Source organism: Hemiscyllium ocellatum, chromosome 25 (assembly GCF_020745735.1).
Source record: "Hemiscyllium ocellatum isolate sHemOce1 chromosome 25, sHemOce1.pat.X.cur, whole genome shotgun sequence".
NCBI lineage: Eukaryota > Metazoa > Chordata > Chondrichthyes > Orectolobiformes > Hemiscylliidae > Hemiscyllium > Hemiscyllium ocellatum.
The window spans coordinates 11745803-11817891 of NC_083425.1; the positions used below are offsets into that span (position 1 = coordinate 11745803).

The 72089-nt window shown below is 43.0% G+C and overlaps 1 protein-coding gene across 1 annotated transcript; it reads right to left on the reverse strand.

The window, feature by feature from the left end:
* Positions 1 to 15281: 15281 nt before the first annotated feature.
* On the reverse strand, positions 15282 to 53696 carry LOC132827767 (parvalbumin-like EF-hand-containing protein). The gene is made up of 5 exons (XM_060844468.1): positions 53630 to 53696; positions 33710 to 33836; positions 28459 to 28594; positions 23343 to 23458; positions 15282 to 15905 (listed from the first exon to the last, which is right to left on the reverse strand). The coding sequence occupies exons 2-5, from the start codon at positions 33816 to 33818 to the stop codon at positions 15859 to 15861; spliced, it is 408 nt and encodes a 135-aa protein (XP_060700451.1). The 5' UTR covers positions 33819 to 33836; positions 53630 to 53696; the 3' UTR covers positions 15282 to 15858.
* Positions 53697 to 72089: the final 18393 nt, after the last annotated feature.

Genomic DNA, 72089 nt, shown 5'->3' on the forward strand with positions numbered 1-72089 from the left:
CCCTTCCCCTCAGAACCCCTTATGCAGTGAGTGAATTCACACAAGATTCCACTCTGAAGTAGTTAATACAAAAACTCCACTTTGTTCAGTGATTTGTAACTGGGTTTGAAACAGGACAGGAGAAAGTGAGGACTGCAGATGCTGGAGATCAGAGTCGAAAAGTGTGGCGCCAGAAAAGCACCGCAAGTTAGGCAGCATCTGTGGAGCAGGAGAGTCGACGTTTTGGGAATAAGCCCTTCAATAGGAATCATGAATTTAAACAATTCCAAATTTTTAATGAAGGCTAATCATCCACACTGGCCTTAAACTTTATTCTATATAGTTGTCCCACAGGGGATATTAGATTAGATTAGATTACTTACAGTGTGGAAACAGGCCCTTCGACCCAACAAGTCCACATCGACCCGCCGAAGTGCAACCCACCCATACCCCTTCACCTAACACTACGGGCAATTTAGTATGGCCAATTCACCTGACCCGCACATCTTTGGACTGTGGGAGGAAACCAGAGCATCCGGAGGAAACTCACGCAGACATGGGGAGAATGTGCAAACTCCACACAGTCAGTCGCCTGAGTCGGGAATGTTCCAAGATCAACTGTGAATGCCTGAAACCACAGATAGGTTTTTAATGATCGGTGCAAACCTATTCTTTTAAATGGGAAATATACCTTCCCGGCAGCGTCCCAGTCCCTGGATCTGGACTGTTCCCTTGTATATGTTTAAGCTGCAGTAAACCAGGGGTAACTGAAACTGCAGGAACCAGACTCTTGGATACGGGGGTCGCCCTGTATTGGTCAACCATGTATATTAAAAGTTTGCATATTCTTTCTGAAGTTTGGAATAAGTTATAAGTTTAACAATCAAAGTCCATTATTTTGCTGTCAGTAAATTTAAATGAGAGCTGAAGAAATTCAGTGCTTTTAACTTATTGTTCTGAGAGAATACTTCAATGTGATTAATTTGTTGACTCAGTCTCCTGATATCATTGTTGTGAGGCACCAGAAAATCCTTTTTATTTAAACAGTTTATTGAGAAAACAGCAAATCTACATCCCTCAAGAGCTCTAGAGAAAGCTGCCCTCCAAATCCCACCGCTAGCTCACCATTGACAGGGGAATTATCAACACTATAACCACACCATCCACCCAGTTCTATCAGTGAGTCCCACAGCCTTAGCAATAACTGAACCCAGCTGCTGAAATTCAGGGGACTGGAACAAAATATTGTTGGCGAACAGTTAGTGATTAAATTGTAACGAACTTGAAACTGTAATGGAACAGAGAGAGCTTTGGCAGGATTAATTTTTCTGCACTGGCAACAGTTCCCCTTTGCAAAATTGACTAAATATGGGTGCAGAGTTCCGATGACTCCGGCTCTATCTTTGGTAAAGTTGCTTGTAAAGCAGTTCAAAATGACATGGTGACGTATGGAGGTTTATTTTAGATGGGCACCAAAACTTCTTCTGATTGAGTTACTTGGCATCATTTAAAATGTCATGTTATGAATGGTACTTCCTCAGTGGGAGTATCAGTAAAGAAAGGTCACATATTTCACCCACCTCCTCTACTCTTGTTCATCATAACCTCCTGCAGCTGTATGCAGCAAGTTCTGGAGTCCATCCAGATTTGGGCTGATTAAATGGCATTTTGCACTTGCAGCATGCACTCCATCTGCCAGACACCTCCAATGAGAGGGAGTCTAACTTTCTCCCCTTGTCATTCAACGGCATTGCCGTCGCTGAATTCCTCCACTCCACCATCAAGTACTGTTGACCAGAAGGTTGACTGGACCAGCTCGATAAATACCGTGGCTACAATTACAGGTCAGAGCCTGCAACTTTGTTAAATCACTTCCTGTCCCCACAAAGCCTACAAGACACAGGTCAGGACGCTGACGGAATACTCTCTAGCTGCCTGGGTGGAGGCAGCTTCAACAACACTCGTGAAGCTGGACACCATCCAGGACAAAGCAGCCCACTTGATGGACACCCCATCTAGCACTTTCAACATTTACCACCGATACACAGCAGCAGTGTGTACCACTTACAAGATGCATTGGAACAACTCACTCATCTTCCTTCAAAAGCCCAAAACCTGTACCATCTAGAAGGACAAAGGCAGCAGCTGTATAAGGAGAGCAACATCTCCAAGCTCCTCCTGCCCTGGCCAGCCACCTAACATCCTGACTTGGAAACAAATTACTATTCCTTCACATCTGCTAGGTCAAAGTCATGCTATAGGTGTCCCTACGCTAGATGCACAGCAGCAGCAACCAAATCAGTGACTTATCCTGACATTCTCAAGTTTAGATCAGAGTGGTGCTGGAAAAGCGCAGCAGGTCAGGCAGCATCCGAGGAGCGGGAAAATTGACGTTTCGGGCAAAAGCCCTTCATCGGATGCTGCCTGACCTGCTGTGCTTTTCCAGCACCACTCTGATCTAAACTCTGGTTTACAGCATCTGCAGTCCTCGCTTTTGCCTAGCTGACATTCTCAAGGACAATTAGGGCTGAGAAGGAATGGCCTAGTGAATAATATCCACATTCTGTGAATAAATTAGCAAATGAGGACAGTAACACTCTGGAATTATGATCACTTTTTAAGTTGGTTAATGTTCACAGTAAAAGGACAATGGTAGAGGTAAATTAAATAGCTGATATATTGCCTGTGCTAGTTATGATTGGCTTTTTTTTAAAAAAAAATTCATCTACAGAATGAGGGCATCACTGGCCTGGCCAACAATACTGCCCATCCCATTTGCCCAGTGGGCAATTAGGCATTAGCCACATGGCTGAGAGTTTGGAGTTACATGTAGGCCAGACCAGGTAAGGATTGTAGCTTCCTTCCCTGAAGAGAACAAGATGGGTTTTACGCTGACAATTGGAACATGGACATCATTAAAAACATAATTCCTGTTTTTGTTAATTGAAATCAAATTCTGCTATCGTGGGATTTGAACCTGGGACATTATCTGGGTCTCTGGACTAACTGTCCTTTAGGCCATTACACACTAACTTTAAAGTCTACGGGGTGGATGCTACGTTTATTTTAACTATGTGCCAGCTGTGTCGAGTGTTTTTGGAAGGATCTTTGCCATGAGATTTCTCACCAGATCTTATTAAAGTTGCCTCATTAACTACTTACCCAACTCCTCTTGTCTGATAGTAGCCCCACTTTACCATGTGCTGTTTCCAGAACAGCTCGCCCCTGAGTAGATGTCCATCGTTAGACTGGCATCCCCTGTAATCAGGTGACATTTAAAAGGATGCTGTGCACCCAGATTGCTGGGAAAGCTTCAGTCTTTTGCACTGACGTGCTGGCTTCTTCCATCATTGAGGAAGGGAGTATTTGTGGAGCCTCCTCCTCCAGTGAATTGTTTAATTGCCCACTACCATTCACAACTGGATAAGGCAGGACTGCAGAGCTTAGATCTGATCTGTTGGTTATGGGATCGCTTAGCTCTGTCTGTCACTTGTTGCAGATAATCCTGATTGATAACTTCACTAGGTTGACATTTCATCTTCAGGTATGCCTGGTGCTGCTCCTGGCAAGCCCTCCTACACTCTCCATTGAACCAGGGTTGATCCCCTGGCTTGATGGTGATTAAGTGGGGGATATGCCTGGCTACAAGGTTGCAGATTGTGCTGGAGTAGAATTCTGCTGCTGTTGATGGCTCACAGTGCCTCAGGGATGCCCAGGCCTGAGTTGGTCGATGCGTTCCAAGTCTGTCCCATTTAGCGCGGTGGTAGTACCGTGCAACATGATGGAGGATATTGTCAGTCTGAAGGCAGGACTTCATCTCCACAAGGACAGTGCAATGGTCACTCTTACCAACACTGTCATGGACAGATGCATCAGCAGCTGGCAGATTGGTAAGGGTGAGGTCAGGTATGTTTTTCCCTCTTGTTGGTTCCCTCTCCACCTGCCGCAGACCCAGTCTAGCAGCTATGTCCTTTAGGACCCCACCAGTTCGATCAGTAATACTGCTGCTGAGCCACTCAGTGGACATTGGGTGGGAGATTTCAGAGTACATTTTATACCCTTGCTATCCTCAGTGTTATTCAATGTGGAGGAATACTGATTCATCAGCCAAGGGAGGACGGTACATGGTAATCGATGGAAGGTTTCCTTGTCCATGTTTAACCTGAATCCATGAGTCTTCGTGTGGTCCAGAGACAATATGGGGCCTCCCAGGACAAATCCTCAAGGATGAAGGTGAAGAGCCAGAGGTAGTGGAACATGTCGGCACAAATGATGTCGGGAAGAAGAGGAGGAACATACTACAGCGGGACTTCGGAGAACTAGGAAGAAGGCTGAAAAGCAGGATGTCCAGAGTGGTTATCTCCAGTTTGCTTCCAGTTTCTTGGGCTGGTGAGGCCAGAAACAGGGAGATAATTGACTTGAACGTGTAGCTGGGAAACTGGTGCAGGAAGTAAGGATTTAAATTCTTGGATCACTGGGGTATGTTTTGTGGAAAGCATAAATTATACAAGAGAGACGGTTTGCACCTTAATAGGTTGGGGACCAGCACTTTGGCAGGCAGGTTTGCCACTGCAACACAGCTACTTGTAAACCAAGTAGTGGGGTGGGGGGGGGGGGGGGGGGGGGAAGGAAGGGGACAAACTGGATGTTTAAGAAGGAAATTGAAGGGAAAGTTGGAACAAGGGAAGTCCAGAAAGACAACTGTATCAATGAAGCAAAAATCTCAAAAAGGGATCATGCCATAAGTTTGAGTGAAATAGGAGTTGATGGGAAGGGTGAGGGCAGTAACAAATTAAAAATACTATACATGAATGCACGAAGCATTAGAAACAAGATGGATGAGCTTGAGGCTCTTTTGGAAAGTGGCAGATACGATATTGTGGGGATAACTGAGACGTGGCTTCAAGTGGACAGGGCCTGGGAAATGAATATTCAAGGCTACACGTGCTATGGTAAGGACAGACTGACGGGCAGAGGGGGTGGGGTGGCCATGTTGATAAGGGATGATATTCAATCCGTTGCATGGGGGGATCCTAGAGTCAGGGGATGTAGAGTCAGTGTGGATAGAGCTGAGAAATTCTAAGGGTAAAAAGACCCTCTTGGGAGTTATCTACAGGCCCCCAAACAGTAGTCTGGATGTCGGATGTAAGTTGAATCAGGAGCTGAAATTGGCCTGTCGCAAAGATGTTACTACAGTTGTTATGGGGGATTTCAACATGCAGGTAGACTGGGAGAATCAGGATGGTATTGGACCTCAAGAAAGAGACTTTGTGGAGTGCCTCCGAGATGGATTCTTAGAACAGCTGGTGCTGAAGCCTACCAGGGAGAAGGCAATTCTGGATCTGGTATTGTGCAATGAACCAGAATTGATCAGGGACCTTGAAGTGAAGGAGCCATTGGGAAGTAGTGACCATAATACAATAAGCTTCAATCTGCAATTTGAGAGGGAGAGGGTACAATCGGAAGTGCCAATATTTCTGTTGAATAAAGGGAACTATGGAGCTATGAGGGAGGAGCTGGCCAAAGTTCAATGGTGCAATACCTTAGCAGGGGTGACAGTGGAGGAACAATGGCAGATATTTCTGTGTATAATGCAGAAGATGCAGGATCAGTTCATTCCAAAAAGGAAGAAAGATCCTAGGAGGAGGCATGGGTGGCCGTGGCTGACAAGAAAGTTAAGAAACATATAAAGTTAAAAGGGAAAAAGTATAACGTAGCAAAGATAAGTGGGAAAACAGAGGACTGGGAAGTTTTTAAAAAACAACAGAGGATTACTAAGAAGGAAATACACAGAGAAAAAATGAGATACGAAGGTAAACTGGCCAACAATATAAAGGAGGATAGTAAAAGCTTTTTTAGGTATGTGAAAGGCAAAAAAATAGTTATGACTAAAATTGGGCCCTTGAAGACAGAAACAGGGGAATATATTATGGAGAACAAAGAAATGGCAGAAGAGTTGAATTGGTACTTCAGATCTGTGTTCACTGGGGAAGACACAAGCAATCTCCCAGAGGTAACAGTGGCTGAAGGACCTGAACTTAAGGGAATTTATATTTGCCAGGAATTGGTGTTGGAGAGATTGTTAGGTCTGAAGGTTGATAAGTCCCTGGGGCCTGATGGTCTACATCCCAGGGTACTGAAGGAGGTGACTTGAGAAATTGTGGATGCATTGGTGATTATTTTCCAGAGTTTGATAGATTCGGGATCAGTTCCTGCGGATTGGAAGATGCCTAATGTTGTACCACTTTTTAAGAAAGGTGAGGGAGAGAGAGCAGGAAATTATAGATCAGTTAGTCTGATCTTAGTGGTGGGAAAGATGCTGGAGTCTATTATAAAGGTAGAAATTACTACACATCAGGATAGTAGTAACAGGATAGGTTAAAGTCAGCAAGGATTTATGAAGGGGAAATCATGCTAGACTAATCTTCTGGAATTTTTTGAGAATGTAACTCTAAAGATGGACGAGGGAGATCCAGTGGATGTCGTGTACCTGGACTTTCAGAAAGCTTTTGATAAAGTCCCACACAGGAGGTTAGTGAGCAAAATTAGGGCGCATGGTATTGGGGGCAAAGTACTAACTTGGATTGAAAGTTGGTTGGCTGACAGGAAACAAAGAGTAGTGATAAACGGCTCCATTTTGGAATGGCAGGCAGTGACCAGTGGGGTACCGCAGGGATCCGTGCTGGGACCGCAGCTTTTTACAATATATGTTAATGATATAGAAGATGGTATCAGCAATAACATTAGCAAAGTTGCTGATGACACTAAGCTAGGTGGCAGGGTGAAATGTGATGGGGATGTTGGGAGATCACAGGGTGACCTGGACAGGTTACGTGAGTGGTCAGATGCATGGCAGGATGCAGTTTAATGTGGATAAATGTATAGTTATCCACTTTGGTGGCAAGAACAGGAAGGCAGATTACTACCTAAATGGAATCAATTTAGGTAAAGGGGCAGTACAGAGAGGTGTTCTTGTACACCGGTCAATGAAGGTAAGCATGCAGGTACAGCAGGTAGTGAAGAAGGCTAATAGTATGCTGGCCTTCATAACAAGAGGGATTGAGTATAGAAGCAAAGAGGTTCTTCTGCAGCTTTGCAGGGCCCTGGTGAGACAACACCTGGGTGTGTGCAGGTCTGGTCTCCAAATTTGAGGAAAGACATTCTGGCTATTGAGGGAGTGCAGTGTCGGTTCATGAGGTCAATTCCTGGAATGGCGGGACTACCTTATGCTGAAAGACTGGAGCGACTGGGCTTGTGTACCTTTGTGTTTAGAAGACTGACAGGGGATCTGATTGAGACATATAAGATGAGTAAAGGATTGGACACTCTGGAGGCAGGAAACATGTTTCTGCTGATGGGTGAGTGGCGAACCAGAAGACACAGCTTAAAAATATGGGATAGACCATTTAGGACAGAGATGAGGAGAAACTTCTTCACCCAGAGAGTGGTGGGTGTGTGGAATGCTCTGCCCCAGAGGGCAGTGGAGGCCCAGTCTCTGGATTCATTTAAGAAAGAGTTGGATAGAGCTCTCATGGATAGTGGAATCAAGGGTTATGGAGATAAGGCAGGAACAGGATACTGATTAAGGATGATCAGCCATGATCATATTGAATGGTGGTGCAGGCTCGAAGGGCAGAATGGCCTACTCCTGCACCTATTGTCTATTGTCTATTGTCTATTGACTGTACCCCACTGTTCCACTACCTCTGCTGGCTCTGTCCTGCTGGTGGGACAGGACATATCCAGGGGCGGTGTTTGTGGTGTCTGGGACATAGTCATACTCACGGAATCATACCTTACAGACAATGTCAGGCTGTTGCTTGAGAGACAGCTCTTCCAATATTGGCAGTAGCCCCCAGATATTAGTGAGGAGGACTTCGCAGGGTCTACAGGGCTCTATCTGCCGTCGTCTTTTCTGGTGCCTAGCTCGATGGCTAGTGATTTGTCTTGTTTCATTTCTTTCTTGAAACTTTATTTGTTACATCTTGGAATTGTTTCAACAGAATGGCTTACTCGGGCAACTCAGAGGGCAGTTAAGAACCATCCATATCGCTGTAGGCTGGAGTCACATATAGGCCAGACCAGGGGAGGATGGCAGTGTAGTTGTTGTACAGACGCTGGCGCATGCTGCGAGTGTAGATTGAAGAGTCGGTGTGCTGTTCCTCCAGACCTATGAACATATCGAGCAGTCTATCTGAGCATCTACACTAAAGAGCATACCAACAAGGCCGTACTGATCAGCTTTGGCTCAGGCTGAAGCACCAGTGGGAGAAATGGCTTCAATGCTGTGAGCATGCAGGTAGGTGCTACATGAGCAAAGACTAAGAGAGCAGGCCAGCAACCCTGAGCCACGGCTGGTCCAATATATGAGCTGGGTGTCACTTCCTGCATCTTCTCAAACCTGGTGCAGAAAATGGGAAACTATAGGCCAGTTAGGCTCATGTCTGTTGTCTGGAAGGTGTTTGAATCAAACATTTTAAAGTGATAATTGCTGCACACAGCAGATTGCCGCAGATGGATATTAATTTAGATAAATGTGATGTGCTCCATTTTGGAAATAAATTAAGGGCAAGATGTATACACAACGGTATCTGGGAAATGTGGCTGAACAAAGGCCTTGGAGTGCAAGTTCATAGCTCCTTGAAAGTGGAGTAGCGGGTGGATAGGATAGTGAAGAAGGCGTTTGGTATGCTTGCCTTTATTGATCAGTGCATTGGAAAAAGGCATTGGGAGGTCATGTTGCGGCTCTACAGGACATTGGTAAGGCCACTTTTGTGTACAATTCTGGTCTCCCTCCTATCAGAAGGATGTTGTGAAACTTGAAAGAGTTCAGAAAAGATTTACAAGGATATTGCCAGGGTTGGAGGATTTGAGCTATAGTGAGAGGCTGAATAGACTGGGACTATTCTCACTGCAGCATCAGAGGCTGAGGGGTAACCTTATAGAGGGGCATGGATAGGGTAAATATATAAGATCTTTTCCCCAGGGGTGGGTGTGTCCAAAACTAGAGGGCATAGGTTTAAGATAAGAGGGGAAAGATTTAAAAAGGATCTAAGGGGTAACTTTTTCACGCAGAAGATGGTGCGTTGATGGAATGAGCTGCCAGAGGAAGTGGTGGAGGCTGGTACAATTACAGTATTTAAAAGGCATCTAGATGGGTATATGAATAGGAAGGGTTTAGAAGGAGTATAGGCCAAATGGGACTAGATTTATTTAGGATATCTATTTGGCATGGGCAAGTTGGACCGAAGGGTCTGTTTCCGTGCTGTACATCTCAATGACTCTATGATTCTACATCAATGATTTGGATGAGTGGAGCTGAGAACCAGTGACTGAACTGACCAATGACACCCAGATAGACACCCTGGTATACCAAGCTATGGACTCTTGTGAAGAAGACAGAAGCTGTGGGCAGATGTGGATAAGTTGAGCGAATGGGAAAAATTTTGGCAGATGGAGTGTAATGTGAGAAAATGTGAAGTTATTCACTGTGGCATGAAGAATTAAGCAATATTTGGCTTTTTTTAAAATGGAGAACAACTGTAGAATTCTGAGGTACAGAGGGAGTTCGATGTTCTGTTGCGTCAGTCACAAAACATGAGTATGCGGGTATAGCATGGAAAGAAATTGGATAATGGGATGCTGTTCCTTAAAAACGCAACATTGAATCTAAAAGTAAGGATGTCATACTTCAGTTATGTAGTGCTTTGGAGAGAGCAGATTTCAAATGTTGTGTACAGTTTAGGTCATCTTCTTTAAGGAGAGATGTAAATGTATTGAAGGGGGTTCGGAGGAGGTTACTAGGTTGATACAAACATGAAATAAAAAAATCTGTGTATGCTGGAAATCAGAGACAAAGACAGAAATTGATGGAAAAACTCAACAGGTCTGGTAGCATCTGTGAAGAGAAATCATTTTGGGTCGAGTGACCCCCTTCCTCAAAATACTTTTTTCTAATGTACTCGTTATTTCCCACAATGTTCAGTACCTGGGAATATTTAGCCTGAATTTTTCTTCAACTGTTAGGTCTTGCCTTACAAGTCTTATTGAATTTTTTGAGGAGGTGACCAAGCATGTGGATGAGGGTAGAGCAGTGGATGTAGTGTACGTGGATTTTAGTAAGGCATTTGATAAGGTTCCCCATGGTAGGCTTATGTGGAAAGTCACGAGGCATGGGATAGTGGGAAATTTGGTCAGTTGGATAGAGAACTGGCTAACCGGTCGAGGTCAGAGAGTGGTGGTAGATGATAAATATTCAGCTGGAGCCCAGTTACAAGTGGAGTTCCGCAGGGATCAGTTTTGGGTCCTCTGCTGCTTGTAATTTTTATTAATGACTTGGAAGAGGGAGTTGAAGGGTGGGTCAGTAAATTTGCAGACGATACGAAGATAGGTGGAGTTGTGGATAGTGAGGAGGGCTGTTGTCAGCTGCAAAGGGACTTAGATATGATGCAGAGCTGGGCTGAGAAGTGGCAGATGGAATTCAATTCTGTCAAGTGTGAGATTGTCCATTTTGAAAGGACAAATAAGAATGCGGAATACAGGGTTAACGGTAGGGTTCTTAGTAAGGTGGAGGAGCAGAGGGATCTTGGAGTCTATAGTCATAGCTCTTTGAATGTTGCCACTCAGGTGGATAGAGCTTGTAAGAAGGCCTGTGGTGTATTAGCATTCATTAGCAGATGGATTGAATTCAAGAGTCGTGAGGTGATGTTGCAACTTTACAGGACCTTGGTAAGGCCACATTTGGAGTATTGCATGCAGTTCTGGTCGCCTCACTTTAGGAAAGATGTGGAAGCTTTGGAGAGGGTGCAGAGGAGATTTACCAGGCTGTTGCCTGGAATGGAGAAAAGGTCGTACGAGGATAGGTTGAAAGTTAGGTTAGGTTTTCTCATTGGAACGGCGAAGGATGAGGGGTGACTTGATAGAGGTTTATAAGATGATCAGGGGAATAGATAGAATAGACAGTCAGAGACTTTTTCCCCGGGTACAACAGAGTGTTACAAGGGGACATAAATTTAAGGTGAAGGGTGGAAGGTATAGGGGGGATGTCAGGGGTAGGTTCTTTACCCAGAGTCATGGAGGCATGGAATGCGCTGCCTGTGGGAGTGGCAGAGTCAGAATCATTGGTGACCTTTAAGCGGCAATTGAATAGGTACATGGATAGGTGCTTAAGCTAGGACAAATGTTCGGCACAACATCATGGGCTGAAGGGCCTGTTCTGTGCTGTATTGTTCTATGTTCTATGTTAGGTGTAGTTGACCCACTCTGATTTCTCTCCACAAGGGCTGCCAGACCTGCTGAGCTTTTCCAGCAATTTCTGCTTTTGTCTTTGTTACTAGATTGATACTGGGAATCAGCAAGGTTGTCTGCTGAGGATAGTTTGCTCGGGCTGGGCTGTTCCCTCTGGAAAGAGTGAAGGGGTGACTTGACAGAAGGATAAGATTCTGAACAGTCTTGACAAGGTAGGTATGGAACGAATATTTCCTCCTGTAGGTCAGCCCAGACCTGGGAAACAGAAAGTGCTGGAGAGGTTCAGCAGATCTGTGGAGAGAGAAATAGAGTCAAAGTTTCGGGTCCAGTGACCCTTCATCAGAACTAGGGGACACAGTTTTATAATTAGGGGATCACCTAGACAGAGATGAGGAGACTTATTTTCTCTCAGTGTGATTTTGAAACTCTGCCTCTAAAGACAGGTTCATTGAATATTTTTAAAATAGAAGTCAACAGATTACCACCAGCCTCCAACAACCCTCAATTCCCCAGCTTGATGGGAATGTTGAATTGGACACTCAAAGTGGTCAGTCATGACCTTGTTGAATTGAATTTCTTTTCTTCCCACTCTTTCTCATTTTTCTGGAGCTCTGGAGAGAGAGAGAGGCAGCAGTGGCGATGGCATCACAGGGAGCACGGCAACAGCTCTGGGCCTAGTGGAATGTTGGCTAGAGGCCTGGTACCGGGAAGCAGCTCTGGGCCTGGTGGGGTGTCGGCCGGAGGCCCGGTGCAGGGAATTAGCTCTGGGCCTGGTAATGGGGTCTGGTGCAGGGAAGCAGCTCTGGGCCCAGTGGAACGTTGGCTGGAGACCCGGTGCAGGGAAGTGGCTCTGGGCCTGGTGATGGGGTCTGGTGCAGGGAAGCAGCTCTGGGCCTGGTGGGGTGTCGGCCGGAGGCCCGGTGCAGGGAATTAGTTCTGGGCCTGGTAATGGGGTTTGGTGCAGGGAAGCAGCTCTGGGCCTGGTGATGGGGTCTGGTGCAGGGAAGCAGCTCTGGGTCTGGTGATGGGGTTTGGTGCTGGGAAGCAGCTCTGGGCCTGGTGATGGGGTTTGGTGCAGGGAAGCAGCTCTGGGCCTGGTGATGGGGTTTGGTGCAGGGAAGCAGCTCTGGGCCTGGTGATGGGGTCTGGTGCAGGGAAGCAGCTCTGGGTCTGGTGATGGGGTCTGGTGCAGGGAAGCAGCTCTGGGCCTGGTGATGGGGTTTGGTGCTGGGAAGCAGCTCTGGGCCTGGTGATGGGGTCTGGTGCAGGGAAGCAGCTCTGGGCCTGGTGATGGGGTTTGGTGCAGGGAAGCAGCTCTGGGCCTGGTGATGGGGTCTGGTGCAGGGAAGCAGCTCTGGGTCTGGTGATGGGGTCTGGTGCAGGGAAGCAGCTCTGGGCCTGGTGATGGGGTTTGGTGCTGGGAAGCAGCTCTGGGCCTGGTGATGGGGTCTGGTGCAGGGAAGCAGCTCTGGGCCTGGTGATGGGGTTTGGTGCAGGGAAGCAGCTCTGGGCCTGGTGATGGGGTTTGGTGCAGGGAAGCAGCTCTGGGCCTGGTGATGGGGTTTGGTGCAGGGAAGCAGCTCTGGGCCCAGTGGAACGTTGGCTGGAGACCCGGTGCAGGGAAGTGGCTCTGGGCCTGGAGTTCAGTGTGGTTAGTGTGATGTCGATGTGTCAGCAAGGGAGGGCCCCCCAGTATCTGCGGCTTTGAGAGCAGGAAACCTGAGGTTTCCCGGAGAGCAGACCAGAGCTGAGTCCTTGGAGGGTGTGCAGTTAAGAAGGACTGTTGGAACTCTTGTCTTTATTCCTTTGTTTTAACACTTTATGGACGTTCCTATTATTATGTTAACTTTATTAACTTTATTTCTTTATTTTTCTACTTGTATTAAGAACAACAGTAGTAGTTTAATTTCCTTCTCCGTATTACTACTAGTAAAGAAGTTTTGACCCTCAGTACATTGTACCTAAGGTAGTGCCATGTGTGGTGACTTTGTACAGTTTTCACTGTACTCCTGTACTTGAGTACACGTGACAATAAAACTTCAATTAAATCAATGACAAATAAAATCAATGTTGGAGCAGGCTGAATGGTCTACTTCTGCTTCTATTTCACACATTTATTCCTAACATTTTCTGACATTAGATTAGATTCCCTACAGTGTGGAAACAGGCCCTTCGGCCCAATAAGCCCACGCTGACCCTCTGAAGAGTAATCACCCAGACACATTTCCCTCTAATGCACCTAACACTATGGGCAATTTAGTATGGCCAATTCACCTGACCTACACATCTTTGGACTGTGGGAGGAAACCGGAGCACCCGGAGAAAACCCATGAAGAACTCTATTTATAAATAAAAGAAATTTAAATTCAGAAAGTAAAGCTTCTGGTTACACCTGATGTTCTGTTGCTCATTAGGAAATATAAAAATACTAATTACTGATGCACAAGGCAGAGAAATAGTCAAAAGCCATTGGGAAATATGCACAAAACTTGACGAACTGATCACAAAATCCCACAATTTATATTTACACATATTCATGTGAAAGTTTTGCGAGGTTGAGTGTTGAAATCACGATAGCTTCCATGCTCTTTCCTTCTCCTTCACTGCTGATGGATCCTAGGAGTGCAATAAGGACTCAAAACTAACCCCTCAATTTCCTGGTAACTCCATAAGGAACCCTTCTCCACCATTTTGCAAAATGCCCTATCCCCCCAAAATAATGCAAAATGAATGCATTCCTCCCCCGATAGTAGCCACTCTGAATCAACCCTGTGCTGCAGCACTAAAAATGAAGATCCTTTCCCAACTTCTGCCAAGGCTGAGGAACCAGCAAAGCCCCACAATGCCCTAATACAACTGGACTCTCTTATTTCCTTCTCAGGATTGTACGGTGCAGCTAAATACAAATCAGTATGTTATATACTCACTTGTTGTGGATTTACAGCCGCTCGGGGATAATAATTAAATACGGCAACCATTTAAAAACGCTGCATAAAACAGACTCATTTAAATTTTTGCAGAATAATGGTCAGTGTTGTGGAAGTCTGTTCATTTGGTTGCAGTGGAGGTCAACACAAATCAGTGATTGACGGGCCCAGTAGTTACTAACGGGTGTCTGAGATTACACCATCGAGGCCAGTATTCTATCACCAAGTCCCCCTTTATTTACACACAGAGAGTCTTTGACACTGATCCAGCTCCCTCAGAGTGAGCAGAACCACTGACACTCCTGTTTATAACTGTCAGCCAGGGCTCCCCAATTGGACCAGATTAACAGCCCCAACCAGGGATCTCATATTCTGAGGTCCACTCGGCTGACTTCATCACTGTCCCGATCTGAACACATCAATGGTCATTGGGAATGCAGTCAAGTCCATTACTGACTTTTGACAAACCAGCAAAGTTGAGAAGAAAAAGCTTGCAATTAAATGATGTGTGCACTCCACGTTCGACACAAGTTAAAATTTGCAAAGTAAGTTCACTATTTGGGATTCTTAGCCTAGTGCAGATCAAGAAGGTGATTTCTCTTTAAGGTTAGTGCATACTCAGAATCCCTGTAGTGTGGAAACCGGCCATTTGGCCCACCAACCCTCCTAAAAGCAACCCACTCAGACCCATTCCCCTATCCTATTACTCTACATTTACTGCGGACTAATGCACCTAACCTACACATCCCTGTACACCATTGGTAATTTAGCATCAGCAATTCACCTAACCTGCACATCTTTGGACTGTGGGAGGAAGCTGGAGCATTCAGAAGAAAGCCCACACAGACACGGGGAGAACATGCAAACTCCATGCAGGACAGTCGCCCAAGGGTGAAATCAAACGCAGGTCCCTTGCACTGTGAGGCAGTAGTCCTAACCATTGAGCCACCATGCCACCCCTTGTGGTTGGAAATGCACCCGGGTCAGTGGATTGACAGACAGTATAAGAGCTGTAACTTTGCAGTGGTTCAAATATTTCTTTGGGACAGGAAGCTAACTATGCAAGCTCCCAGAAAATCCCATCTTCAATACAACGTAGTTTTGCATGAATTAGGAGTCTACATGCCATTGATAGCAAACATAACTGTTTTATTAATTCAGGAAATGACATTCTCAAAAATAAATCATTCATACAAGTTGTGGAGGTTGCTGAATGGCTCAGCGCCGTGATTGCAGTGAGAGGAAACAGAGCAGTAGAGAGTCGAGATTTTATTCCCCCATCAGCTCCCATGCAGGTTCACTCAGGAATACACAGGTACACCGTGGTTGTAAACAGCAAAGCGGAAAGCAGCAATAATGACCCAGCTCTTAGACCTTCAACGTTTTCAAAGCACAGTAATTGCACCATCACGTCAACTCCTGCATCTCAATGCCCCCTCACCCCAGAAAAAAACATGCCAAATTTCCCATCTTATTTCAATCTATTAGGCAGAACAGGTTTTGTCCTTTCTGCCCTAAGTTGTATTATATCAGAACTAAAGAATTTCTTTTTCAATGTGTACATTGGTATTTCCTGTAAGGTGAGTCTGGGAGAAAGGGGTTTCAAAGAGTTTGCAGAAGCTCCAAAGATACCCCAGTCAATGCAAAGCTCCGTGCCATGTGCAACTTCACTCTTTAACAATGGACATTTCTCATCTTTACCCTTCTACTTTTTTCTGGGCATCTTTTCTTCCTTAACCATAGCTTCAAATTCTGGAAGAAAGAATAAAACATGAGTGGAAATCTTTTGCTGACTCCATTTAAATTGTATATTCTCATTCACTTTGTAACTGAGCGTTGTTATCATCAGCTGAAAGATTTTTTCTCCCCCTGGAAAACATCTACTTTATTCATAAAATTAGGAAAAGGATCACACATAACAGTTCAAGTTTGGCATGACGCAAAGTGCAATTTTCAGTGCACTATGTGGGCAAGCTGAGGTACCTTACAATTCCAAGTTATATTTACAATTTCCATTTCTTATTAAAACAGTCTCTGCTGTGGACAGCACAGTGAGCTTTATACTGATTCCAGCCCCTCAAGGGGTTGGAATCCATTCTTCACCAACATAAACCTAACATTCCAAAAAGACGCAATAAACAAACGTACCTCTGTTGATTGAATGGTGGAGTGGACTCGATGGGCCGAATGGCCTTACTTCCTCTCCTATGTCTTATGGTCTTATTTCAGACCCGAAGCCATTGCGTTGTGAAAATTATCAGGTGTTTTAAGCTCGATGGATAATATTGAACTAAATGGGTTGTTTGTGTTAAAATATGGATGGAACAAAATTTGGAATGATGGCGCTCACTTTCCAGATGCCACAGGAGTTCTTTGGTGTCTGAAATGGTGTCGATGGAACTCATACACAACGTTACAGCATGTCTCATGTTGTGTGCTGTTTTAGTGAGGGGGAGGGCAGTGAATATTATTGGATGTTTGCAGTACAGGTAGATCACAACTTTAGTGTCTCATGTTGGTTTGACACTTTGGGGACCAAGTCTTAACCTTACACAAATGAACATCCATTCAACCATCGGACAGACCCCACACCAATACTTTCTAAAGGGATCATCAATCATTCATCGGTTAATGACTGGTGGGTTTCTTTTGATGGCTGGTTTGATTCTCTTGGTGTTTGATTTTATCCTATACCACCCTATCACAGATCATCCTTTTTATTGCTGACATTTCAAATATTCTATATCATATAAGGGTAGGAATAGGCCATTTGGTCCCTCAAGCTTGCTCTGTTAATTGATACAGTCAATGTTGACTTCTCTTATTCCTGATGAAGGGCTTATGCTCGAAATGTCGAATTCTCTATTCCTGAGATGCTGCCTGGCCTGCTGTGCTTTGACCAGCAACACATTTGCAGCTGGAGCCTCAACTGTGTCAATGCCCCTTGACTCCTTGTTTGGTTAACCATCACACACTGCCTTTGGGAGACTCAATGACCCACTCTCCACTGCTCTGTGTGGGTTATGTCCATAGAACAATGATCCTCTTATTTTTCCAGTCTCTATCTTAAAATTCCACATCCTCTTGGCTTCCAACCTGCCAAGTTAAGGTCACCTCTCATTCTTTTCAATGCCAAAATATGCTACATCAATCTGTCCCACCTTTCTCATTTATTTTCTTTTTCTTTTCTTCCATTCCCCACTTTCCCCTGTACAGTTTGAAAATTCCAACTGCATTTTTCCCCCATGCTGTTCCACTCTTCTGTCATTCCCAGTCCACCCCAGCTCTAACTGGATTCTTGTGGCCTACTCCTGACACAATGTATTGCTCCTTTAACAGTTGGAGGCCTATCTTTGCTTTCACTGGCCAAGCAGTCACTCATGACACTGGTGCCCCCATCAGGTATCCAACAAATCAACAACTACAATTCATGTTGCAAATGAAAAGGCAGCAAGCAAGCAGCATTGAGATTGGTTTGATGCCTAAAAGCCCAGTTTTGGGAATGATTAGGGAACGATAAAGAAGGCGGGGGAAAATGCAATATTAACAGTCTGCAATAAAGCATTCAAAGGATTTTTTTCTTTGGTTCATGGGATGTGTGCACTGCTGGCTATGCTGAGAGTGTGGTGCTGGACCAGGAGTGGACCATCATGCCTGATGTAGGGCTCTTGCCCAAAATGTTGATGCTCCTCCTCCTCAGTCACTCCCTGACCTGCTGTGCTTTTCCAGCACCACACTCTCAACTCTAAGCTCCAGCATTTGCAGACCTCACTTTCACCCCGCATTTACTGCCTACCTCTGAATACCCAGAAGGCAGTTAAAGCCAACCACAATGCTGTAGGTCTGATGGCATGTGTAGGCCAGACCAGGTAAGGATGGCAGATTTCCTTCCTTGAAGGGCATTAGTGATGTGAACCAAATGGGCTGTTTTTAGAACACCAATGTATGTTGGTTACTTGGTTATCGTTTGAGCTAGATTTTTATTCCAGTTTCTTATTAAATTCAAATTTCACCATCTGCCACAGATGGACATTCAAACCCATGTCCCTCGAGCATTAGGGTGTCACAGTGGCTCAATGGTTAGCACTGCTGCCTCACAGCACTGGGGACCTGGGTTTGCACATTCTCCCTGTGTCTGGGTGAGCTTCCTCCGAATGCTCTGGTTTCCTTCTACAGTCCAGAGATGTGTAGGTTAGCCATACCAAAGTGCCCAGGCTGGAAGTGTTACAGCAGGAGTGGGTCTAGGTGGGAGGATTAGTGTGGACACGATGGGCTGAATGGCCTGCTTCCACGCTGTTGGGATTCTATGGTTATTCTGAGGTTTTCAATTACTAATGCACTGACATTATCACTGTGCCACTGCCTCCCCAGAATCAGGGAACTTATAGGATGGTAGAGAAAGTGATTCCTCTTCCTTACCTGCTGATCTGTTCAGAGAAATTGGGGATAATGAAGCACTGGGTGGCAGTGTGTACAGTGAGACACAGAAAAGCATACTAATAGAGGTAAGTATTTCACTCAATAGGAACTCTGCTTCCTCGTCAGGACCAGGGACAGGCAAGTACTTGGATGGTTTCAGAAATGGGACAAAATGTGTTGTATGTTTTGTGAAATGCTTATTAATAACTGTCTGAAAATGTGTTGCTGGTTAAAGCGCAGCAGGTCAGGCAGCATCCAAGGAACAGGAAATTCGATGTTTTGGGCAAAAGCCCTTCATCAGGAATCTATTAATAACTGTCTTCAAGTAAGAAACATTGCTGTTTTTAGTTTTATGAATCTGGTTGAAAGATAAGGAAAGAATGATCTCAACAGTAGCTAGGCAACTTACACTTAGAAAGTGTCTTTAACAGGGTAAAACATCCCAAATTGTTTCACGGGAACATCATCAGATAAGAATAGACATAAGGAGACATTTGAACAGGTGATATAGTACACAAAGGCAAATAGTGAAACAAAGTGGTATGGTTTAATTGTCATTACAGAGATAAGGCTTCAGCATGACCAAGACTAAGGACTGAATGGGAGGTTTTTTTTTGATTAGATTAGACTTACAGTGTGGAAACAGGCCCTTCGGCCCAACAAGTCCACACCGACCCGCTGAAGCGCAACCCACCCATACCCCTACATATACCCCTTACCTAACACTACGGGCAATTTAGCATGGCCAATTCACCTGACCCGCACATCTTTGGACTGTGGGAGGAAACCGGAGCACCCGGAGGAAACCCACGCAGACACGGCGAGAACGTGCAAACTCCACACAGTCAGTCGCCTGAGTCGGGAATTGAACCCGGGTCTACAGGCGCTGTGAGGCAGCAGTGCTAACCACTGTGCCACCGTGCCGCCCACATATAAAGTTGCCAAAGAGGTTGCAAGCCTGAGGATTGGGAGAATTTTAAAAACCAGCAAATTCGGACCAAGAAATTAATTTAAAAAGAATGAATACAATATGAATATAAACTATTAAGAAACATAAAAATAATGTAAAGGCTCCCATACATAGGTAAAAAGGAAAACATTGGCCAAGGCCTTTATGTGCCCATTACACCTGGATACAGGAGAATTCATAAAAATAGGCAACGGAGAAATGATAGACAAGCTAATGAGCATCTGCTATCACATGAGAGGTCTCCCTAAAATAACTAAGATCCAAGAGTCTAGTGAGAGTGTGGAACTGAAAGAAATGTGTCTGAGTAAAGACAAATCATATGAAAAAATGAATGGAACTATAAATCTTGAAGGGTCACAGTTGAAGGTACAGGGTAGCCATTTTGGATTGAGATAAGGAGAATTGCTTTTCACCCTGAGAGGGGTGAGTCAGTGGAATATTCTGTCACAGAAAGTGGTTGAGACCAAAACATTGAATGTTTTCAAGAAGGAGTTTAATATACATCATAGGGCTAAAGGGGTCAAAAGGTGCAGTGAGGAATGGCGGATGATCATATTGAATGGTTTGAAGGGCAAAATGGTTTACTCCTGCTCCTATTTTGTAGGTTTCTATTATTTTCTTATCTAAAATGATACAAATGCTACAGGAAGGATAGAAAGGGAGGCAAGAGAGGCGGGGGAGTGGTGTCTTTGATAAGGGATAGCATTACAGCTGTGCTGAGGGGGGATATTCCCGGAAATACATCCAGAGAAGTTATTTGGGTGGAACTGAGAGATAAGAAAGGGATGATCACCTTGTTACAATTGTATTATAGACCCCCTAATAGTCAGATGGAAATTGAGAAACAAATTTGTAAGGAAATCTCAGCTACCTGTAAGAATAATAGGATGGTTATGGTAGGGGCTTTTAACTTTCTGAACATAGACTGGGGCTGCCATAGTGTTAAGGGTTCAGATGGAGAGGAATTTGTTAAGTGTGTACAAGAAGATTTTCTGATTCAGTATGTCGATGTATCTACTAGAGAAGGTGCAAAACTTGACCTACTCTTGGGAAATAAGGCAGGGCAGGTGACTGAGGTGTCAGTGGGGCAGCACTTTGGGGCCAGCAATTATAATTCTATTAGACTTAAATAGTGATGGAAAAGGATAGACCAGATCTAAAAGTTGAAGTTCTAAATTGGAGAAAGGCCAATTTTGATGGTATTAAGCAAGAACTTTCAAAAGCTGATTGGGGGCAGATGTTCGCAGGAAAAGGGACGGTTGGAAAATGGGAAGCCTTCAGAAATGAGACAACAAGAATCCAGAGAAAGTATATTCCTGTCAGGGTGAAAGGAAAGGCTGGTAGGTATAGGGAATGCTGGATGACTAAAGAAATTGAGGGTTTGGTTAAGAAAATGAAGGAAGCATATGTAAGGTATAGACAGGATAGACTGAGTGAATCCTTAGAAGAGTATAAAGGCAGTAGGAGTATACTTAAAAGGGAAATCAGGAGGGCAAAAAGGGGACATGAGATAGCTTTGGCAAATAAATTTAAGGAGAATCCAAAGGGTTTTTACAAATACGTTAAGGACAAAAGGGTAGCTAGGGAGAAAATAGAGCCCCTCAAAGATCAGCAAGGCAGCCTTTGAAAAGGCACAGAAAATGGGGGAGATTCTAAACGAGTATTTTGCATCAGTATTTACTGTGGATATAGAAATAGTCCAAAATACAGAGGAGGAAGTGCTGGATGTCTTGGAATGCATAACGGTGGTTAAATCCCCAGGACCTGATCGGCTGTACCCTAGAACTCTGTGGGAAGCTAGAGAAGTGATTGCTGGGCCTCTAGCTGAGATATTTGTATCATCGATAGTCACAGGTGAGGTGCTTGAAGACTGGAAGTTAGCTAATGTGGTGTCACTGTTTAAGAAGGGTGGTAAGGACAAGCCAGCGAACTATAGACCAGTGAGCCTGACGTCAGAGGTGGGCAAGTTGTTAAAGGGAATCCTGAGGGACAGGATGTGCAGGTATTTGGAAACGCAATGGCTGATTAGGGATAGTCAACATGGCTTTGTGTGTGTGAAATCATGTCTCACAAACTTGATTGAGTTTTTTGAAAAAGTAACAAAGAGGATTGATGAGGCCAGAGCAGTAGATGTGATCTATATGGACTTCAGTAAGGTGTTCAATAAGGTTCCCTATGGGAGACTGATTAGCAAGGTTAGATCTCATGGAATACAAGGAGAACTAGCCATTTGGATACAGAACTGGCTCAAAAGGTAGAAGACAGAGGATGGTGGTGGACGGTTGTTTTTCAGACTGGAGGCCTGTGACCAGTGGAGTGCCACAAGGATTGGTGCTGGGTCCTCTACTTTTTGCCATTTACATGAATGATTTGGATGCGAGCATATGAGGTATAGTTAGTTAGATGATACCAAAATTGGAGGTGTAGTGAACAGCGAAGAAGGCTACCTTAGATTACAACAGGATCTTGACCAGATGGGCCAATGGGCTGAGAAGTGGCAGATGGAGTTTAATTCAGATAAATGCAAGGTGCTGCATTTTGGGAAAGCAAATCTTAGCAGGATGTATACACTTAATGGTAAGGTCCTAGGGAGTGTTGCTGAACAAGGAGACCTTGGAGTGCAGGGTCATAGCTCTTTGAAAGTAGAGTCAAAAGTAGATAGGATAATGAAAAAGGCGTTTGGTATGCTTTCGTTTATTGGTCAGAGTATTGAGTACAGGGGTTGGGAGGTCATGTTGTGGCTGTACAGGACATTAGTTAGGTCACTGTTGGAATATTTCGTGTAATTCTGGTCTCCTTCCTATTGGAAAGATGTTGCAAAACCTGAAAGGGTTCAGAAAAGATTTACAAGGATGTTGCCAGGTTTGGAGGATTTGAGCTATAGGGAGAAGCTGAACAGGCTGGGGCTTTTTTCCCTGGAGTGTCGGAGGCTGAGGGGTGACCTTGTTGAGGTTTACAAAATTTTGAGGGGCATGGATAGGGTAAACAGACAAAGACTTTTCCCTGGGGTTGGGGAGTCCAGAACTAGAGGGCATAGGTTTAGGGTGAGAGGGGAAAGATATAAAAGAGACCTATGGGGCAACTTTTTCTCACAGAGGGTGATACGTATATGGAATGAGCTGCCAGAGGAAGTGGTGGAGGCTGGTACAATTGCAACATCTAAGAGGCATTTGGATGGGTATATGAATAGGAAGGGTTTGGAGGGATATGGGCTGGGTGCTGGCAGGTGGGACTAGTTTGGGGTGGGACATCTGGTCAGCATGGATGGGTTGGACCAAAGGGTCTGTTTCCGTGCTGTACATCTCCATGACTCTATGACTCAAAATATTTTTATAATTCAAATGAAATTATTTGAAGAAAAATATAATAAAATGGTATTTTTAACCTTGGTTTATCTTTTAATAGGCTCTAGGATAATTCTTGAGGATTAATATTCCTGACAGTACTGACACCAGCCCTGTAATTCAGGCTGACCTGTTCACCATAGATTCTGAATTTCTCATGGGATTCTTTTAGGTGTCTTCTATGTCACAGATGCTGTGCATCATTCTGAAAGCAATACGTTTACAAACTGGCCATGGTTCTACCAGACCATTGGACCACTTTCTCATCAGAGAGAGATGACAGGTGGTGGCTTAATCTGAGGGTCACCACATCTCAGGCGAGGGGAGAGGTTGAGAAGGAGATGCCCCTCATGGTCACCTCATGGAATTGAACCCATGTTGTTGGAGTCATTCTGCATCACAAGCCAGCCATGCAACCAACCAAGCTACCCGATCTCTTTGAGCTATAAATCATACCTTTGTAGTTAATTCTCCCGTCACCATCTATGTCTGCTGCCTGGAGCATAGCATCAGCGTCTTCATCTGACAGAGGGACAAGAGGAACATTGGTGGGAATTGTCGAGAGGATGTATCTGTAACACAGTGTACGGGGGTGGGGGGGAAGACATTACAAATTCCTCATTAACTTGTTAGGTGGGGGACAGTTAAAAGCATTAAGATTTTCTAAAGCAACCTTTTCACTCAAGGAGCTAATTTTGTTGATTCAATGCATTTGTAGATAAGAGTCCGCCATGATGTTGACCGCTTCTATGATTTCCAGTTTGAAGTTTATTTTTACAGAGAGGACTTAAACTATCATTCATGCTTTAGTGGTGAAGATGAACTTCATGGTATATATACAGCTCTGTTCATACAAGGTGCTTTTTAGCCAATGAAGCACTTTAGAAGTTGTTATAATTTGAGGAAGCATTGCAGCCTTCACAATAAACAATGAAAATAATTAAAACCACTTCTAGTCATTGAATCATAGAGAGGTACAGCAGAAACGGACCCTTCGGTCCATCTCATCCATGCCAACCAGATACTCTACATTAATCAAATCCCATTGGCCAGCACTTGGCCTATATCCCTCCAAATCTTTCCTAATCATATTCCCAACCAATTGCTTTTAAATATTGTACCAGCCTCCACCACCTCATCTGGCAGATCATTCCATACAAGCAATACCCTCTGTGTGAAAAAGTTGTCCCTAAAGTCCCTTTTAAATCTTCCCCCTCTCAAGACCTTGTCTATTTACCCTATCGATACCCCTCATGATTTTATCAAACCCTATAACGTCATCCTCTCAGCCTCTGACACTCCAAGGAAAATAGCCCCAGCCTATTCAGCCTCTTCCTATAGCTCAAACCCTTCAATCCTGGCAATATCTGTGTTTGCCATTGGTTAAGGGACAAAATCCTAACGAGAACTTTAGAAAAATTCCCATTTGTCAGATTGTACCACATGATCTTTTACATTTAAGGGAGATGGAGCCTCAGTTTAACACCTCACCTGTAAGACAGCACCTCCAACAATGTCACTCTCCCTCAGCACTACAATGGACTGTCAACAGCAATGAGCTGTTAGTCAAAAGCACATGTTCATTGAGCAGTTGGTTAGTTTATAACTACTTCATAGGTTTGCATGAAATGTGTTCATCGAGATAAACTATAACTTACGACAATAATTGGCTAAACAAAGCCTGATTTCAGATTGGACCCTGCTTGATTATCCTTAAAGAGGAATTGGTGAGGGAGGATAGCACAGACAGCTGAAGAGTCAGCAAACACACAAACACACCATTCAAATGCGAAACTGCCAGTAGGTATGACCTTAACCACATTGTCAATGATCTGTGATACACTATGCATGAGCATACACAATCAATTGTGTTGAATATGGAATAACACATCTAATGATCACCCATTGCCAAAGTCGGTACCATTGGTGACAGAAAATGCTGGAGAAACTCAGCAGGTCTGCCAATGTCTGTGGAGAGAGAAAGAGAGTTAATGTTTCGAGTCTGGTATGACCCTTCTTCGGAACATTTCTGATGGAATCAGACGTTGCGTTGGTAAGGCCACACTCGGAGTATTGTGTGCAGTTTTGATTTCCTTACTTGAGGAAGGCTGCTATTGCTGCAGAGGGAATGCAGGGAAGGTTTCCTAGCCTGATTCCTGGGATGGCAGGACTGATGGATGAGGAGAGATTGAGTCAGTAACGACTATATTCACTGGAATGAGGAGGCATCTCAACGAAACCTGTAAAATTCGAATAGGACTAGTCGGGGTCAATGCAGGGGTCACAGTTTAAGGATAAGGATACCTTTTAGGGCTGAGATGAAAAGTCTTTCACCAGCCAGTGGGGAGCCTGAGGAATTCACTGCCACAGAAAGTAGTTGAGGCCAGAACATTGTGTTTTCGAGAAGGAGGCAGATATAGCTCTTGTGTCTAAAGGGATCAAGTGATATGGGGGAGGGAGGGTGTGAGCTCGATGATCAGTCATGGTCATATTGAATGTTGAAGCAGGTTCAATGGGTGGAATGGCCTACTCCTGCTGCTATGTTCTATGTTTCCATGGGCTTCAATGTATCTGCCGGACCTACTGAGTCTCTCCACCATTCTCTGCCTTTGTTTCAGATTTCCAGCATTCACAGTATTTTGCTTTGATTTAGTGTAGGTTTACCTGTGTGTTGATAATCATCTATCTCTAAAAGCAAGTGATTCCCATCAGGCAACCATCCCAAAGGCCACACATGCCCATAGCACCAAACATTCCCCCCTCAACATGGAACTGACACCCAAACTAGAGTCATACACACACTGGCAGCACTGTGTGTGTGTGTGTGTGTGTGTGTGTGTGTGTGTGTGTGTGTGTGTGTGTGTGTGTGTGTGTGTGTGTGTGTGTGTGTGTGTATCTGTCTGTCTGCATGTCTGTATGTCCATGCGCATGTGTCTACATCATATGGAGGGCAGAGATTCAAGAGGGCAATGTGTGTGTCTATGTGTGTGCGTGTGAGTGTGTATGTATGTGTGTCTGTGTGTGTCTAAGTGTGTGTGTATCTGAGCATGTGTGTGTGTCTTAGTGTGTGTCTGTGTGTATCTGCGTGTCTGAGCGTGTGTGTATCTGTGTGTCTGAGCGTGTGTCTGTGTGTGTGTGTATCTGAGCGCATGTGTGTGTCTCTGTGTGTGTCTGTGTATCTGAGCATGTGTCTGAGTGTGTGTCTGTGTGTGTCTGAGTGTGTGTGTCTGAGTTTGTGTCTCTGTGTGTATGTGGCTGTGTGTGTCTGAGCGTGTGTGTGTCTGAGTGTGTGTGTGTGTTTGTGTCTGAGTCTGTGTCTGTATGTGTGTGTGTGTGTCTGAGTGTGTGTCTGAGTGTGTGTGTGTGTGTGTGTGTGTGTGTCTGAGCGTGTGTGTGTCTGAGTGTGTGTGTGTTTGTGTCTGAGTCTGTGTCTGTATGTGTGTGTGTGTGTGTGTGTCTGAGTGTGTGCGCGTGTCTGAGTGTGTGTGTGTTTGTGTCTGAGTCTGTGTCTGTATGTGTGTGTGTCTCTGTGTGTGTGTGTGTGTCTCTGAGTGTGTGTGTGTCTGAGTCTGTGTCTGTATGTGTGTGTGTGTGTGTGTGTGTGTGTGTCTGAGCGTGTGTGTCTGAGTGTGTGTGTGTGTGTGTGTTTGTGTCTGAGTCTGTGTCTGTATGTGTGTGTATGTCTGAGTGTGTGTCTGCGATTGTGTGTGTGTGTGTGTGTGTGTGAATGTCTGTGTGTGTGTGTCTACACCACGTGAACAGCAGAGATTCAAGAGGGCAGTTCACCACCACCTTTTCTTAATTTACTTATGGAATGTGGGCATCATTGGCTGGCCAGCATTTATTGCCCGTCCCTAGTTGCCCTTCTCAAGTGCAATGACAGATGGGCAATACTTGCTGGTTTTGACTGTGACCCTCATTTCCTATGAATAAATTAAAGAAAGGAATTAGTTAATTGTTAAAGATAAAGGACGATATTAGGTCTGAAGTCTGCAGGCAGGAGTGACTGTTGGTAAGGGGGTGATTGATTAGGGTAGAGGTTCAGAAAAGAGGGACTTCCTCCTGAATTGAATCAACAATGATTTTCCGCATGGAGGACAGGACAGAGGCAGAATGATATTGATCAGTGAACTGTTTCCACATTCATGGGAAATGATGTGGGCCCAAAGTAGAGGAATTCAACCTTGGGGCTACCATCGAAGATTAAATTGAAATGGCGTGTTGCTGTCTGGAACATGAAACTCACAAATGAAAATCCCAAATTTAAAACTGGAACTTTGTATACAGACTCCTTCTCCAGTAAATCTCACAAGGAGGTGGAGTTGTAATGGGGGTCTTGTTAGCTAACAGTTGTTCTACTTGAAACAGAATTTCTGTTGACTCTAACTTAAATAAAAAGCCAATGTTACACTGCTCCTCCTGCGAGATTAGTTAGTGATGAGATTAAAAATAACACTGAGCCAAACATGCACATAAATTATTTTGGAATTTGCCATAAAGCACAGATGTAAACATGGCAGGTTGGCATTCAGTTGGGAGAACATCACACACAACTGCTGGATGCTCACTGACCTGTGTTCGCTACAGGTCAACCACTTCAATATTCATGAGCAAAATTGAATTTCATCAGCTCCCTATGGAGGCTGCTGACGTTGATTTCAGTGAGATTGGTAAAAGGGATTACCAGCCACCAGCTGTTCGTTGATTCCATCACTTGGTTCTCCAAGTAAAATAACTCTCTCCTCTTCTCACTCTGCAGCTCTGTCTTCACACCACCATCAAAACAACCAGCCATTTTAACCTCATCAATCAAGCCATCATCTATTGTACCGGCTCATCCATCCCAACTCAAAGACTGCACCGTGGCCATTAGCCTCACGTCCCCCAAGTGCTCATACATTGGTGACTACCCATTCCGGCTGCAGTGGTTCACCATGCTGCAGTGATTGGGGTTCTCAGTCCCTCCATAGCTCATTCCCGTTCAACCCTAATGGCCTCCTACAAGCATATGACCTCAAGTACGTCACCCCCCCCCCCACAACCCCACTTCTCTGATGTTGGCATTCCCCGGCTTCGCATGCTAATTGCGCAAACACTCATGGCCTTGCCTTCAGCAGCTCTACTGAAATGTCTCAAATTGCCATCCTGAACCCCTTAACCATTTTCTCTCCCCTTTAAGATGCTTCTTGAAACCTGTCTTAATATCTCCTTACGTGGTTCAGGGTCAAATGCTACTCAATAAGATTCCTGCGACATGCCAAGGGTGCGTTTTTTCCACATTAAAGGTGCTATAAAAATGCAGGTTCTTATTTTGACATGTACAGCTGCTCTATGCATCAGTAACTCTTTCTGGGGAACCAGCCTCTCCCTCCCTCCTAACCCCATCTCCACTTAACAAGTTAGTCTTGACTGTTTTGATCTGGATTTAAAAGCATGTTTTTATCTCTTCTGTCATTCTCTGACCAGTATCCTGAGGCAGCTCTCGGCATTGAAGAAGTGGGTTAGAAATAAAAACCATGGTTGAAAACTGTCAGTTTGCCGTTTTGTTACGTTACAGGTAAGAGAAACTCACTTCATTTCATTCCATTCAATGTAGCCACTTTTGTCCTTATCCAGTGTTTCGAACGCTTTTCGAATTGTTTCATCTAGCTTCCCCGTTGACTTGAAAGTGGCCATATACTCGAAGAATTTGTGGTAATTAAATGGACCTAGTGAGAGGAAGCAGGGACTCAAATGACGAACAAGAATCGAGCATTTTAACATTGGTTGACCTTTGAACTGGTTGAATCAGGTCCTATTGGTCTTGTTGTGATTCTCAAACCAAAGCACCACATCCCCCAGCCCCAGTATCTCCCCCCCCCTCCACCCAACCCTCCACAGAGTTCCTGACTATCCCTCACTCCATTATTTTGGCTTTGTATTCAGCCATCTGTCATTAAGATGAAATTTTTGCCCCATGTGGGGGCGAGGGCAGAGGCAAGTGAGGGTGTAGAGGTAGTTCGTCTTTAGCGTGATGGTTGCATTCTTATGCAACCCGACATTATCAACAAAACAGTGCTTTAGAGACAGCGTTTGAAGGGTTGGCACTGTACTCACGTTATGGCCAACACACAATGTTAAAATTTCACGCTTTGGAAATAGTGTCCCCAGTTTGTCAATTGTGTTACAGCAGATTCGCATAAACAAAACGCACGTTATAGCAGAACGACTTGCACTCTCTCACCAGTATTCCACATGTCAGCGATGTGTCGCCAATTACCAGAGAGTGACTAGATATTCCCGGGTGTCCAGGACTCCAGGCAGGCTTCAGGCCTTCTCGGCCTAGCCGGTCCCAGGTAGGAACTGCCCTGTGTAAGGCTTCCCCCTACGTTATGGTGCATTGACAATGGTGGCCATTCTTTGAATGCGAATACTCCAAAAACACAAAGCTGCTGTCTTAAGATGGGTGTGCCTCACCCCTTACTGTCCCATACCTGCATAATGGCCTTCAATCTCTTCCATACTGAGGGATCGCTTGATAATCCTCCGGCTCTGAGAAACTGTCCTAAATTGGACGGCGAGTGTACAGTCAACCATTAAATTGGCAAATCAGGTGATTGCTCGTGACATGAGGGGCTAGTGGGGGCCTCCCATTTCAACATGATGTTGGGGGTCCCAACAGAAAACAGAAAACCCTGCCCTCAATTATCTAAGAGGGAAGTGATAGCACCACAAAGCCAAAGAGGAGTGGCCCAAACGGGATTCTTCACATCTCAAGAAAAGTCATACTGGACTCAAATCGTTAACCCTGTTTCTCTCTCCGTAGCTCCTGTGGACCTGCTGAGTTTCTCAGTATTTTCTGTGTTTGTTTCAGATTTCCTGCATCTGCAGTGTTTTTATTGTGGGATCCTTCACATGAACATAGAACATAGAACATTACAGCGCAGCACAGGCCCTTCGGCCCGCGATGTTGCGCCGACCTGTGAAACCAATCTGAAGCCCATCTAACCTACACTATTTCAGCATCGTCCATATGAACTCCTTGCATTTGGAATGTGTCAGGAGGTTCAAGGTGTTGGGAAAGTGGGCTTGGCGTACAGAGGTTGGCGTAGAGAGGTTGGCAGACTTCGATGGGTCAGAGGGTCTCTTCTGTGCTCTATGACTCCACGACATGATTGTAGTGGTAGTTTTACTGAAATTGCCTTTGTAAAGAAGATGTGTGAGCCACACATTGTGTCACTTTATTGATATGCTGTGGAGTGAACTTGAGCCGGGAGACAGGATGACAAAAGGAGGAGGTCAAAATGGAGAAAGGTGAAACCAATAGAGAATCTCGTAGTTCTGTTCATTCCTGAGTAAGTAGTAATGGAGTGGAATGGAGACTGATTCCTGGTGAATGGTAGGATTGACTTTTGAGGAGAGGTTGCTTTGACTGGGCCTGTATTCCCTGGAGTTTGAAAGCATGGGAGGGAATCTCGTTGAATCACGTGACATTGGCAAACCCCTGGACAGACTGGATGTAGGGAGTTTGTTTCCCTTGACCTGGGGTCCAGGACAAAGAGTCATAGCCTCAGGACAAAGCTGGGTCACTTCTGACTGAAATGCAGAGAAATATCTTCACCCAGAGGGTGATCATTAGTATGGAATTCACCACTACACAAGGCTGTGAAAGCCAAGTCATTGAATAGATTTAAGACAGAAATAGATAGATAGATTTCCACACACAAACGGCATTGAGGTGTGAGGAGAGAATGGGAATATTGTGTGGATGTTGAGGGACAACCATGATCCAAAGATGGGCAGGTTAGGTGAATTGGCCATGCTAAAGTTGCAGATGGAGTGCTGGAAAAGCACAGTAGGCCAGGCAGCATCCGAGGAGAAGGAGAATCAACATTTCAGGCATCAGTTCTTCATCAAAACGTCGATTCCCCTGCTCCTCAGATGCTGCCTGACCTGCTGCGCTTTTCCAGCACCACTCTCTCGACTCTGATCTCCAGCATCTGCAGTCCTCACTTTCTCCATGCTAAATTGCCCATTGTGTTCAGGGATGTGTAGGCTGGGGTGCATTAGTCAGGGGTAAATGTGGAGTAATAGGGTAGGGGAATGGGTCTGGGTGGGTTACTCTTCAGAGGGTCGGTACAGAGTTGTGGAGCTGAATAGCCTGTTTCTACACTGTAGGGATTCAATGATCATAGTCAATGGTTGATATGCAGATTAGCCTGCTCCTGCTCCTGTTTTCTCTACCCCTGTGTTTTGACAAATAGAAAATAGATTTTACATTTTACAAAAGTAAAAGTAACATTTATTATCTTGACATGGTAGGGATTGTGAGACCTACATTCCTAATTCCATTACATCTAAATGTCTGGTCAAACCTAGGCTTTGTGATGACCCTTTCTTAGAGAGAAGGCTTTGGAAATGTTGGGAAGTGGAAACAGGGACAACAACATCGATTGAAATTGAGAGTTCCTGACAATGGTGTTGCTTTGAGCAAGGGTCTGAAAGGGTTAAATGCTGAGGAGTGCAAAAAGCCCCAACCATAATGATGACGTCACATGGACCTGGATTGGGAACAATGTTGGACCAAGGAGGTGTGAAGATCTAACATTGAGATGTCTCCTGTAGACTTTGTACCAGTATCTATTCAAATTTAACTTGCTATCATGCAATAAACTACATTTAGACTAAGAGAAGAACCTCTTCTTATGAGAATACCAAGCAGCTTTATTCTACCCCAGTCGGTCAAACAGAACCTAGAGATAGAGTCATAGAATCAGTCAGACAGCAATGAAACAGACCCTTCGGCCCAACTCGTCCATGCTGACCGGCTTTCCTCAACTGAACTAGTGCCACTTGCCTGGATTTGGTCAATAAACCTCTAAAACATGCCTATCCTTGCACCTGTCCAAATTTAAACAAAACAGGGAAAAGGATGGTAGCAGTAAATCTGTCAGATGGACCTTACACCATGAGGGGCAGTGGGGAGGAACATCATACAACACTTGGAACTATAGAGCTGAATTGCATACTGATAAATTAACAGATGTTTGTTCTGCTCAGTGTTTATCAGGTGGAAGTGTGTAACGTTATTGGGTCAGGTGGACACAAAAGACAGCACAGAACTGTCCATCAACAGGAACAGCCTATTGTGGGTATGGTGGTAAAGTGTATCAATATCCTTCCTAGTGCTGGAGTACAAAGCAAAACTAGATACTGGCCATATCAGGCCATGCCAGTATGTACTCAGGGGCTTGATCTAAGAGGTACCGGTAGGTTTGAAGGTGCATCTTAAAGGAAAGAAACAGAAGCTGAGAGATTCACGGGAGAGCGTTTGAGAATTTGAGTCAATACAGCTGATGGCACAACTGAAATGCTTCAAGCTGGGGAAATGTGAGAGGCCAGAATTAGAAGGCAGAGCAGAGGAGCCAACAAGATCTTCACTAAGTTTATCCCTCCACTAATCTCAACAAAATGAATTAATTATCATTCTCCCCACAGTTATTTATAAGGGTCTGTAGGGAAATTGGAAATGATTCATTTTCAATACAACAATGATTACATTTCAAAAACAAGTGAAGTGCTTTCAATCTTCCCCAGGATATGAAAAATCCATTTGAAATACAAGCCTCTTTCTTCTTTTTGATATTGTTACATCACACATTTGAAACAAAATAAATTTTAAATTTTTAAATTCTTATCTTAAACTGTCCTTTAGTTAAAAAAAAAGTGAAAATAGCTTCTTCTGCTGTATGTACATTACTGAGTCAGGAGAATGTTTATCAGCCATCTTGACACCATTTCTGAAACTAAATTAAATATAGGGAGACTTCATAATCTATTTAGGGGCCAGCCTCGGAATAGGAAGTTGTGCAGTATAATCCCACTTCAGGTTTTGGGCATGTCATCTATACTGATACCTCAGTGCAGTCTGAACAAGGTGCTGCTTTGTCAGAGGTGCCACATCTAATGTAGACTATCCCAGCACTGTCACATCTCTGTTTATGGGAGCTCACCCTGTACACAGGGGCTGCCATGTTTCCTAAGTTGCAACAGTATTAATGACACTTAAAACAAAACTAAAATACCGCTAATGCTGGAAATCTGAAATAAAGACACAAAGTGCTGGAGAAACCCAGCAGAATCTGTGGAGAAAGAAACAGGGTTAATGCTTCAAGTCCAATGTGAGTCTTCTTCACTTTGGGGTGACCTGAAACTGAGAAATGTGCTATATAAATGCAAATATACACCATTTGTATTGATGCTGCTGTAATCTTTTGCAGTTCCTTCTAGCCCAGTGCTTGACTGACACCTGCTGGCAGCTTCAGGTAAGTGCAGCTGCAGGGTTTCAAACACAGTTTATTTTCAAAGCTAAAGAAGAGTTTTTTTTAAGATTACTTACAGTGTGGAAACAGGCCCTTGGGCCCAACAAGTCCACACTGACCCTCCGAAGAGCAACCCACCCAGACCCACTCCCTATGTTTACTCCTTCACCGAACATTACGGGCAATTTAGCATGACCAATTCACTAACCTGCACATTTTTGTGACTGTGGGAGGAAAGCAGAGCACCCGGAGGAAACCCACGCAGACACGGGGAGAATGTACAAACTCCACACAGTCAGTTGCCTGAGGTGGGAATTGAACCCAAGTCTCTGGCGTTGTGAGGCAGCAGTGCTAACCACCGTACCATTGTGCCGCCCAACTTTCTTCTCTAAAGGTCCAGTTACAAATTTGGATTTTCCATTCACGTCCAGGTGGTGAAGCAGAAACTTGAGCAGTGATTCAATTTGTCGTCATCAGCAAATAACATCTAAGAGCAAGACAGAGTGTGATTGGAGGTCTTACCTCTGAGCCTCAGTTCGCTGGGCATGAGGGAAATATCGTGGTCAGTTAGAGAGGTGCCCATTGCATGAGCAACCTGCTTTACATGCGCATTGAAATTTGAAGAGGCCATCTCCTCCGAATCGAATAGCTGAAGCAGAAGTGAGATAGAATCAGTGAGTAAAACAATGCATAGAATCACAGACAGCTTAAACAGGATTAGATTATTTGGCCCATCCAGCATGCTCCACCATTCAATGTGATCAAACACATCAATACCTTTCGCTTTCCCTTGTTTCTGCCCCTGTTCCCCAAAATGCTGGGAAGCAGAAATTTATCAATCTCTAACTTGAACACACTCGGAGACTGAACGTCCACAGGTCTCTGTGCTAGAGAATTCCTAAGGGTCACAGTCCTCTGTGTAAAATCATTTCCAAGTGATGACCTTCCCCCTGGTTCTGAATTCCTGAAGAACCTCATGACTGAATAACTTCTGGCATGTGATGCCTAACTGGGGGAAAAAAAAATCTGGACCCCAGGGCCAACCAGAATATTTAATTCAATGTGCTCAATTTATCTCAGTTTGATTTGAAATAGCAATAAAAAATTAATGATGGAATCGGATAATAGTTGAATGCCATTGCCTGAAGATAATTATCTACCTGGTTGGCCTGGAATTATGAGTTTTGAAATGAAATTTTTGCAGATTCACATTTAAATAAAAAGGCAATGTTATGTTTCATACCTTACTCAATCGTGCATTCAGTGACTGTATTAAAGAAAACACTGAGTTGCAAATGCATGTAAATTAATTGGAGCTCTGAAACACCCTGCTGGATTCAAATTGCTTGCGTTGCTGACTGTGCCCCAAAACTAAAGCAGATAATGAAGAGGATTCACGCCTGGCTGAGAGACGTTATATAACACGACTGAATGGGATGTGGTGACACAAATTGGGATTTTACGCTCAGATAAGATCCCTAGCTCAGATGTACACTGTTATCCAAAATGTTAACAAGATGTTTACTGAAAAGGTTTGCTATTATTATTCTGCGCGAAACAAACATGCAAGGCTGAATTTCTGAAATCAAGTCCTGCAAAATAACACCGCACGCGGGGCAAGAAGGTGAAAGCTTCGACAGAGCAATGTTGCTTTGAATTTGTTTCTGTGTTGGAGTACTATGAGGTAAATTGATTCATTTTAGCAGACGCCAGACAGAAATACCTGGGTGAAGCGAATGGAAAGCTACTTTGCAAGCTGTGGTTCAGGCAGGGTTGGGGGAGGCTGGCATGGTGCATGAATGTCAGCACGGACCAGATGGGCAGAATGGACTGTTTTCACGCTATACATTCTCAGCATTCCTTCTTGCAACATCATCAAACCATAATTTTTAATATTTGAAGATCCGGTTTCCCCTTAAGAGTTGCTGAAAAAAAAAGTTGGCTCCAACAACCTAATTATATCACAGAGTCATACAGCCACACAGCATGAAAACAAACCCTTCAGTCCAATGACCAGATATCATAGAGTCATAGAGATGTACAGCACGGAAACAGACCCTTTGGTCCAACTCATCCATGCTAACCAGGTATCCCAACTCAATCTAGTCCCACCTGCCAGTACCTGGCCCATATCCCTCCCAACCCTTTCTATTCATATACCCATCCAAATGCCTCTTAAATGTTGCAATTGTACCAGCCTCTACCACATCCTCTAGCAGCTCATTCCATACACGTACCACCCTCTGCGTGAAAAAGTTGCCCCTTAGGCCTAAATTAATCTACTCCCATTTGCCAGCACCCAGCCCATATCCCTCTAAACACTTTCTATTCATATACCCATCCAGATACCTTTTAAATGTAGTAATAGTACCAGCCTCCACCAGTTCCTCTGGCAGTTCATTGCACATACGGATCACGCTCTGCATTAAAAAGTTGCCCCTTATATATCCCTTTTAAGTTTTATCCCTCTCACTTTAAATCTATGCCCTCTAGTTTTGGACTCCCCTATCAGGGAGAACAGACCTTGTCTATTTATCCTATCCATGACCCTCATGATTTTATAAACCTCCATAAGGTCACCCCCCAGCCTCCGACACTCCAGGGTAAACAGTCCCAACATATTCAGTCTCTCCCTATAGCTCAAACCCTCCAACCCTGGCACCATCCTTGTAAATCTTTTCCAAACCCTTCCAAGTTTTACAACATCCTTCCTACAGCAGGGAGTCCAGAATTGAATGTACTATTTCAAAAGTTAATTTTCATTCAGTCATAAAACGTCTAAATTAATAAGTACGTGAGTTGGCAAACCATCGGTTGAAATGTCTACTGACTCAACAGCAGCAATCTTGGGCTTCACAAAGTGCAGTGACCCAGGGGGTGCTACAGCTGTGAAAGGCTCATTGTTCCTGTCAGATAAAGAGGGACAATTCAACCCTGGAGGTGTTCTTCTGGACATCCAGGAATCAGAGAGCCGGGAGAAAACTCATTTCTGAAGTGTCATAGAGCAGTTCGAATGAATGAGCTGAATGGGACGGACAAAAGCAAAAGAAAAAAGATTCTTGGTTTTTAAACCCCTGATTTCCAGTTTGTGCTGTTTGTCGATATGTGGATAATTGTTCTGTTTTTCTTTTTGAAAAGCTGCTTCCCTCCAGTCAAGGAGGAGTTAACGTTTAAGCTTTGAGATCTCGCCCTGTCTAAATGAGGATCTGTGGAGACTCGAGATATTGGGACGACTTTCAATAGACTTAAGAAGACTAGGATATTGAAAATTGTGAATTTTGTGGATGGATTTTGACATTGAATAGGGAAATACTAACTGCTGCTCAATTGAAATTTTATTGTGCGAAGGGAAGTCTAAAAGTCTATAGTTTTGTATTATTTTGTTGTCTAACAGTGAGAATGTCAAAATCTTTTATGAAGGGAAACAGGAAAAGGCTACTTGAAAGCCATTACAATGAACCCCACAAGCAGAGGAAATAAGGTAAATATTAACACCTTTTGATGAGACTTTGATTCCCACTGAAGCATTATCACCTTCTTTAGCCAGAAGTGTCAGCTGAATGATCCATCTTGACCTCCTCCAGCACCCCCCAGCATTACAGACAACAATGTTCAGTCTATTTGATTCAGATGTCAGTGTTCAGTCATGTGATATCAAGATCAGGCTGAAGGCCAGACAGATTCAATAGGGCCTGAACAATTATGCTGAAGACCCATGCTCCAGAACCTTTTGTATCCTTAGTCAAGATGTTCCAGTACTGTTACAACACTGACATCTACTTGGCAATGAGAAAAAATATACACACCAAAAAAAACCCAGGACCAAATCCAGACTGGTCAGTTACTGCCCCATCTGTTGACTCTTGATCATCAACAGAGTGATGGAAGATGTCACCAACAGAGCTATCAAGCAACACTTACTCTCCAATAATCTACTCCCTGATAGGTTCAGTCAGAACTGTTCCACCAGTGACATCATTACAATCTTGGACCAAGCGTGGTCAAAAGAACTGAATTCCAGACTTGAGCTGCCGTGACTACTCTTGACATTGAGGCAGTATTCAACCGATTGAGATGTTAAGCAGCTTTATAAAACTGAAGTCCATGGGGATCATGGGGAAAATCTTCCCCGGGTTGGAGTCATGCAAAAGCAGGTTAGAGGTTGAGAAATCTATGGAAGGTAAACTTCTGACTCCCCAAAGCCTATCCAACATCTGCGAGGCACCAGTCAGGATAGTGATGGGATAATTCCCAATGTGTGCAGCATCAAATACACAGAAGAAAGATTATGCGGCCTGCAGTTCATCATCACATCAAGCAGCTCAAACATTCACTCACTGCATCACTGGGGCACAGCAATAACAGTGTCTACCATCCACAAAATACAGTGGAGCAACTCACCAAAGCTCGTTTGACCTTTCAAATCCGTGACTTTTGCCAACTTGAGGGACTGGTGCAGCAGGCAAGTAAGAACATCAGCAGCTACAAGTTCACCTCCAAAACACACACTGTCCTGACTTGGATCTCTTTACTATCACTGGATAAACAAATGTAGATCTCCCTTCCTAACAGCACTGTGGGTATACCTACATGACATGGGCTACTGCGATTCAAGAAGGGGACTTGCCACCTTTGTGTCAGGGACAATTAGGGATGGACAACCCATTGACCTTGTCAATGATGCTGAACGAATGATTGAATAGAACCAAATGATCTGAGGCAGCGATGGATGTGTCAATACTAAGGGGATGGAAGTAAGGGGGTCTTTGTGAAGGAATGTACAAGAAGCTCAATTCAGAGGCAAATGGGAAGCCAGTTCACCGGAAATGGAGGGCTGGATTTCAGGTGAAGCAACGGAGTTCTAAGTGAGAATTATTTCACAAACTTCCAGAAGTTATTAGCATGGTTTTCAAAGTTAGCCACAGAACTGAATCTCACTGCACATGAGTAGGCTATTTGTCCTTCATTCTTTCTGTTAGCATTTTGATATTAATCAGTTCTGACTCTTTCTCCCGTAAACTCTTCCTTTACAAATGGATTTATAAATATATATTCATTCTCTGTTGAAAATTACAGTTGGATATGCTTCCATCAGTCCTTCAGCTAAGTAAGAACTAAAAGCATCAGCACAAGTCTCTTAGTATTGAAACAGCATACTCAAGTAGGATTTACAAATGCGCTCAACGGACTTAAAAGGGCACATGCCTAACTTTAACAGAATGATGATACAATATGGTTTACACGTTCTGATGGTTTCCTCCACAATAACGTCTGTGGACTTGAATTTGGAGGATGGTGGAGATACATGGATTGGTTTTTGGAAAAGGTGCATTTAAACTTTTTTTCCAATAAGGTCCTTTTTGGAAATTGCATGGTTCTAGATAATTGCTGGACTGGGTCCTTGAATTCATTTGCTGGAAAATGCTGGGCTGTCTTTACCTCTGGGTTTTAGAACTGAACAGTGTTGTTTAGGTTTCGAGATGAGTTCAGATTTGTAGATTGATATGACTCATTGGGGTAATGTGCTGGAAATCAATCCCCGCTATTTCCAGACACTCACTGAAAGATCTTAAGAACTCTGCAAAGTTCTTCCATTTACTTGAGGAAGCACAAGCCAGGTTTCTGTACTCAACACAAGTTACTGTTTCTTGCAAGTGATTAGACTCTAGCTATAGGTAAACAATTATAAACCATCTCTGCATAAGACTACAAGTTTAAATTCTAATCCATTATAAACTCCCCCTAACATGAACACAGGAGACAATCAGACAGATAAATGAGGTTATTGGCTAGACGGGAAAGACAATTCAGATATCGTTGTTCCCAGGTTCTGTTTTTTTTGGATGATCCTTATGTCCGGCTAGCACCTTGATTCAGTCGTCGTTACCCGGATGCTTCCACTGGTTGGGGAGAGGCACAAGGTGACTGGTTCATTTAAATAAGTCTCTGACTTCTCCATTACAAATGCTGGCTGTGTTCGTTGACAGTAAAGGACATGTGCAGTATGCACTGGTGAGAAATTTGCAGATGCGCTGCTAAATGAGCTTTATTGAAAACAGTCCACATGTGGGTCTTTCTCACTGGGCTGGCTGCCCTTATGAAGAGAAAGGGTGCCTTTCCTGATTCCAAGGGTGCTGAGCACTATTCCCTGTGAGTACATACATGCACAGTAATGGACGTGGCCATGACTGGGCAAGAAGTTGTGGAAGGACTGAGTTGGGGGTTGTGGAAGAGATTACACAGGGGGTAAGAGATCGGGCTCAAGAGCCAATGGGTAAGAAATCAGGTGGAGGGGGAAGTGCTCAGACGGGTGGGGAAGAAATCGTCGCTCCCAATCCCCATCCTTTCTCTCTCCCCTCCACCTATTGTACCCACCCCTCCCTGATCTATTCTATCCCCGTCATCGCCCTGGTCAGTTCTCTCTTAGCCTCCGAACTTGGTGTCCATCTGTTCTCTCCCCCGTGTCCCATTCAACCCCACGCCTGTTCTGTGAACATGTGCCGTGCAGACTTTTGTGCATGAGTCAGTGATGTACAGAGGCTGGAACTGTATGCATGCACATTGCCCTAAACTTCCAAATACTTCCAAAAGTTCCAACTTATAGCAACTGTTGTAAAAAGATAAATTTGTTTACTTCAGGTTGTATGGTGAGTTTTGACTGCAGAGAACAGAGAGACTGCTCCCTAGTGAGGGATGAACTAAACGTTTCTTCTTTTCTCGAATCATTTCCCAACTCTGAGCTGTTCAGCTACCCGAGAACCAATTACATAAACGTTGGTCAGCCAAAGGGCTCAGTCATCACTTAAGAACTGAGATTAAGATCAGATTCCCTACAGTATGGAAACAGGCCCTTTGGACCTACATGTCCATACTGACCCTATGAAGAGTAACCCACTCAGACTGATTCCCCTACCCTATATTTACTCCAGACTAATGCACCTAACACTATGGGCAATTTAACATGGCCAATTCACCTAACCTGCACATCTTTGGATTGTGGGAGGAAACTAGAGCACCCGGAGGAAACCCACACAGACACAGGGCGAATGTGCAAACTCCACACAGACAGTTGAACCCAGGTCCCTGACGCTGTGAGGCAGCAGTGCTAACCACTGAGTCATCATGCCACCCACCTGCATCTGTACCTCCCCATCACTCCAAATCATCCTCAATTCAATAGTCAATTGCTGCTTGTTCAGTTTTAAAATTAGAATTATATTCCCTACCATGTGGAAACAGGCCCTTAGACCCAACAAGTCCCCACTGACCCTCCATAGAGTATCCCACCCAGCCCCATTCCCATACATTTACCCCTGACTAATGCACCTTACCTACACATTCCTGAACACTATGGACAATTTACCATAGCCAATTCACCTCACGTGCACATCTTTAGATTGGGGGAAACCAGAGCACCTGGAGGAAACCCACGCAGACACGGGGAGAATGTGCAAATTCCACACAAACAGTCGCCCAAGGCTGGACTCGAAGCCAGGTCCCTGGAGCTGTGAGGCAGCAGAGCTGACCAATGAGCTACGGTGCCACCTCATTATTTACCCAATGCTTAGCTTGGCTGCCCAGTTACGTTTTTCAGGACATACAGCCATTCTTTCAAATCCTTGTTTTAAAATAACACTCTCCTCATTTCAGTCCATAGTGTCAATATTATGAGAATGTTAGAATCCCTACAGTGTGGAAGCAGGCCATTTCATCCCACCGAGTCCACACCAACCCGCCGAAGAGTAATCCACACAGACCCACCCCATCTCTGTAACCTTGCATTTCCCATGGCTAACCCAGCACATCGCTGGACACTGTGGGCAGTTTAGCATGGCCAAACCATCTAATCTGCACATCTTTGGATTGTGGGAGGAAACTGGAGCACCCGGAGGAAACCAAGCAGACACAGGAAAATGTCCAAACTCCACACAGATAGTTGCCTGAGGGTGGAAATGAACCTGGTCCCTGGCATTACAAAGAAGCATAGCTAACCACTGAGCCACTATGCCACCTTTAATTATACCCCTCCAGAGTAAGTGAGACTTGGGTTTCCTTGTTAAGAGGTAGAGACACTACCGCTGTACCACAAGGGCCTCCACAGGAGCTTTCTCAAAGCATAAAAATAAAATTTACAGTCCTTATAAGTCACAAGCTCATTTAAAAAAAAAACGACAGATTCCCGTTTCTGAAAATCTCTGTTGAATTTTACGGAAAAACCTGGTAGTCTCTCAAAGAGTGTCGAGAAGAATCCTTGGTTCTGTTTCCTGAGCAAGCTGTGATTGCAAAGATCCCAGAGACGTCTGCCTGTGTTGGTGACATTTGTCTACACTTGTCGGAACGCCAGTCCAACAACTGCCTGACCATTCCACATCTTTCCCTTTTTACCTCCAGGACCACGATGCAGTTATCAACAACTTTTTTTTCTCAAAGTGCGGAGAAAAATGCATTTTTCCTACTTTGCCAGGCATGGGTGGGTGTGAGGCTGTGAGCGTATGTGTCTGGAATTACTAGGAGGAGTAAAAATGTATCTTTTCATATTACAAACTGTGCGTTAACCAAGGAAAAGCTTTTGTTTAATAACAAATCAACAATTTGTGATTATTAAAAAAAACCCAGTCAATGAATCTTTTTATTTCAAATCTAAGATAGAAACAGAACATGATTGGCCGCAGTGGGAGACTGGTAAAACAAGTACAACTATGATGTCAATAGAGAGAGACAGCGTACTCTTCCTCTCAGTCACAACATTATAAATTACAATACAGCAAGGGTGCATTTATTGATTGTCATGTTTCAAATGCTGATTGAAATTTCATGGTAAATTAAGTGAGCATGTCACATTACTGCCGCATAGTGAGAAGCATATTTTACCAGATAATGCAGAATTTGTTTCTGAATGTGCATATGTAAGTCCATAGAGTCCAGCTGTGCATCACACACTAACTGCTTGCTATTCAGTTTGCAGTTTGTAAGACTGGCTTTCATTTTTCTTCATTCAGTGTGGTTACAAAGCCATACTGATCTCACGTATACCAAGGCTGAGATTTGGAATAGTAGAACGTGAGGACTGCAGATGCTGGAGATCAGAGTAGAGAATGTGGTGCTGGAAAAGCACAGCAGGTCAGGCAGTATCCGAGGAGCAGGAGAATCGACATTTCGGGCATAAGTCCTTCATCAGGACTTCTGATGAAGGGCTTATGCCCGAAACGTCAATTCTCCTGCTCCTCAGATGCTGCCTGACCTGCTGTGCTTTTCCAGCACCACACTCTTGACTGAGATTTGGCATGGATATATATGTGCTTGATTTTCTGCTCCTTCAAAATCTGCCTATTGTCGTTTCGAGTAAGAATATTTTTTAACTTGTATATTTTTCGCAAGTTGCTTCGGGGAAGCTGATAACAGTGGTAATGTCACCAGAGCAGTAATCCCGAGTGGCTAGGCAAAGGCTTTCAGGAGAGGAGTTCAATTCTCACCATGACATTTGGTGGAATTTAAATTAAATGAATAAATCTGGAATTGAAAGCTAGTCTCAATGGTGGTGTTCGTGAAATTAGAATTGATTATTATGTAAACCCATTTAGATCACTAATGTTCTGTAAAGGGAAGAAATCTGCTGTCTTTACCTGGTCTGCCCTACCTGTGACTCCAGACCCACAACAATGTGGTTAAGTGCCCCTTGAAATAGCCAATCAAGGCACTCAGTTCATAGGCAGATAGTGAATAAAGGAAAAGAAAATAAATTATAACTTCTGCACACAGTACATTGCTGAGGAACCTTCCATGTAGGCAACAGATCAGCACAAAAATAATGTTGCTAAGGTTACTCTGTCGATTATTTTTGAAAAATAGAAACAAGAGATATTGACTGAGAATCAGCTAAAAGAAGACTATAAATTATTTGAAATAAAAAAGTGTTCCAAAGGTTTTTACAGTGAAGGATTCCACAGAAACAAATTCAGCATCTGCGGAGAGAGCAATAGAATTAACAGCTTGAGTCCAGTGACCCTGCTTCAGAACTAGAAGTAATTAGGAAAATGTAATATGTAAGCTGATGGCTTTTTGAGAACTGTGTCCAGTTCTGGTCACACTGTTATAGAAAGGATATTATTAAACTGGAGAGAGTTCAGTAAGGATTTACGAGAATGGAAGGTTTGACATAAAAATAGACAAAAGATTAGGACATTTTATCCTGGAGCTTGGAGGTTGAGGGGTGACCTTATAGAGGTTTATAAAATCATGAGGAGCATAGATAAGGTGAATGACAGAGGTCTTTTCCCTGGGGGTGGGGGAGTTCAAAACTAGGGGGCATATTTTTAAGGTGAGAGGAGAAAGTTTTAAAAAGGATATGAGGGGCAATTGTTTTACACAGAGAGTGGTTTGTGTGCAGAGTGAACTGACAGAGAAAGTGGTGGATGTAGGTTTAAGAGACACTTAGGCAAGTACGTTAATAGGAAAGATTGGAAGGATATGGGCCAAGTGCAGACTGGTGGGGCTAGCTTAGTTTGAGAATATGATCGGCTTGGACTGGTTGCACCAAAAGGTCTGTTTTCATGCTGTATGACTGGAGAACTTGGGGTGGGGGAGAGGGGATGAAAGGAGTGGGTGGATAGGTGGAGAGGGAGCCCAGAGAGTGAGAGAAAAGTGTAGGGGGCAGGCAAAAGAATTATTGATAGTAGGCCAGGGAAGAAGAGAAGCTCAGATGGAGGTAATGGAGACTCTGAATTGTTGGCTGTGCTAAAAGCAACCAATTTCATGGCAGGACCTCTGGTGGTGGGGATGGATATTGGACGTGGAAATTGTTGAGCCCTGCAGATTGTGAGAGCCCCAAGTGGAAGATGAGGTGTTGTTCTTCCCGTTTGTGTTGAGCTTTGTTGTAGCAACGCAACAGGCCCAAGACAGAAATGTTGGGCGGGGAACACAATGTTGTGGTTGAAGCAGCAAGTAACCAGATGCTCAGAAAACTCTGTTTCTCTCTCCACAGGTGCTGCCAGACCTACTGAGTTTCTCAAGCGATTTCTGTTTTAGTTTGTTTCAGATCTGCAGTTTTTTGTTTTATTTAGGAATCCCATTGTCTGTCACAGCGACACAAACTGGATAGGTCTCGAAATATGATCAATTTTTAAACTTATTGCTATTTTCTTAATATGCCCAAGACTGTAATTGTCTGGAAATTGATTGTGAGAAAGTGAGGACTGCAGATGCTAGAGATCAGAGTCAAGAGTGTGGTGCTGGAAAAGCGCAGCAGGTCAGGCAGTATCCGAGGAGCAGGAGAATCGATGTTTTGAGCTAAAGCTCTTCATCAGGAAATTGATTGTGGTGATCTACAGTTATTGAATATGCTGATTCAGATTTGCAACCAATAATGGACATTTGGAGTTGCGTTCAGAAAGTAGGGATGGAAATCAGCAACACGGATTCTTCATCCATTCTGTGGTGCCTGACAGACCTTGATTGATGCTGGAGAAGGTTACCAAAGTCTTCAATTTCACTCTGTTAAGACCCACAAGAACATTGGATTCCAAGATGTAACTGTTGATTTAGAACCATTCCCTGCTCCCGTATGAGTGTTGTGTACAGCAGGAACTCACTTTCTCCATGGTAACAATGCAAGTCTTGGAAATCTTATTGTGTTCTCTCATTATCCAGCCCCCACCCTGCCCACGTACCAAATGAGAAGCAACTGCTTCTTTCCAGTCTGTAGCTGATGTTGTCAGTGTTTTGCAACCAGCCACACCTAAGAACAATTGCACAAAGGTAACTGACAAGAAACATATCAGTCAACTTACAATGATCAACCTCCACACATTGTAGATGATCAATTTTTAAAGGAGCCAGTGCTCCTAAAGTGGAGTTTTTAAGATATCAGTACAAGGGCTGTAAGCAGGAGAAAGGTAAAGTGGGAAAAATGATAAAAGTTAGCATGCTCACTCAGATTTCTGAGCAAGCATCTCAGCAAATTCCCCACTGAAGTCAGCAAGGAAGGCTAGAGGGTGCCAAGATTCAATGAACTTTGGGTATAGCGCAATTTTGTTCTGTTCATCTACTAGCGGGAGGTAATTTAACCAGTAATGAGAAACTTAAGTGTGCATTCTGCTACAGATAGTATAAGCATTCAAGATCCAGAAATTCATTTCTTTGCTTATGGCATAATGATCATTAATTTATTGATTAATTAAAACGCACAACCAGAAGTGACTGTTTAGAAATGAGGAGGAAATAACAGCAATGATGCATATTTTTTCCTTCACACAGAGTCGTGATATTTGGAAATGTCTTCCTGCAAAGGCAGAGGAAACAGAGCCTTTGAAATATCTTTAAGGCACAGGTAGATAAATTCTTAGTAAGCAAACTCAAAATTTTTGCCAAAATTTGGAACACTTTTAAAAAATCCATTCACGGGACATAGGTTGTTTCTGGCTGGCCAGCATTTATTACCCATTCCTAATTGCCCCAGAGAGAAGTTAAATGTCAACCACATTGGTGTCGGTCTGGAGTCACATGTAGGCCAGACCAGGTTAAGATGGCAGATTTCCTTCCCTAACGGACATTAGTGAACTAGATGGGTTTTTCCAACAATGGATTCATGATCGTCATTAGAGACTTAATTTCAGACTTTAAAAAAAAATGCAAATTTCACCATATACCATGGTGAACCCAAGTTCCCACATCATTACCTGGGTCTCTGGATTCACAGTGTAGCCATAATACCACTCGGCTGTCTCCTTCCTGCAGATTTCTTAAATTAAGGGATGCTCTCTATATTGAAACAGTTGATGATTATTGTATTATTTAACGACTAAAGTTTAGGGTTAGGGTTAGGGTTTTGCCAATTCTTCCTTTTATTGTATTTTAACTGTGTTGTATGAATAAAGTGTGTTTTGATCAAACCCTTGTATTGACCAATCGGATGACAGCTCGAACTCAGCACTTATTTTTAAATGATATAACAGTTTGGGTCTTAACTTTCTCCTTACAATACTGTGGGGTGGGAGGACAGTCTGGTCTGATCCCTAACTGATGCCAAGGGAGTGTTGAAAGTAAAACACCCAATCTTTTGTAAAGTTAAAACTAGGATAAAGCAAAGTGCTGACAACTAACACACAGACTTTAGATAAAGGTCATAGAGTTATAACGTTGTACAGTGTGGAAACAGACCCTTCAGTCTAACGCGTCCATGCCAACCAGATTTGCTACATTAATTTAGTTCCATTTGCCAGCATTTGGCCCAAGTCCCTCCAAGCCCTTCCTATTTACATACCCCTACAAATGCATCTTAAATGTTGTAATTGTACCAGCCTTCATTACTTCCTCTGACAACTCATTCCATATCCCCATGATTCTCTGTGAAAAAAATGCCCCTTAGATCACTTTTAAATCTTTTCCCTTTCACCTTAAACCTAGGAGTCGCCTATCTGGGGAAAAAGACATTGGTTATTCACCCTACCCATGCCCCTCATGATTTTATAAACTTCCATAAGCTCACCTCTCAGTCCCCGATGCTCCAGGGAAAATAATCCCAGCCTATTCAGCCTCTCCCAAAAGCTCAATCCCTCCACCCCTTCCTTAAAATAAGAATTTTTATCCCAGTTTTTTTTCAGAGACAAAGCGTTTTCCAGCCATTTGTTGTTTAGTTGCTATTTACAGGGTCAGTTGTAAATCGCTGACCATGCTAACCTCTCCTGTCTCCCTCTCGTCCCTGAATCATCATGTTGTTGGTGCAACTCTCAACCCAGCACCTGAGAGGGAGTAAAATCAAGGCTAATACTTCAGTGTGATACTGAGGGAGTGCTGCACTGTTGAAGGTATCATCTTTTAGATATCTTATTAAACTGTAGTGCCATTTGCCTGTAAAAGATCCCCGTCACTATTTTGAAGTAGAGCTAATCTTAGTGTCCTGGCCAATGTGTAACATTGACTGAGATGTAAATAAACAGATTATCACATCAATGTTTGCTATGGGCAAATTGGCCATCAGGTTTCCTACATTTCATAGAATAGAATCACTACAGAGTGGAAACAGGCCATTCAGCCCAACCAACCTTCTGAAGAGTATCCTATTCCCCATTACTTTACATTCCCCTGACTAATGTCCCTAACCTACATGTCCCTGAACACTATGGGCAATTTAGCATAGCCAACTCATCTAACCTGCACATCTTTGGATTGTGGGAGGAAACCCACGCAGACACAAGGAGAAGGTGTAAACTCCACACAGACAGTCACCCAAGGCAGGAACCGAACCTGGGTCCCTGGTGCTATGAGGCAGCAGTGCTAACCACTGAGCCACAGTGCTGCCCTTACATTGACTACACTTCGAATACTTAATCGGATGTAAGGTGCCTTGAGAAGCCGGATGATTGTGAAAAATTCTATTTAAATGAAAATCTTTCTTTTGTGCATTCATACCTTCTGTTAAAAAAATCAAATGGTGATACCAGGATACCTCAGAAGGAGTAATACATCAAATACAATCTGAATGGATTTTAGCAAGGATTCGACAAGGGCTCCCACAGTAAAACCGATCAGAAAAATAGAATGGGTTGCAAGAGAAAGTGGCAATTTAGATCTAAAATAGGCTCGGTGGCAGGAACAACAGGATACTGGTCAAATGGATGTTTTTGTGACTGAAATGACACTTCAGGTGAGGTTCCACAGAGCTCTGTACCAGATTCCTTGGTTGTTGTAGTAAACTGGTCTCCTTCCTATCAGAAAGATGTTGTGAAACATGAAAGGGTTCAGAAACGATTTACAAGGGTGTTGCCAGGGTTGGAGGGTATGAGCTATAGGGAGAGGCTGAATAGGCTGGGGCTGTTTTCCCTGGAGCATCGGGGCTGAGAGGTGACCTTATAGAGGTTTATAAAATCATGAGGGGCATGGATGGGGTAAATAGACAAAGTTTTTTTCCCTGGGGTCGGGGAGTACAGAACTCCAGAATGGGCAGCACAGTGGCACAGTGGTTAGCACTGCTACTTCACAGCGCCAGAGACCCGGGTTCAATTCCCGCCTCAGGCGACTAACTATGTGGAGTTTGCACATTCTCCCTGGGTTTGCTCCAGTTTCCTCCCACAGTCCAAAAATGTGCAGGTTAGTGAATTGGCTATGCTAAATTACCCGTAGTGTTAGGTGTAGGGGAATGGGTCTGGGTGGGTTGCACTTAGGAGGGTTGGTGTAGACTTGTTGGGCCGAAGGGCCTGTTTCCACACTGTAAGTAATCTAAAAAAAAACTGGAGGGCATAGGTTTAAGGTGAGTGGGGAAAGATTTAAAAGAGACCTAAGGGGAACTTTTTCACACAGAGGGTGGTATGTGTGTGGAATGAGCTGCCAGAGGATGTGGTGGAGGCTGGTACAATTGCAATGTTTAAGAGGCATTTGGATGGGTATATGAATAGGGAAGGGTTTGGAGGGATATGGGCCAGGTGCTGGCAGGTGGGACTAGATTGGGTTGGGATATCTGGTCGGCATGGATGGGTTGGATTGAAGGTTCTCTTTCCGTGCTGTATATCTCTATGACTATGACAGGTCAAGGATTTAGCTTGAGCAAGATGTTTACAGATGATATCAAACTTTGGTAAATGTTTGACACTGAGGAAGAAAGCTATTGACTATGTCAGCTGGGCTTAAATGTGACAAATGGAATACAACCCAGAGAAATGTGAGATAATGCAATTTGAGAGGCCAGACAGGCAGGAGAATACAAAATGAAAGAAAAAAAATCTGTACTGGGAAGTGTGGTGGGCAAGGAAAACTTAGAGTGCATGGCTAAAGATCTCTGAAGGTGGCAGGATAACTAGATTCGCTAACTGAGAAAGTGTACAAGGTCCTTTGCTTTAGTCGTCAAAACAGAATATTTGCACAGAGAGGCTGTTCCAGAACTGTTTAAAACACCAAATAGGTTATAGTGAGAATATTATGTAGAGCTTAGGTCACTGTGTTTCAGAACGGATCTGTTTGCATGAGAGGGGATGTTGCCAGACTGGAGGATTTTAGCTACGATGAAAGATTGAATAGGCGGATGTTGTTTGTTTTGGCGCAGAGGAGACTGTGAAGGGATTTAATTGCGGTCTGTGAATTTATAAGGAATTTATGAGGGCCCAAGATAGAGTATTTATTTCTCATCCACTAGAACCCCCATATCCGGGATTTGGTTTCCATGGTTTCAGTTATCTGCGGTTTACTGTGGCTCAGACATATTACATGGAACATTCCAGGAATAATTCCAGAGGATTGCAGGGAGGTGCATTTCTCATTTAAATGACAGGGTTCGCTACTATCCAGTCTTGGAATGTATCACCCGCAGATACGGGAGGGGGACACCTGTAATTGGTGGAATAATTAGAGGGGTGTGAGAAGAAAGTTTTCACCCAGAGATTGGTAAAGGAGTGAATCCATTGCCTGAAGAGATGGTTGGAGCAGAAACGTTGCACTTTAAAAAGTACTTGAATATGCACTTGATGTGCAGTGCATGCACCAATTGCTGGAATAGGAATTGGGTTGGACAGTTTTTCTTTAGGCTGGAACAAACATGACAGACCAAATTGTCAGTGTTAGAAATACAGGTCCCAGTGTCAATGGAGAGCAGATAATACACACTGGGCTCTCTATTTACAAACTGTGTAAACCATTCAGGTGTGTGTAACAGCATTTCCGGACATATATAAAAACCACTAAGTATCAGGGCTCTTGTAGTTGTGGCACAATGGTAATGTCCCTACCTCTGGGCTGGAGGCCTGGGTTCAAGTCCCACCCATTCCAGAGGATAGCAACTCTGAACAAGTTACTGAGGAAAAATACCATTTAATGTGAAAATTGCCAAGGGTGACTTGTTGGTGAGAAACATGGATCAGTTGTGTGTGACAGTAGTTCCAGATAGAAAAGAAGACCCATGTTCTTCACAGTGTCCCACCAATACTCTAGATGCTTTTAAAGACAGGCAGGCACCACAGGAGCTGAAATGTTTAATGTCGTCCCCCCCCTACTCTCCAACTCCATTGTAATTTAATACTTTCTCTCCCTCCCTCTCTCTCCCCCCTTTATCTTTCTCTCTCTCTCCCTCCCTCTCTCTTCCTCTCAATCTCTCCCTCCCTCTCTCTCCCTCTCACTCTCTCCCTCCCTGTCTCTCTCTCTCTCTCTCCCTCTCCGTCCCTCTCTGTCTCTCTCCCCCTTTCCGCTCCTTCTCTGTCACTCCCTCTCTCTTTCCCTCCCCATCCCTCTCTGTCTCTCTTTCCCCCTCCCTCCCCCCGTCCCTCTCCATCTCTCTCTCTCTCTCTCTCCTTCCACTCCTTCTCTGTCACTCCCTCTCTCTCTCCCTCCCCGTCCCTCTCTGTCTCTCTTTCCCCCTCCCTCCCCCTCTGTCCCTCTCCATCTCTTTCTCTCTCCCTTCTGCTCCTTCTCTCTCTCTCCCCCCTCCCTGTGCCTCTCTCCCCCCCTCTCCCTCTCCCTCTCCTCCACCTCTCTCCATCCCTCTCTCTCCCCCCACCCCCTTTCTCTTTTGCACTGCCCCAGACAGGTTTTACATGTAAACAGATCATTGCTTCAGAAATCCGGCTGATTTGGTGGTGGAGATGACAGGAGAAAAGTAAGAAGAGTAATTTGGTGGTAGACAAAAAGGGTTTAGTTTTGTGTAAAAGTGTCCCTAGTGAAAAGAATAAATAAAAAGAAGCAATATGAAGAGCTGTGCTTTGAAGTGTGTTGTGGTGCAGCAGTAGTATACTGCTGAGAGTCAGAAGGGTTGGTCCAACATGTAATTAGATTACTTGCAATTGACTACTTGTAGTAGTATACTTAACTCAGGTCAAGGAGACCCAGGTTCAAATCCCACCTGTCCAGGCATATGTAATGACATCACTGTATATGTTGATTAGAAACAAGAAACAAGAAACAGGAATCTGTGCAGCTGAACTGTGTTTTCTTTGTGCCCTGCTTAATTTAATTCCCCTGTCTTTCACATGGGCCTCTGTATTTACAAACTGTATAAACCGTTCAGGTGTGTAAGAGCACTTCCAGATGTACAGTATATAAAAAAGAACTGTCTTTGGCTAATCTCCCCTATATTTGTTATGGCTGCACTAGTCTTGGTTAGTAATGCTAGATAATTGGTTTTTAATTAGCAACACGAGTGATTTAGCCATGGGAAAAGAAAGCAGTCCAGTCGTGTGTGATAACATCTCTGAATAACGAAACAGGAAAAAAGCAGCCTTTAGAGAGAGAGAGAGATGGGTGCCGTGGTCTATTATTTTCCCCTTTGATTCTATTTCAATTTAATGTCCACCTCTTTCCTTATCTTATCTACCCCTGGTGGCCTGTCGTTGCAAAATGTTAATTGCATGGTTTTCTTTAAGTGTGCTCTTGAGGTGGTGATTTTTTTTCAGTCACAGAATAAGTCACAGGCAGCATTTATTTTCCAGAGGGCAGTTATGAGTCAACTACATTGCTGTGAGTCTGGAGTTACAGGTAGGCCAGACTGGGTAAGGCTGGCAGTTTCCCTCCCTAAGGGGCATTAATGAACCAGTTGGATTTTCCCCGACAATCAACAATGGATTCATGGTCATCGTGAGATTCTTAAATCTCGATATTTATTGAATTCAAATTGCACCATCTTCCACAGCGGCTCCCAGAACATTACCTGGGTCTCTGGATTAACAGTCCAGCGATGATACCACTAAGCCATTACCTTCACTTGTAGTGTCTCCACCTCGGGACCAGGAGACCTGAGTCCAAGTCCCACCTGTTCCAGAGGTGTGGTGTAATGGATCTGAACAGGTGATGTTTTTTAAAGAAAAGCCTTGTTTTCCCCAGCAGCAAGGGGTTTGTTTGGTTTTGGACAGGTAAAGGGTTCCAAAGGGCATGATGGAAACTGGTGTTGGTGCTAAAACATGCTTAAACCCTTCTGACTCTCTTGCTGCGCTGGTCCAACATGTAATTAGATTACTTGCAATGTAGAAACAGGCCCTTCGGCCCAACAAGTCCACACCGACCCTCTGAAGAGCAGCCCACCTAACACAATTGACAATTTAGCATGGCCAGTTCACCTAACCTACACATTTTTGGACTGTGGGAGGAAACTGGAGCAAACCCACGCAGACACAGGGAGACTCCAAACAGACAGTTGCCTGAGGCAGGAATTGAACCTGGGTCTCTGGCACTGTGAGGTAGCAGTGCTAACCATTGTGCCACTGTGCCATCCCTGGCATACCACTTGCATATGGATAACAGTCTGTTGAACACGAATGGCTGTAGATTTCTATGATTCTGACTCAATAGGAACTGGACTTTCTTAAATGCAAAAAATGCCAAGGCACAGGGACAATTTTAATCTGGCTCTGTGGCTATTGCTTGTGATGCTGGGTTTAGGTCTGACCTGCTTTTACAGGAGCCTGCCTTTACCTCCATTGGAGTCAACAAAGTCAAAAACCTGGGTGGTTTCTCAACCAGAGAGGCGAACATGTGAAAGGGGTGAAATCTGAACTCATGCAGAAAGGTATAAAAAGACAGAGGTCTCTAGAATAAAATGATACCACTTGCATATCGCAGCTAGTAGGTTTTGTAACTTAAGCTGCATTAAAGTCACCTATTTTGGGACTGGATTGTCTCCTTGCTATGGAGTGCAGCTGTCGGTGTTTCCTTAAGTTGCACTCCTGGGGCAGCTAGATTTACCAAAATTGAATTGCTGATTCAAAACACATGATGGAGTAGCAAGCAAACAAAATACTTAAACGTTCCCAAAGGAATACCCACTTAAGCATCATGAAGGTATCTGACAATTAAGTTTCTGTTTACGAACATCTCCTGCACTCTATGGTTTTGTGTTACAATATTTTAAAATCAAAAGGAATGAACAGCATTTTAATTGCTTTTATTTATATAATTTATGTAAAAAAAAAGGATTAGCTTCACATTTACTTGGCTCCACAATATCTTCCCCTCATTATTTGAAATCACTTTTGATTGATAGAAACTCATCCAATTTATTCAGTTGCTATCTTAATTGCTGAATTAATTTGATGGGCAGAAAAAATGTACCTTCCATATGAAGTGAACGTATGAGGGGCTAAACTGGATCGCAAAAACATTGATGTAAAGATAATAAGTTCGTAAGCCCTGAAGTTGAACTTATTTTTAGCACTCTGTTTAATACATTTAGCCAAATATTGGTTTTACTTATTTTATGAAATTGTTAGCCCATTTAAGATAACTGGGACATTGACTAGTTCAATTAGTGGAACACAGCAATTTATTCAAATAATCCTCAAAATAGCAGGGAGGGGGAAATTAATTTTATAGATTGGATAACTTTCTTTTTGTAGAGGATGTTAATAATTCAGACAATTTTCTGAATATTCAGTATCTTTAAAATCTTATTGTGAGAATTAGTTTATAAACTAAACTGGATATTCTAGCCTTTCTTCCAGATTGTGCAAATACAAACTTTAACAGTAAACTTACCACTGACAAGGGCTTCTTATTTCTTGTTTCCGCGACTCTCTTCACTACCTAATGGTTTGTCTGTTGTTCTTTGGGTTTATATATCATTTTGACTGGCTATTTAAAGCAAACTGCATGTCAGTCGCCAACTTGTTTTATTCTTCTGAGAATTATCAAGTGTTTCTAATTTGTCAGGTCTGCATTTCATGCACCGCCAGGTTCAAAACATATGAAAGACAACTTTAACATTACATTTATTTTGAACCTCTTTGCACACAAACTTTAATGATGGGGCAAGTGACCATACTGTGTGCTAAAATCTGCCATTTAGGCTGCACTTTTACAGACTATCATCCCAGAGATTATGTGCTGTTTGTGATGCACAGCCCCTCATTGTAAAGTGTACTGATTTAATGACGGGGATCCTAGCTTATCTCCATGATACAGCTCCTCCACGTAATGCCAGGGAACACGACTGGGATCATTACCTTGATCCCAGGATTTAACATCCTTCCAGAAGGTCAAATAGAAGAAAGGGGACTGGAAATTTGTGCCTGCCTGGACTTGTACTACAGCCAGAACAAACCTCTGGTTATGGGAGGTAGTACCTTGGTCAGTTATTTCATTTGCCTTTTGTGGCTTGGCTATCAGACTGAGACTTGCCATCCATGCCAGCCTGTTACATTTCCCACCAACACTCAACTTACACAGTGAATATAGCAACTATTACATACTATCACTGTCACTGAGTGCTCATTTTTTTCAACAAGATACGAGTTCAGAACATTTTTAAAATATTCTTTCATAGAGTCATACAGCATGGAAACAGACACTTTGGGATAATAGTCAGTATGGACTGGTTGGACCAAACTAAACTAGTCCCACCTGCATGTGCTTAGCCCATATCCCTCCAAACATTCCTTATTTGTCTAAGTGTCTTTTAAACATTGTAACTGTATCCACATCCACCACTTCTTCTGGAAGGTCATGGCACACATGAACCTCTCATGTCTTTTTAAAATCTCTCTCCTCTCACCTTGAAAGTACTTGAAGAGCCTAGTTTGATACCCCCCCATCCTAGAGAAAGGATACCTGCCATTCACCTTATCTGGACCTCCCATTACTTTATAAACCTCTATAAGGTCACCTCTCAATGTCCTATGCTCCAGTGAAAAAGGTCTCAGCTTATTCAGCCTCTCCCTATAGCTCAATCCTTGCATTCCTGGCAACATCCTGATCAATCTCTTCTGAACCCTCTCCAACTTGATAATATCCTTCCTATAACAGGGAGACCAGAACTGGACACAGTACTCCAGGAGAGGCCTTTCCAAAATGAGTATGTTGGTAAAGAACCCAAACTCGCAAAGCAGGACAATATCAAGATGGAATAAAGCACCAGCATCATATGCCTTTTGGCTTGGAATCGACACTTATAAATTATTTCTTTGATGGTACCTTGTTCCCATTGTTTAGCCACAAACCAAATCTATTACAAAAAGCCAAAATGTTTTGAATGCAAAGCATGCCCTTCAGCATTTGAAAGAGAAAGGATACAACATTTGATCAGGATTAATTAATCTAAACTTGTTCAGTAGATCTTGAGTTCAGTGTAACTAATATCCAGCGGACCTGCACCTAATCTACACATTCATGAACTATGGTGTAGTAAAACATGCTGTCATGCTTTACAGATTTTAGTGCATTTGAGGCTGACCACATCAGGAGATCTTAAGGCAGGCTTCAGGACAGTTTTGTCCAAGAGATCATGAAGTAACTCCATAGATGCCAGTATCCCATATCCAGGTCACCCTTTATTTGCAAATGGAAAGCCCTCAACGCTGATCCAGCTCCCTCAGAGACAGCTCTCAAAGTGAACAGAATCTCTGGCACTCTTGTTCATACCTGTCAGCCAGGACTCCCTGATTGGACCAGGTTAACAGCCCCAATAAGGAAACTCAATCGATGAGGGCCACCTGGCGGACCTTGTTACAATCACTAGAGATAGGTTTTAGAGGGAGAGAGGGAGAAGGAGCTGGAAATGTTTAAGGAGGAATTTCTGGAGTTTGAGGTGAAGTTGGAGTTGGAGTTGGCAGCAGAAGGGATAACTACCAATTGTTGACCAGTTCAAATTTGAGATGTATAAAGGCTAGAATTATAGGAGCATAATAACCTGGGATGCTATATAAGACTGAAGGACTAAAGAAAGATCAAACATTACGTTTGGTGCCTCTAATTTCTGGTTAATCTCTTTGAGCCACTGATAACTTCATGAACTAATTGTTTTGTGTGGCTGGAGATGAATTTCTAGGAAATGGGACAAAAACAGAATTTACTGGAGAAACTCAGCAGGTCTGGCAGCATCTGTGATGAGAGAAACAGAGTTAATGATTCAAGTCCAGTGGCCCTTTGGATTGTAAAGTTAACTGAACTCAAAATATTGACTCTGTTTTCTCTCCACAGAACGCTGCCAGACCTGCTGAGTTTCTCTAGTCCATGCTATTTTTGTTTCAGATTTCCAGGATTTGCAGTTCTTGTTTTACTCTAGGAAATGGTAGCCTTTTGTGTTTTTGAATACACCTTGCATTATTGTGTTTTGTATTAGTCTTCACTGTTGGGCTGGGAGGTAACCTGACTGAGTGTATTGAATGTCCTTGATAGAATTTGCCTGGTTTTCATCTCTTTCACTTCAATTTCATGCCCAAGAAGCGACGATCAAAATCCACCCAATTTGTATTGGATCTTGCTCAGTAAAGAACTTGGATAAAAATATTCATTGCGTAGACGTTATTTACAGAAATTATCCCTGAATAATGGGGTGAATTAACATTTTTATTATTCATTTATAAAGTATAATATCTTGAGAAATGTTATTATATATTAGACATATTCTATTTATAGCAAGGAAATCACGATTAAAGTAATGATTCCATTGACTGCTGTGCCATCACCAACACATGAATGTGAATTGTTGCTATTCTCGGAATCTCTTGCTGCTTGAAATTTAAGGCTGTGAGTTCTTTCTATTCATTCCAGGACATTGACAAATATTTATTGTCCATTCTTAAATCACTTGAGAAAGAGGTGGTGACTTACTGATACAATGGCTTGCTGGGCAAGGGCAGTTAAGATGAAATCACCTTGGCGTTGGTCTAGAGACACATGTGATGTAGACAATACAGGAATATCAGAACACCTTCCCTACCTGCCATTACTGAAGCAAATAGGCTTTTAGTGACAATCCAGTAGATCACCAATATTGAGATTAACTTTTCAGATTTACTTCATACATTGAATTTGAAATTTGTCACCTGCTGTAGCAGGATTTGAACTCATGCTCCCAAATCATTAGGCCAGGCTTCTGTGTTATGAATCCAGACAATCATATGAATTTGGAACAACAGTAGCCCCTCCAGCCTGCTCCACCATTAAATAACATCATGGTTGATCTGATTTGTTTTATTATTGTCACATGTAGAGAGATACAGTGAAAAGTATTGTTTTCTGTGCTAACCAGATAAATCATACCTTTTGTAAGCATGTCACAGAAATAGAATAGAATGAAGAATATAGAGTTACAGCTGCAGAGAAGGGCAGAACAAAATCACTCTAAATATAAGAATTCTGTGCATAAGTCTGATAACAATGGGGAAGAAGCTATAATTAAATCTGTTGGTATGTGTTTTCAAACTTTTGTATCGTCTGCCCAATGGAAGAGAGCATAACTGGGGTAGGAGGGGTCTTTGATTATGCTGGCTTCGGGAAATGCAAATGGAGTCTATGAAAGGATGGCTGGATTTCAGTGATGGTTTGGGCTGCATTCGTAGCTCTCTGCAATTTCTCGCGATCATGGACAGTGCCGTTGCCACACCAAGCTGTAATGCATCCAGGTAGGATGCTTTCTACAGTACATCTGTAAAAATTAATAAGAGTCATTGTGGACAAGCCAAATTTTCATAGCCTCCTGAGGGAGTAGAGATGTGGGTGTGCTTTCTTGACAGTAGCGTCAGTGTAGATGGACCAGGATAGATCATTGGTGATTTTTTTACTCCAAGGAGCTTGTGGGTTACTCTGCATTACCACCTATGCCACCTCGTTTATCAAGAACCTAGCCATTTCTACCTTTCAAAATATTCAGAAGTCTGCTTCCACTACCTTTTTATGGCAGAGAGTTCTAAAGACTCATGACTGTCTGAGAGAGAAAAAAGTATTCTCCTTAACTTAAATGACTGATTTTATTTTATAAATAGTGACATCTGGTTCTCGGTTCTCCCACAAGAGGAAACATCTTTTCCCTATATGCACTCTGCAAAGACCCCTCAGGATCTTATATGTTTCAATCAAATTATGTTATAGTCTTCAGAACACCAACAGATGTGGCCTGTCCAACCTTCCCTTGTTAGCAACCCATTCATTTCAGGAATCAGTCAAGTAAATCTTCTCTGAACTGCTTCCAATGCACTTACTTAGTTCCTTAAATAAGGAGACCTTTAGGATACACAGTACACCAGATATGATCTTATCATGTTCTACATGACTGAAGAATAACCTCCGTATTTTTGTGCGCAAATCCACTCACAATAAAGGATAACATTATTTTAGCTTTCCTAATTGCTTGCTGTAACTGAGTTTATTCTGGTGATTCATGCAAAAGGATACCCAGATCTCTCTGTACCCCCAAGCTTTGCAATCCCTTACCATTGAGATAATATTACTCTTTCTGAAAAATGTACAGTTTCACATTTTCCTACGTGATACTCCATTTGCCAGATCTTTGCCCACTCACTGCCTATCTATATCTTTTTATAATCTCCTTATGATTGCTTTGCTTCCTATTTTTGAGTCATCAGCAAACTTTGAAACTGCACCTTGGTCTCTTCACGTGTTAGATGCTTGTAATCAACCTGTATTTTGACGTTCCTCTGGAGCAGTTGGGACTTAAACCTGGATCTTCTGGCCAAGCGATAGGGGCACTAGTTTTGTTCCACAAGAACCCAAAGTAACTGATATAAATTGTAAAAAGTTTGAAGCTCCAGTGTGATTCCTGTGGCACACCACTCTTTACAGCTAGTTAACCAGAAAATTACCCATTTATACCTGCTCTCTATTCCTGTTAGTTAGCTGCTGTCACAATTACTACTGCATCTTTTAGAATACATTTATCCCAAAGAAGAAAATTTCTACCCGTGTATCTTCAATGCAAGGATTGCCAACAGATTCCACTGGAAACTTTCCAGTACTGTTCATACTTTCTGACGTCTCAACGACATCTAGTGGCATGAAGGTTACATGCCAGAATAGTGAGAAATTCTCAGGGTATGCTTATACTCTAGGTTCCTTATACACTTAGACAGTGATAATGGAGAGAGAGTGTGGCATGGTGAAGGTGTGACTGACCTGATAATTCCTCATTGTGTTAATCCTCTGAGGACATGGTTTCAAGTCCAACTTTGGCACGGATGGCATTCAAATTCAGTTCATTAACAAATTTGGAATTAAAAACTCATTTCACTAGTGGTTCACCAGTTTACTTTAAGAAACCTGCTATCCTTTAACAATGAGTTTGACTTGTAACTGGCCTCAGAAATTGCCTCGTCGGTGACTCAGCTGTACAAAACGGAAACAAATTAGAATTAGCCTTATTGTCACATGTTCTCACAGGAGTACAGTGAAAAGTTTACAAGTCACCACTGACAGCACCATCTTAGGTACCAAGGTACCTGGATACAGGATCTCAGGTACAAAGCAGAACAATAAAGAAACAAGGTTAAAATGTCAAACATTACAGTCTATCTTACTAAAAGGAGCCATGATGTGGAGGTGCTGGTGTTGGACTAGTGTGGACAAAGTTAAAAATCACACAACACCAAGTTATTAGATTCCCTTCAGCCCAACAAGTCCACACCGACCCTCTGAAGAGTAACCTACCCACTTCCCTACCCTGTATTTACCCCTAACTAATGCACCTAATACTATGGGCAATTTAGCATGACCAATTCACCTAATCTACACATCGTTGAACTGTGGGCAGAAACTAAAGCACCCAGAGGAAACCCATGCAGACACGAGGCAAATGTGCAAACTCCACACAGACAGTTACCCAAGGCAGCAATCGAACCCAGGTCCATGGCACTGTCAGGCAGCAGTGCTAACCACTGAGCCACCCCAAATTGTCTTCCAAATAAACCTGTTGAATTATAACCTGGTGTCGTGTGATTTTTAATTTTGTGTTTCTTTGTCTTACTAAAAGTAGAAAAACAAACTGGATTACAGTGACTCAAGGAGGCAGCTGACCCTTACTTTCTCCAGGACAATGCAAAAGGACAACAAATGTCAGCATCACCAGGGATGCTCACGCCCTGGAAAGAATGAAAGAAGACCATGTGATTTCAATGGGCAGATATAAACAGATCAACAAATCACTGCCTGCTCCTGAAATTTCCAGGAATCAACTCAATGGTTCCATCAGATGGAGAAGTGCTCAGGAAGGGAGGGAAGCAGCAAATAGGAAACTATTGGCCTGTTGGATTAGATTAGATTAGATTACTTACAGTGTTGAAGATATTATGGGGAATGCATTAGAACTGACCATTAAAGAGATTAAAGCTGCTCTTGTAAGGTGCTCGGGAAGAGACAGCTTGGTTTTGTCAAAGGGAACTCATATATAACCAGTTTATTGGAGCTATTTAAAGGAGTAACACACAATGTGGCTAAAGGGGAACCTGTGGACGTATTATGCTTATCATTTGATAAGGATCCACATCAAAGGTTATTGAGGAAAAGAAATCCTCATTGTACAGGAGCATGGATAGAAGATTAACTAGCTAGTAGGAAACAGAGTATACATCAATGGGACTGTGTCTTATTAGCAGAACATGATGAGTGGGGTTCAGCAGGGATCCATACATTTTATCAATGTTAAAAATCACACAACACCAGATTATAGTCCAACAGGTTTATTTGGAAGTACAAGCTTTCAGACCACTGCTCCTTCATCAGGTAGCTAGTTTTCACTTTGAGTTGGCATTTGGTGGTGTGGATGGTAGCCATGATGTGGAGGTGACCTAGATAAGAGGAGTGAGGGTATGGTAGCTAACATATGACATTCAGATAGGTAGGAAAATATGTTATGAGGAAGACATAGGAGGTTGCAGATGGATATGGATAGGCTGAAGAAATGGGCAAAGATTTAACAGATAAAGTATAAAGTGGGAAAATGTGAAGTTGCTCACTTTGGCAGAAAGAATGAGAAAAGAACATTAGTTAAATGGAGAACAATGGAAGAGTTCTGAAATGTGGAAGGATTTTTGTATTCTAATGCAGGAGTTACAATATGTTAGTATGCAGATCCAGCATTTAATTGAGAAGGCTAATGGGATCTTATCCTTTGCTACAAGAGGAATTGAATTTAAAAATAAGGACAAATCAAAACAAAAAAAACTGCAGATGCTGGAGATCTGGATCCTAAACAAAAACAAAAATTGCTGGTGAAACTCAGCAGGTCTGGCAGCATCTCTGGAGCGAAAGCAGGGTTAGTGTTTCAAATTCGGTGACTCTTTCGACAGAACCAGAAAGGTGAGGATAGTATGCTGCAGTTAGACAGGGCACTGATAAGATTGCTTCAGGAATACTGTGTGCAATTTTGGTCACCTTATTTGAATTGAATTGAATTTATTGTCATGTGTATCGAGAAAAGCTTTGTCTTGCAAGCAATACAGGCAGATCACAGAGTTAAGAACGCAGATAGTAAATAATAGGTAAACAGTGGCAACAACAAAAACACAGATACAGGCGAATGTCAAGAGTTTGTGAGTCCATTCAGTATTCTAACAACAGTAGGTTAGAAACTGTTTTGAAACTGGCTGGTGCGTATGTTCAGGCTTCTGTACCTTCTCCCCGATGGTAGAGGTTGTAGAAAAACATTGCCAGGGTGGGCTGGATCTTTGAGAATGCTGGCGGCCTTTCCTTGACAGCAGGCCTGGTAGATGGATTCTATAGATGGGAGGTTGACCTTTATGATTGTCTGGGCTGAGTTCACCACTCTCTGTAACCCTCTCTGACCTTGAATGGTACCAGGTAGTGATACATCCAGACAGAATTCTCTCAATGGTGCACCTATAAAAGTTGGCAAGGGTATTTGCCATCATTGCCAAATTTCCTCAGCTGCCTGAGGAAGAAGAGACATTGTTGGGCCTTTGTAACCAGTGCGTCCACATGAAGAGTCCAAGAAAGCTAGTTGTGGACGGCAAGTCCCAGGAGCTTGACACTCTCCACTCATTCCACCTCTGTGTTATTAATGTGTACAGGGGCATGGGTAACATCCCATTGAAAGTCAATAATGAGTTCCTTAGTTTTGCTGGCATTGAGAGAACATAAATGCATTGAAGGCAGCTCATTGGAGGTTTACTGCATTACCTGGAATGTGCAGATTGTCTTATGAAGATAGGTTGGACACGGGCTTGTTTCTGCAGGAGTGTTACAGAGTGAGGGGTGACTTGATTGAAGGGTTTCAGGTCCTGACAGTTCTTGACGAGGTGGTCATGGGTCAGCCCACAACTAGAGGGCACTGCTTTAAAATTTTGTGTTGCCCTTTCAGAAGAGAGGGATTAAAATAAAAATATAGTTTGCTCAAAAGGTGACTTTTGAGTCTCCTGCCTTAGGAGGTGATGGAAACAGAATCACTGAATTTTTTTAAGGCAGATTTTTGTTAGTTCAGGGAATGAAGAATTAGCAGGGATTGATGAGAATATGGCATTTGGAACACAAAGAAATCAATTGTGATATTATTGAATAGCAGGAAAGACCAGATGGTCTCCTTCTGCTCCTGTTTTATTCATACATACCAACTGATGGAAATAACCTATGAATTAGTTGTGAATTAATTCAGTTAAGTGAATGGGTAAAACTATGCAAGATAGATTTCAATGTGAGGTTGTTTTCTGTGGACTTAGAAAAATTCCATAATTTTTAAATGCAAAGAGCCAATGACAATGGAGGTCCAAAGACAATTAGGTTATGTATGTAGGTCATCAAAATGTCATAGAGACAAACAGAAAATAATCCAAAAGACTAATAAAACTCTGGCTTTTATATCTTGAGCTCTAAACACAAGAGGCTCGATGTTATGGTAAAACTTACTCCTCCCTCGAGTGGTGTGGACAATGATGAGAATCATAGAATCCCTACAGTGTGGAAGCAGGCCATTCAGCCCATCGAGTCCAAGCCAACCCTCTGAAGCAACCCACCCCTTCCCTGCAACCCTGCAATTCCCATTGCTCATCCACCTAGCCTGTGCACCCCTGGACACTACGGACAATTTAGCATGGCCAATCCACCTAATCCATCTTTGGACAGTGGGAGGAATTCCATGCAGACACAGGGAGAATGTGCAAACTCGGGCTGTGTAAACACAGGTCTCTGAGACAGCAATGCTAACCATTGTGCAACCCTACAGCAAGTGGGGCAACATTAAGGAAATGATTAAACAAATCTCAATTAGAATATTTGCTTGGTTTTCCAATAAGCTTTAAATGGCAATTTCAAAATCTCATCATTGAGCCACAACTACCTTATTTCCGCACACTTGCATCTCATTAAGCCTCGAACTTGTCTCTTCCAATTCTCCAGCGCCTTCCCTGAGAAACTGAACAATGCAACTTCCTGACGTCAGGGTGGGTCCCTAGCAACTGCAGCTCATCAAATTCTTGTTGAAGCCATAATCCAGCCCTGGCTACTACATCATGATATCCCTGTGTGCTTCACAGGCACCATCATCCTTGACATTTTGTCAATGTAAGTTGGTAGTGGAAATGGCAATCTACCAGCCTCTGGGAGATAGTAAGGACTGCAGATGCTGAAGAAGTCATAGTTGATAAAGTGTGGCACAGGCCCCAGTCCTGATGCATTACTGATGAAGATGCTGCCTGACCTGCTGTGCTTTTTCCAGCACCATACTTTATCATATCTACTAGCCTCATCTCCTCTTCATGCCTGCTCTCAGACCTATTCTCACATCACTTCAGTCCTTCAGGACTTTACTTTAGAGTTCAAGGACACCTAGGTTTTCATTGCACCTACAACAAAGTGGCAGAAGCATTCATGTATCACACGCATTTCAGTAGGATGCATCTTACAGCTGTTACAACATTAGAACTAGGAACAGAAGTAGGCAATTCAGCCCTTCGAACCTACTCCACCATTTGATTCGATTATGGCTGTTCTCATCTCAGCCTTAACTCCACTTTTTTGCTCACTTCCCATAACCTTTGAACCTAATACTAGCTAAAAGTTTGTAGATCTCGTGCTTAAATGTATTCAGTATCCCAATGCCCACAGCAATATGAGGTAGTGAATCCCTTGGACCTCCATGAAAGAGATCATTCCGCCTCATCTCTGTTTTAGATCGGCTGTCCATCATCCTAAAACTATGACCTCTTGTTTTAGATTGTCCCACCAGGGGAAGCATCCTCTCTACATTCACTTTGTCAATCCCCTTTAGCATCTTAGATACCTCAATTACATCTCCTCTCATTGTTCTAAATTCAAGTGAGTATGAGCAGTTTAGGCCTAATCTCTCCTTATAAGGCAAGTATCTCATCCTGGAATTAATCGAGTGAGTCTCCTCTGAATTATTTGCAATGTATTGGAATTGCAGGAAACTTTATTTTAACCAGCACCTCAGTAAACTGGCAAAAATTATATATCTCAATTCCTGTAAAGTTTACTGTATTATTCTAACCAATTATTATAGTTATTTAAATTTATTTATCTCTATGTAAATATACTTGTTCAATGGAATGGCCACACAAAATATCAACAGCTGATTTCAATTACAAGTCAAATTCTACTCTGACAATGTCGGAGTAGTCAGTTGATAGTGCGACTGAGAAGGCTTTCTGCTGGTAAATTTTATTCAAGGCAAAGTTGCGTTATTATCTCAGTGATTTTATCCTGTAAATGAAATATAACAGTGATATGTATATCCCCTACATTACATCAATGCGTGTTTTTACATTGATTATGTGGTCCTCTTGATCAACTGGTACATGCCTGGTCCCAGCTGCAAATGTGTTGCTGGTCAAAGCACAGCAGGTTAGGCAGCATCTCAGGAATAGAGAATTCGACGTTTCGAGCATAAGCCCTTCATCAGGAATAAAGGCTTGCTATAACTCATTAACCTAATTTCTTAGCACTGAATGTACATCATAAAATCCCCCTACCGTGTGGAAACAGGTCACATGGCCCAACAAGTCCACACCGACCCTCCAAAGAGTAATCCACTCCCCCTACCCTAACTAATGCACCTAACCTACACATCCCTGAATACTATGGGCAATTTAGCATGGCCAATTCACCTTGCCTGCACATTTTTAGGTTGTGGGAGGACAGACACAAGGAGAACTCCACACAGATAGTCACCCAAGGCTGGAATTGAACCCAAGTCCCTGGTGCTGTGAGGCAGCCATGCTAACCACTGAGCCACCGTGCCACCCTTGAAGGCCCACAGCCTCTGTGCCTCACATTACTGGGTAGCAAGAGGCTGGTGGCTTGTCTTAATGGGAAGCACTGAACAGTGAATGGAGTCGGTGAAAACAATGACTGCAGATGCTGGAAACCAGATTCTGGATCAGTGGTGCTGGAAGAGCACAGCAGTTCAGGCAGCATCCAGCGAGCAGCGAAATCGACGTTTCGGGCAAAAGCCCTTCATCAGGCTTTATTCCTGATGAAGGGCTTTTGCCTGAAACGTCGATTTCGCTGCTCAGTGAATGGAGTCAACAGGTCATTGTAATTCACAGCCTTATGTCAATATCACACCACTATGTCAATGTCAATGCACATGTAATTACAAAACATGAACTTCCTCTCCTCTGAAGTGGTGCACAGATGAGCCGTAAATGTGTGCTAAATGTGTGCAAACAGTGTGAATGTTGCAAGGTCCTAGTGGTGGTGCATATTTCTGCATCACCTGTGCACACTTGCAAGTAAAAGAACCTACCATAGGATGTTAAAGCCTTAAAGTTGTTGCAAACGATATTGACTAGAATGCTACCAGGGAGAATAAGCGTTGGCTGGGTGGAGAGACTGGAGAAGCTGGGAAGGTTTGGTCTACAGCAGAGAAGATCAAAGAAAGATTCAACCATTCAAAATGGCAGATTTTTCACAGACTAAATATGAAACAACTTATCCATGATGGGTGGACTAAAGGTTACAGACTGAAAGAAGTGGAAAACACTCAAACAAAATCCTTTCCATGTGGCATGTTTGTGATCTGGAATGGTGGGAGAGATTCGATACAAATATTCAAATGGAAATGACTGGAAACTTATCAGGGGAGGGGGACAAAGTGGATATTTTTCTCAAAGAGTTGGCACATTCACATCAGGCTGAATGGCCTCATCTGTATTGCACATTTCTATGAGAGCCCAGAAGAGGGTCATTGTAACAAGTCCAGCCTACAGCAGGAAAGGAAGGGTAGTACCAACAATATATGATGGGTCCATTGTCGACATTCAGGAATATTTTGTCTCTCTTGGTTGGCTGAAAGATTTTTAAGTAGATCTCCTGACCAGGGCACATGACTAGATATAATGGAGATGATTTGGAGATGCCGGTGTTGGACTGGGGTGTACAAAGTTAAAAATCACACAACACCAGGTTATCGTCCAACAGGTTTAATTGGAAGTACGTTAGCTTTCAGAGCGTCGCTCCTTCATCAGGTGATAGTGGAGGGCTCAATCCGAACACACAGAATTTATAGCAAAATGGAGGAGTGTCATGACTTAACTCACATCAGGCAGAACAATGGCTCAGTGGTTAGCATTGCTGCCTCACAATACCAAGGACCAGGGTTTGATTCCAGCCTTGGGGAACTATCTGTGTGAAGTTTGCATATTCTCTTTGTGCCTGCATGGGTATTCTCTGGTTTCTGTCCAAAGATGTGCATGGTTGGGTGGATTAGCCATGGAAAATGCAGTGTTACAGGGATGGGGTGGGTCTGGGTGAGAGGTTCTGTGTGGACTCGATGGACTGAATGGTCTGCTTGCACACTATAGGGATTCTGTGAACCGGATGTGAGAGTCTGCTGGATTTCAGCTATCATTTCGGAGACTGGATCTTTCACTTGTTTTTGGAAGGATTTTCTGATTTAGAGGCAAAGACTGCTAGCTAAGAGCTAGCTTAATGGAAAGTTTGTGATAAACCAAAGTATGAGTCAATGGAAAATCATTTGGTCATGCACTGTACACTACAAAGCATAGTGATATAGCTCTAATGCTGCTTTTGATATTCACTTTGTACAGCAGGACTTCCTGTCTGTATTGCTACACAATTCACTACTAAACTCAAGTTGAATTTACGCGGTGTTCTCAATTTACAAAACATCCCATTTGAAGAACAGCCAGTAGAGAGATTAATGGAGCAGCAGTTCTGTGTGTAGAATCCTTACAGTGTGGAAGCAGGCAATTCCACTCATTGAGTCCAAATCGACCTGTCAAAGAGCATCCCCCAAGACCCACACCATTCCTCCATACACTGCATTTCCCAACTGTTGCAACACTGCGGTGAACCATTCTGCTAATTAAACCAACACCCAGAAAAGCTCATTTCGTCTCATAACCTGTTACAGTATGAGTGACAGAGACTCCCAAATTCCACTATTTGAAGAAAAAATATCAATTTATTCTTTAATTCTAAAATGGAATATTAAACAACAATTTACAAACCTCAGCCCCCTTTCTTTTAAATGTTGGTTATCTAATCTCCAACTCTATAACAATGTGCTGTTCCAATAAAAAAAACCCATATTAAAATCATATCAACTTAATGTCAACCAAAGCAGCTGTCATCTCCACTGTCCTCCTCCTTTCAGCTGAAGATCTCCCTGGGGTGTCTTCGTTCTTTTGCTGCAAGGATGTTTCAAATGAAAAAGGTAACTTTGATGGAGAGTGTTTTGAATGGCAGTCTCTCTCAACGGAACTTTACTCTCTGTCTAACTTTCAAAATGCCTGCTTCTTTATACCCCAACATTGGATTGTCTCATTGGTTCGATGGTGGCAAAACCAATAAATTCAAACTCGATTGGGTTTTAGTATCCTGGGGCATAATTTAAACTGATTGGTTAGATTCAAATTGTTGTCAAAAACAGTTATCTAGTTCACAGCCAAATGTTACATATTTTCAATTTTCCAGTACATTCATACTGCTACTCATGTGACAGGTGTTTGTAAGTTATTAATGCAAAACAGCATTCACTTTCTCTTAAAGGTACAGTACACGCTTTCAGCTTCATCACACCTCCCCAGCCTTAAGAAAAAAATGAACCACCATAATGAAAAGATGGCTTCATCTTTTTTCTAATTCTTAACCCCATCACAATAAAATACATAGGACACAAATCTAAATTCATATTAATTTCTGCACACATCGGTATCTGTTCAATCTTATCTATACTTTATCCATTAAAACTGCTATAACATCTGCTATCACATTCTTATGACCTGTAACATATACAGTTTGTAAATTAAAAGTCTGACATAAGTCTCCAATGAAATAGTTTCATATTCTTGTCTTTAAGTCATTCCAAGAATGTAAGAGGATTGTGATCCATATACACAACTGTTTCCAAAACACTGTTCATCACATAAATATTAAAATGTTGCAAGGCTAGTACCAAACTCAATAATTCATTTTCGATCATAGAATATTTTCTCTAGTGGGTGTTGAGTTTCTTTGAAAAGTAGCCAACTGGCCGTTCAATTCCATCATCTTCCTGTAGCAGTACAGTTCCAATGCCTATATCGCTAGCATCGAATGAAACTTTGAAGGGTTTTGAAAACTCTGGTTTAGTTAAATATGGTGCGGTGGTTAATACTGCTTTTAAATTGTCAAATGCCTCCTGGCATTGTTCTGGCCACCAAAATTGTGTTCTTCCTCAGTAAATCCGTTGACAGTGCCACCATACTGTTGAAGTTTGGAACAAACTTTCAGTAGAATCTGCTGAGTCCCAAAAATTGAAGCACCTCTTTCTTTGAGGATGGTCGTGGAAATTTCTCAATGGCCTTCATCATTGCATTCCTTGGGGTCAACTTTCCACCACCAATGTTATGTCCCAAGAATGTCACCTCTGCCTTTACAAATTCTATTTTCTTTAAATTTATTACCAGTTTTGCTTCTTAGTCTTTCAAGGAGCGCTGCCATCTGTATCATATAATCTTTCTATGACTCACTAAAGATCGCTACTACAGACTGCACAGTTTGTTAACACAGCCACAACTCTGTTCATGATTCTTTGGAATGTGGCTGGTGTGGTCTTCATTCCAAAAGGCATCACTTTGAATTGATATAGCCCATTTGGGGTTACAAATGCAGAAACTTCTTTTGCTTTCTCTGATAAAGATACCTGCCAATAACCATGCAGTAAGTCCAACTTTGTAATGTAATTGGCTTCTTCAACTTTCTCTATACACTCCTCCAAACCTGGTATTGGGTACAAGTCTGATTTTGTTATGGCATGGACCTTCCAATAGTCCACACAAATCATTGAGTCCTGTCGGGTTTGGGAATTAACACGATCAGCAAACTCCACTTACTCTGACTTGATTCGATGATAACTTCGTTGAGTATTGTATCCACTTCCTTCTGGACCTGTGTGGCTTTGAAAGAATTAAGCCTGTAGAAGTGTTGTTTTATTGGAACAGCATTCCCTACCTCTACCTCATGCATAATAGCATTAGTCCTCTCCATTTTTTTCTCTTCATATGTCCTTATACTGCTGCAACAAAATTTCAACTGGGTTCTTTGCTCCTGAGACAAATAGTTCACTATCCTATCCCATTCCTCAAGGATTTCCTCATTGTTTAACATATTTTGAGGCACATCAAACTCCATGACATCTGGATTTGATTCCTCACACTGTGGGACTGTAATTAACACCTGTTTCTCCAGTTCCCTGTCTCTGTTATGATACAGGTTTCAACATATTCACATGACATACCTCATGCAGTTTTTTTCCACTATCTGGCACCTTTACGACATAGCTTACCTGACTCAAAATTTCTCAATTTGATAGGGATCACTAAATTTGACATTGAAGGGATCCCCTACCATGAGTAATATTGCTAATACATCAGCCCCACAGGAAAATGTCAGAGTCTCAGAGTTCTTATCTGCCACCTGCTTCATTCTATGCCGTGCCCTCTACAGGCGCTTTTTAGCTAACTCACCTACCCAATTTCATCTCTCTCTCACCTCCAATACATAATCCAAGTGTGAGATCTCCAACTTCGTTCCTATCAATTTATATTTCATTAATGACAAAGGCCCTCTCACTTCATGTCCGAATATTACCTCAAAGGGAGTAAACTGAGTCGACTTTTTTGGCAAACAATACAAATGAGATACCTTCATTCCAATCATATGGGTAATCCTGACAGTATGCTCTCAACATGGTCTTCGGGGTCTGATGCCACCTTTCCATGGTCCCCGGGAATTCGGGAAGGTACACTCTTGATTTAAAGTGCTGTATGCCTAAACTATCCATGACTTCCTTAAACAGCCTAGCAGTAAAATTAAATCCTTGGTCTGATTAAATCTCTCTGGGTAACCCATACCCTATTAACTCCTTGACCACCCTTTTTTACCTTCATACTCCGTAATGGAATTGCCTCCGAAAATCTCGTAGACATATCCATTATGGTTAGCATGTAGCGGTTCCCAGGTTTAGTTCTCAGGAGGGGACCTACACAATCTGTTATAACCCTCAAGAAAGGTTCTTCAAATGCAGGAATTGGCAACAAAGGCAATGGTTTTATTACCGCCTGTGGCTTACCTACCATTTGGCACATGTGACATATATGGCAAACGTTAACCACACCCTTGTGCATTCCAGGTCAATAGAAGTGCTTTTTTACCTTAGCCTGAGTCTTCCTTACACCTGGGTGACCTCTTACAGGTAATTCACGTGCTTCCTGCCTATGCTACCGGCAAGAAAATCTGGTGCACTTCTACCCATTTCTGCTCTGTGCTAACCTGCCATGGTCTTAGGATTCTATCTTTCAGATAATAACCCTCAGGAATACATTCTGCCTCCTTTTCTGAGTATTCATCTATATATATATATATCTTTTATTGTCTAGTCTTTCTGTTGTACATCCATTTGCCCTTCAGAGCTAAATATTTCTGTCTGACCCTTTGCCTGTTCACGTTTTTCCTGCACCATTACATCAAACAAGCTCTCTGCTAACTGAACCTCAACTCCATTTTTCTCTGCTTTTGCGTCTTGCTCTAACTTATGATAGTGGGATCTTGTTATTACAGAGTCTGGAAAATGTCCAGGGTAATTTTCTTTTAACTTCTCATTTCCCTCGTCTTCCTTTGGCTTCTCCACAAGGGGTGTCATCTCACCTTGGATCCTGCTAAATCATTCCCAAGACCAAACTGTATTCCTGGAACTGACACTCTGTCAATCACTCCCACTGTTACTTCCCCAGTCTGGAGTTGGCACTCCAGCCTGATCTTACAAAGGGGGATGCTAAATTTCTGTCCATCTACCCCACAAACTACCATTCTCTCGGGCAACAGGTCAGAAAGAGTGCAAATTCGCTCATCTCTTACTATTAGAGACTGATTAGATCCTGTATCTCTCAAAATTATAATTTCTTGTCCTTCTCTCCCTGTTCTTTCTGAGTAAACTTTACCCAGAGGTGAAGTCTTTATAGAGATCAGGCACTATAGAGGTCTTTATGGAGATCACAGCCCTACCTAGGCTGTGCACTCTCCTGCAGCTCCTCGGCTCTTCTTGCGGTTTCCTTTATTACTTTCACTAACGCCACTGGCTGAACTTCTTTTACTACATCTTTTCCCACAGTGCCTTTTTTGTTTATAAATATTTTTATTGAAAAGGAAGAAAGTGTAGGTTTTTCACAAAATTACAAAACTAATAAAATGTGCAGGAGAGGTGAATTGGCCATGCTAAATTGTCTATAGTGTTTGGTGCTTTAGTCAGAGGGAAATGGCTCTGGATGGGTTTCTCTTTGGAGGGTTGGTGTGGACTGGTTGGGCCGAAGGGCCTGTTTCCACCCAATCTAATACAGAATAGTGTAATCTCTTTACAGTATACTGACAATATCAGTATAAAAAAAGTTAACTACTCATCTACTCTACAGACTACCAAAACACAAAATAAGATATAAAATGAAAAACTCTATATTAGCAAAACAAACCTACAGTATAGTACATAACTAACTAAAAAAGGAAAAAAGAATAAATAAATAAGCATTCAAAGTAAAATTATGTCAAGTCATAACAAAACCCATATTTATATGGGATTCTTCCTTCCAGGGGCCCCCGAACTGACAGATATAGTCCTCCTGGCTAAACAAAGGCCCTAGATAGTATGGCCGATACATCTGCATCGATGGAACGCAGGAAGGGCCGCCACAATAAAACAATTCCGTTTTATGGTGCACCATATTTGTAAGGAAGTCTA

Excerpts from the sequence above, each read along its gene's own strand:
- LOC132827767 (XM_060844468.1), bottom strand. The coding sequence starts at position 33,818 with ATGGCCTCTTCAAATTTCAATGCGCATGTAAAGCAGGTTGCTCATGCA. Across the intron at positions 23,459-28,458 it reads ATTGAATGGAATGAAATGAA|ATACATCCTCTCGACAATTC; the intron begins GTGAGTTTCTCT and ends ACTGTGTTACAG. Across the intron at positions 15,906-23,342 it reads CGGGAGAATTAACTACAAAG|AATTTGAAGCTATGGTTAAG; the intron begins GTATGATTTATA and ends TCTTTCTTCCAG.